The 72,089-nt window shown below is 42.8% G+C and overlaps 2 protein-coding genes across 4 annotated transcripts; one reads left to right on the top strand and one right to left on the bottom strand.

Moving 5' to 3' along the window:
• Positions 1-35,128: 35,128 nt before the first annotated feature.
• LOC114909042 (centromere protein X-like) lies at positions 35,129-38,147 on the bottom strand. Of its 3 annotated transcripts, none has more exons than XM_029250670.1 (5): positions 38,076-38,142; positions 37,854-37,905; positions 37,683-37,736; positions 37,456-37,544; positions 35,129-35,351 (listed from the first exon to the last, which is right to left on the bottom strand). In XM_029250670.1, the coding sequence occupies exons 1-5, from the start codon at positions 38,109-38,111 to the stop codon at positions 35,337-35,339; spliced, it is 246 nt and encodes an 81-aa protein (XP_029106503.1). In that variant the 5' UTR covers positions 38,112-38,142; the 3' UTR covers positions 35,129-35,336. The 3 variants fall into 3 exon arrangements, with proteins under 3 accessions (XP_029106503.1, XP_029106502.1, XP_029106504.1); XM_029250669.1 differs by lacking the exon at positions 35,129-35,351 and adding an exon at positions 36,802-37,012; XM_029250671.1 differs by lacking the exon at positions 35,129-35,351 and adding an exon at positions 36,933-37,360 and having other exon boundaries at positions 38,076-38,147.
• Positions 38,148-42,623: 4,476 nt separating this feature from the next.
• On the top strand, positions 42,624-54,076 carry LOC108940840 (uncharacterized). Its single transcript, XM_018763244.2, has 4 exons — positions 42,624-42,701; positions 52,681-52,833; positions 52,942-53,112; positions 53,342-54,076. Exons 1-4 carry the CDS (start codon positions 42,660-42,662, stop codon positions 54,014-54,016), a joined length of 1,041 nt encoding a protein of 346 aa, XP_018618760.1. The 5' UTR covers positions 42,624-42,659; the 3' UTR covers positions 54,017-54,076.
• The last annotated feature ends 18,013 nt before the right edge of the window (positions 54,077-72,089 follow it).

Below are 72,089 nucleotides of genomic sequence, written 5' to 3'. Positions count from 1 at the left end.
AGATGGATGGATGGATGGATATTAGAGAACAGCTAAACATGACAGCATTGAAGTGAAAAATGTACCCCACAACAACACTGGGGAGTTGTTGGGCCACAAATTAGGAGTGATTTTTCAACTACAAACAGCTGACATCATACTCTCCAGCAATAATGCCACTTTAGGTTTTGATGCTACGACCCAGGAAGGTACTCATATCAAAGTCCACTTCACAACTGAAAATGAAAGCGTATCGGCCGCAGTGGATGACCTGGCAAGAGGAAGAGCAGAAGACTACAGCAATCACATTTGCCAGACAGTTGACAATTTGGCCCACACTTAGGTTTTATTCAATAAAAAAAAGATTTCAACTGGTTAACTTATAAAATACGTAATACTATGACGAACCGATATGCAGCCAATCATGCGGCCATTCGTCTCGTCAGTAGGCAGTGGGGAAAAACACTTAATGAGATGAACTGCCACCTACACCCTCTTGATTCCATAGCAGCAGCATGCAGGTTAGTATTCAAGAAAGTGGAAGGCACTGGCAGAAGCATGTATGGTAAGGACTGTATTGCAGCAAATGTCATAGTCGCATTCAACAAGCCTCGTTACAAAGACAGAAAAGGAGACCCGCGTGGTTTCGTGACTTTTTTTTGGACAAGAAGAAACTCCCGAGGGGCATTCTGCCTCACTACAGAGGCAATAGACTGGTACTAGAAATATTTGGGAAACACCTGACTGGTCCCTGGATGACAAAATTCTACACTTCAGTTGAGTCAAGACATAAGTCATGTTGATGCAATCGAATTGGTGAAGCAGGTCATCGAGAGAGTGAAGAACATATTGCAGGATCCACTTCAGATTCTATCATCCATGGAGAACTTCTTTGGTTAAGGTACTGCCCAGCACAGTACATTACGGAATCTGAGGGCTATGCCTCATCATCTGTTTGTTCCTATGATGATATCTCGTCTGGAGGCAACTGTTGAAGTACTTGAGCACCAGTATGCAAAGTACTTCGCACAAACAACAAAGGCTTCGGGAGGAAACCGTTTTCATGAGATGTCATAACATGGGCTCGGAGGAGTTAATTGGGATGTTCAGTGCTGCACAGAAGTAGTCACCACATGCCACAGTCACTTTTCTCTTAGCTCAGATGAGAGCCTACAAAAACAAGACAATGGATTTCCTGGATAGGCTGGACGAAGAAAGGAGGGAACCTGTGCTGGACAAGGTAGCAAGATTTGGACGAATATGTAGAGACCAGAAAAGGGTGAGTGAAATGGAACTGAGATTGGAGTTGATTTGGCAACAGCAGGACAAAGAGCAGAGAAGGGGGGGGGGGGGGGGGGGGGGGGACAGAGAAAGAAACATAAAAAGCTCCTCAAAGAGCAGGGACTAGAGACAACCAGGAAGGAGTATCCTACCTTGAATTATACACAGCTGGATAGGGTTGTGGACATACTGGAAGGACGGGCTGTAGGGAAGCCCATTTGCCACATGTGGATCGTAGGAAATGAAATTGTGCCATACAGTAGCATTATTAAAAGAAATATAACAACAAAAGTACAAGATAGCATATTGGACAGAAGAGCAAGGACAGGATGATGCAACAGATTTCCGGATGTCTATATATGCACTGGCAGTAGACTATATGAAGACCACGTGTTTTCGGATTAGAAACCAACCTTTACAAATGTCATGAGTATCAGACAGCAGATGTAGTCTTTTCAGGTGACGGATTATCGTAAAAGGAATTGCATACTACTCAGATATTTCATCTCGATCAGTGTTTCTGTTTTTCCCCACCTATATGTTTCCCAGCCTGTTTCTCTATCTGTTAAAGTTATGAATTACTAACACTGTCTTCTGATTGAAGATTGTCACCCTACAGTAAGACCTGAGGAGGATGGCCGGCGGTCACAGGCGCACTCCATGCCGATGATGACCAACTATCATGATTGAGGAGATGTGTCGAACTGAGAAATGAAGCAACCATGTAGCACCAATATCATTACTACAGTTGTAAAGTAGTTTAGAAGTCTCGTTACGTGCAGAATGCCCAGGAGGGGTGGGCAGCCACTGGCACTCGGAACCCCAGAGGTCCCCCCCATCGACTTTCACGAGTTTTTCGTTCTTCTCCTCTGTGGCCAGTTGGCGCACTTACCTAAGCTTTGAAGTTGAAGTGTATTGTACAGAGTTTGTGTTTTTTTGCAGTAAACTCGGTTAACTGATTATTCGTTACTTGATAAATAATTTAATTGCTGGCTTTGGTGACTCGGATTTGCATTAAACACTACTATACTGCACCTCTTGATTTTCATTTAGTTCTTCTCCATCCATGTCCTTGGATTTTAAGCAGAGACTTCATTGTGAGGTTTCTACACGTGTAGTATTGTGTGTCAGAAAACTTGCGCAACTTCTGCTAACCAAAACACTGATCGGTCATCTTACTTATTCTGGGGTAAGAAAGAATGTAGTATTGTGTTCAATAGATGTTTATCAAGTTTGATATGAGAGATTCAGAAAGTTGCTTTTGAGCGTTACACGACAATGCAGCGCCAGCGCAATCTGAAAACTGGTTGGTCCACTTCTCCTGCTAACCAGAACACAGTGATGGGTCTTTCTATTTGGAGGTTCATATAAATGTATTCTTATGTGGTAACCACATGCTAATGAAGTTTTGTATTGGTCAGTAGCTTTCGCACTTGGGAACTTGGCAATTCATGGCAGCGACAAGCAAATGGCCGGTCATTGTTCCTTGACAATGTATCCATGGTTACCATGAAACAATGATCATGCTTCAAATCCTGTCCCCAATATCTGGACATTATTTTGAAGGTCAGCCAGATCCCACATTTTTAACCTGACAGTTTTCTTGAAAATCACCAAACCCTTTTACTTCTTTCATACAACACATCATGCCTCCCAGAAAAAGAGCCAGGGTTGTCAATCCACATGCCCAACCGGGTGTGGGAAGAAAGCATCTGAACAAGCAATTCTCCACACTTCCTTCTACCAGCAGTGACTTGAAAAACGGACATGTACTACAGGTGTAAACCTCTGTAAATGCTGTGTTATGTGGTTAGTGCATGTTGTGAAGTTTCTCGTTGGTGCATTGCTTTAGAACTTAATTCATGGTGGAGAAGTCAGCTAATACAATCTTCTCATTTCCTTGGGCTGATTACTCGGTTTGAATACAACACAGCATCATCATGCCTCCTAAGAAAAGAGCAAGGGTCGTAAATCCACAGGCTGAACCTGGTGTGGGGAGGAAGTACCTAATTGAGAATTTCTCAACACTTCCTTCGACCAGTGGTGACCTCAAAAATGGTCATGTTCTGCAATTGTACGTCTGTGCAGCAAGAAGTAGCGGGGCTGAAACAGAGAGACAATTGAAAGCACGTTTCTCATCTGAGGGCTCGTCTTTCTGCAATTCCCTAGCAGCTGATATTAAAAGGATTGTGAGAAATTCATTGGAAAAGTTCCAGCGACTCACAAACCCACAGGAATTTGCGAAATTCACAGCAATATGTGAGGAGCAGTTTCAACTCTTACAGCAGGCTGTTGATCCTGAGGTCACAGCTCCTGTGGCCCAGTTACCAGCTCCTGAAGATCCTGACGACGTGTCACCCAGCACATCGAAGGAGACATTAGCACTTCTACATTCTGCCACGATGACCAGTACCCCTGTCAGCCACCATGAAGTCCACTCAGAGCCAGGGTCCTCTGGCAGTTCGAGGGGGCATCGAGGTGACCCACTCACTCCTCGAAAGGCAAAGATGAAGCGATGACTGGAATTCATGTCTTCGAGGTACAGAACACTGAGGGAGCAATACGTTGGAAAAGTGGTAGGGTTGAAAGGACAGCTTCGGACCCCAAGACGTGTCATTAATCAAGCTATTCGGAGGCAGAGAGGAAAAATAAAGAGATAAAGAAGCTCAAGGACACACACAGGAAACTTCGACAGAGAAGTCAAAGCCCCGGGAAAGTTTCATCAGAGATGTATGAAGAGGTTGTTAGGAAACTGAAGGAGAAGGACACCCTGATTGCAGAACTTCAGCACAAGAATCTGCTGCTTGAGGAGAAACTGGAGGAGCTCAGTTCAGCCACGGACCTTCCACATGCCACTGTTGGCTTTCTTTCAGCCAGGATGAGAGCATGCAAGAACAAGACAATGGATTACCTAGAGAGAATGGATGAACAGCAGAGGGAACATGTGCTGGGGAAAGTACTACTTAAAAATCTTACTAATCTTCTGTCTCATTCCAGGTAAACACTCTTAGCAACTGAAAACCTATAATAAATAAAAATATTGGTTGATGATGGCGCCGCGAACGGCCGCCTCGGTGTGGAGCTCCACAGTTGTTTTACTGTTTTTGTTAGTTTGTCCTGTCTTTAGTTATACTCCAACAATCAGTTTTACCAGGGAAGAACTGCTGAACATTCGGCAGTACACACCACCCGACATTTTACCGGTTTTCGACTATTCTGACGTTTTGCTGGATATTGTAGTCGGAGGTGCAGCGGCGCTACTCAAGCGCTCCAAGACGCGCAAGCGCGGAAAGCGAGCCGGCGCGCTTGTCAAGCTCCGAAAGCGCGGCTTTAGAACAGCGCTGCCTAGTATCCATCTGGCGAACCTCCGCTCCTTACCCAAAAAAATGGATGAACTTTTCCTCCTGTCCCAAAGAAACAAGGACTTTTTAAACTCTGCTGCTCTGTGTTTCACGGAAACCTGGCTGAATGAAGCCATCCCGGACAGCGCGCTACATCTGCCGGGCTTCCAGCTGTTCAGAGCGAATCGCGACGCGGAATCAGCGGGGAAATCACGTGGAGGTGGGACATGCTTCTACATCAACGAAAGGTGGTGTACAGATGTGACCGCGTTGAAGAAGATGTGTTCAGACCTAGAAGCGCTCTTCATCAACTGCAAGCCTTTCTACTCGCCGTGGGAGTTTTCCTCATTCATCCTCCTAAGTGTTTACATTCCACCGCAAGCGTGCGTGAACGCAGCGCTGCAACAGCTGGGCGACCAGATCACTGACACAGAGCAACAACACCCGGACTCTGTTATAATCATTCTCGGGGACTTTAATAAAGCAAATCTCTCCCGTGAACTGCCAAAATATAGACAGCATGTTACATGTCCCACCAGAGACAGTAATATTTTGGACCACTGCTACACCACAGTAAAGGATGCATATCACTCTGTTCCACGGGCAGCTTTGGGGCTCTCTGATCACTGTCTGGTTCATCTTATACCGACCTACAGGCAGAAACTGAAATCAGCTAAACCTGTAATAAGGACTGTTAAAAGATGGTCTGGGGAAGCAGAGCAGGACTTACAAGCCTGCTTCGAGTGCACCGATTGGAGTGTTTTTGAGGCTGCTGCTAGCGATCTAGATGAGCTCACAGACTCTGTAACATCATATGTCAGTTTCTGTGAGGATATGTGCATCCCCACCAGGACTCGTTTAACATACAACAATGACAAACCATGGTTCACTGCAAAACTCAGACAGCTTCGTCAGGCCAAAGACGACGCCTACAAGAACGGGGACGGAGTCTTGTATAAACAGGCCAAAAACACACTGGCAAAGGAGATCAGAGTGGCTAAGAGAAACTACTCTGAAAAGCTGAAGAAACAGTTTTCAGCCAATGATCCTGCATCGGTGTGGAAAGGCCTGAAAGACATCACAAATTACAAGACACCACCCCCCAGCACCGTGTCAACTCAACAACTAGCCGACGATTTGAATGAGTTTTATTGCAGGTTTGATAAACCCTGTCTCACACCCTACATCCATTCAAACCCTCTCTCCATGAATCAATTAACACCTCCAGTAACCCCCACCTTCCCCCCTCCTGCACCTTTGATCTGTGAAGAGAAGGTGCGTCGGGTCTTCGTCAAACAGAAGACAAGGAAAGCACCAGGCCCAGACGGTGTCTCACCGGCCTGCCTAAAAACCTGTGCTGACCAGCTGGCCCCTATCTTCACAAAGATCTTCAACAGATCACTGGAGATGTGCGAAGTTCCTTCCTGCTTCAAACGCTCCACCATCATCCCCATCCCAAAGAAACCCAAAATCACAAGACTTAATGACTACAGACCTGTCGTCTTAACATCTGTGGTCATGAAGTCATTTGAAAGACTGGTGTCGGCCAACCTGAAGGACATCACTGGACCCTTGCTGGACCCCCTGCAGTTTGCTTATCGAGCAAACAGGTCTGTGGATGATGCAATCAACATGGGACTGCACTACATCCTGCAACATCTGGACAAACCAGGGACTTATGTGAGGATCCTGTTTGTGGACTTCAGTTCGGCCTTCAACACCATCATCCCACACCTCCTCCTGTCCAAATTAACCCAACTCTCTGTGCCCACCTCCATCTGTCAGTGGATCACCAACTTTCTGACAGACAGGCAGCAGATAGTGAGGCTAGGAAAATTCTCATCCAAAACTCACACAATCAGTACTGGAGCCCCCCAGGGATGTGTGCTCTCCCCACTGCTCTTCTCCCTGTACACCAACGACTGCACCGCAAAAGACCCCTCTGTCAAACTCCTGAAGTTTGCAGACGACACCACACTCATTGGCCTCATCCGGAATGGCGACGAGTCTGCTTACAGACAGGAGGTCTGAGAGCTGGCTGTCTGGTGCAGTCATAACAACCTGGAGCTGAACATGCTCAAAACAGTGGAGATGATTGTGGACTTTAGGAGAAACACCTCAGCATTATCCCCACTCACCATCATGAACAGCACTGTGGCAACAGTGGAGTCATTCAGGTTCCTGGGCACCACCATCTCACAGGACCTGAAGTGGGAGCCCCACATAGACTCCATTGTGAAGAAGGCCCAGCAGAGGTTCTACTTCCTTCGCCAGCTGAGGAAGTTCAACCTGCCACAGGAGCTACTGATGCAATTCTACTCCGCAGTCATCCAGTCTGTCCTCTACACCTCTATAACTGTCTGGTTCGGCTCAGCTACAAAATCAGACATCAGAAGATTACAGCAGAGAGTTCGGACTGCTGGAAGAATCATCGGCACATCCCCCCAGCTCTCCAAGAACTGCACTCGTCCAGAGTCAGTAAAGCTAGCAAAATCATTCTAGACCCCTCGCATCCAGGCCACTTCCTCTTCGAACCCTTGCCATCTGGCCGGCACTACAGAGCACTGAGCACCAGGACAGCCAGGCATAAGAAAAGTTTCTTTCCTCAGGCCATCTACCTCATGAACACCTAAATCTCTCCCATAGAGAGTAAACCGTGCAATACATAATGCTATTTATAACTATTTATCACATATCTCTCACACTCCCTTGCATTTGTATCTAGTGACTATTTTTGTACATTGGGTACTTTATATTTTTAAATATTTTTTATCCCTTGTTCACATACTCCATCTTCTCACCTGTCTTGTCACTGTCATTCTGTCTGTGCTGTGGTAGTTCCTGTCACCAAGACAAATTCCTCGTATGTGCGAACATACTTGGCAATAAAGCTCGTTCTGATTCTAAAGTTTTCACTCAGAGAGTCAAAAGTTAAACGCGGCTTTTCGACTGCGCCCTATCCCACGCCACATTGTTCAAGGGTCAACTCGAAGGGCAAACCTGCATTCTGGGGGGTATGGCAGTTGTGGGGAATGTGAGGCTATCAGTAAACTGGAACAGAACACACATAGCGTTGGTACAGAGAATGAACAATTATCACCAACTTCGGAATAGAAAAAAAAACAAAGTATTAATTCACCCTGTGTTGTTGTTCAATAGACATATCGTTTAAACTGAAGTTAACCCAAACCAAACCCCTTCAATAACAGATTACTGAAATAAATGCAAAAAGAAAACAGTAACAAAATAAAACGGCTTCACAACGTAACACCACAAGAGAAAAACCTCACACAAAACAGTCTGGAAGTTTCTTAAACCTAAACGCAATTGTGATAGGAGTATTTAATTTGAACTTAAAACCCTACGTCGTTGCAGGCCTGATCGGAGCTTGAGCACGTTGAGGCCAAAAATAATAGCCGCTTCACTCTCAGGAGCAAGGGGGGAAAAAAAAACCCCAGTTTACCTCGTCTGCTGTCCATGCAACAACCAGGAAGAGTCGGGATCGTCTCACTGGCGTTTCGGGAGCGCATCATCATGAGAAGTCCAGCGAGGTCCGGGGAACTTGTGCGTTGCCGGGTAGCACGAAGCGCTCTCGGGTTCTCCTTCTTCGTTGGACAGAAACGACTACAGTACCTTCAAATCAACTCTCCAAACACCAGAACACACTACTACTACTACCTGTCTTTAATCAAAATAAAACGATATTTTCTTTCTCTTTCTTTGGTTGCTTTCGAGCAACCAAAAAGTATGAACTCCCCAGCCTTCTTCCAACGTTTTTTTTTTTTTTTTTCTTTTCGTCACGGAGTTTCCCGCTCTCCTCCTACTGAACTTTACACAGCCCCAAATTGCATACTAACGGTTTTCTTTTGCCGCGAACCACGTACAGACTGTGCACAAAGCTCACTGACTAACTCCCTTCCCCTCATACCTTCAGATGCTACGAGACCACACCCTTCTTCCAGAAGTATCTCGAAGCTTGCGCCCCGCCCAGCCCAGCCCAACCCCGCCCTGCCCCGCCCACCTGAGTCTGACTGTGATTGGGCGTTGCTACGTTGTTCAATCACTCGCCTGATGCAGAACGGAACTGGCTGCTCTCAGCTCCTTTTTGATCAGTCTTACGAGAAGTGAGAAGTACTCAGTGAAAAAATGAGGAGGACCTAAACAGAAGGAACGAGAAGGAACTTTTTTGTTTGCACTTTAACCGGACAGAATATTGCACTTTTGTTTGTGCTGTTCATAAAAATGTGTGAAATGCGGTCTACTTTCATTCAGTTGCTGTGCTTAAAGAAAAGTTAAGCTTATCAAACAAAGCATGTGCCTTTTCACTGATGCAAATTTCACATGTTTTTGAATTTGTGTCTGTTCATTGAAGTTTGAAAAAATCACAAAAGGACTGTGAGTCTGTTCCTCATCAGCTGTCTAAGTATTATAAATCGCCTAGGCAAACGCTGTAGTGATATGTGTGTAATGGTGTGAGACTTTAGCATGATATTAAAATTCATTTATTATTTATAACTGACATGTATGTCGGTGGCTCTAACCACTACCCTACCTGCACTGCAGTGTAGAACAAATATGCATATTTTAAAGACAAATTACTCATTGAACAGATTCATTTCAGTAAATTGTTTGAATTTAAAACCAAAGTAGTTATTGAAATGTCATCGATTGCATCTGAGGTTGGGATCATAAATAAGAGGAAATAACAACTTGCAGAACCTCTCCTGCTTTCAGGCTGGGTCTTCTGTTCTCACCATTACTTCCTGCAGCCCAAATCGTCAAGCTGCTCATGATTTTCTACATTAAAAAGGTACGAAAGTCCACCGGCTGCGTGCTGTGAGACAGCTCTGACAATCTTTTCATAATCGAATTTTTAACACACAGTCCCAGTATACTGTTATGCTGACATCTGTCATTGTTGTTCAGACCATTGTACGCCAAGGAGCTTTTCATCATCTTCACCAAAAAATAATAATGGCTTTGGATTCTGACAGCGGAAGTGTTGAAAAAAATCGCCAAATGAAGAAGTGAAGAGTGTTTTTGTTTTTATTAATTTCAACAACTCCAGTGTAAATTTCAAATACTGTCTGCCTGTCCTGGGTGTGTCCCCTCCCCCTCCGGCCTTACGCCCTGAGTTGCCGGGTAGGCTCCGGTTCCCCGCGACCCTGTATGGGACAAGTGGTTCAGAAGATGTGTGTGTGTGTGTGTGTGTGTGTGTGTGTCTGCCTGCTTCAGTCCTTCCTGAGGACTGCGTGGGCCTGTGGAAAGGTCGAGGAACTGGCTGTCATCTGCAGCACTTGTCCTTTCCAGCAGATGTCCTTCTAAACCCGTCTCGTGCCTCAACTCCAAGGTATCAGCCCAGTATTTGTTGTCTTAGTCCTGCTACTTTGGTGAACAACAACCTGCTGATCCCAAAACTAGTAACACCACATCCCTCTTCAGACTTCTCGTAGAAAGATCATTTTAATGAGCTATACATCTTGTGGAAGTTCTTTGACTGGCTCCGTGTGCCTTGTCACTTATAGACTCTGTGTCTTGCTCTTAGACCAGTCTGATGAGGAACTTCCAAGTTCCCTGGACACCCTGGAATTGCAAAAAGATTACTTCTTTCTTTCTCTCAGTGCTATGTTTCCTTTCTTCTCGGGGGCTCTTGTATATGTCATCTATGCCATGTCGACGTGAGTGTGTGACTCTAATCCTTGAGCTCTGCTCTTTATTCAGTGCACTCACGTTCAAACACTTTCTCAAGTCTTCATATGTTGTACGTGTGTGAATTTGAACCCCCGGCCAGAAGCCCTCAGTAGCCTGTGGGCCGTTCAGTAACCTGGTCACCATGTCTCAGTCATTAAACCAATGGATCAAAAGGCTGAAGATCACCAACCCTGGGCTCAGCTGGGCCTACATGTACCTGATGAAAAAAACCCTCTTCCTCTTTGGGAGAATTTTCTTGTGAGTCAGTCTTCAGAGAAACACAGCAGCTTACATGGTGCATCAACCATACACCATGAATGGAATGGAATGGAATCCGTTTTTGAAAGTCGAACTGAGTATCGTGCTTGCTGATTATAGGGAAAATAACTAACATTCAGTGGGGGGTGTGGTGGCGCAGTGGGTCGGCCCTTGTCCTGCTCTTCAGTGGGTCTGGGGTTTGAGTCCGGCTTGGGGTGCCTTGCGATGGACTGGCGTCCCATCCTGGATGTGTCCCCTCCCCCTTCAGCCTTGCGCCCTGTGTTGCCGGGTTAGGCTCCGGCTCCTCGCGACCCCGTATGGGACAAGTGGTTCAGATGGTGTGTGTAAGTGTAACTAACATTTAAAAATGTTCTTCTCTTACGATTTTAGTTATAATTTATTTTCACACCCAAGTAGTAGGTGGTCAAAGGAAGATTATCAGCCTTTTAGAGGAGCAGATTGAAAATGTGAGTATTCCTGGGGAAAATGTCTGTGAAGATTCTCAGTTATCCAAGTCATGGTAAAATTAAAAAAAAACCCAAATGAAATTAAAAATCCAAACTCCCCACCAGTCATTTAGAAGTGAAGAAGCCACTTGGATGAGTGGTGAAACATCTTCAAGGAAACTCAAGCAAGTCCAGTTGCCTTTGATTTAAGATACTCCTGAGGAAGTTGTTTAGTGTTGGGTTTGTTATTCCCTTATAGACCCAGCCACATCCAGATGGGTTTTTATTCTCTGCTGTTGCTTGAGTTTGTGTCCATCTGTTGGACACAGTACATGTATTCATTTAGCTGATGTTTCTCTCCAAAGCAACAATGTGAAGGTATTTACACTTATTACCCATTCATCCAGCTGGGTAGTTTTCACTGGAGCAATTTAGGGTGAGTACCTTGTTCAAGGGTACTACAGCCAGAGGTGGGGATTGAATCTGTGATCATCAGATCCAACAGTAGTAGTTTTAACCACTACACCACCAGCTGTCCTGCTAGGGCTCCCTTGTACAGTGTTGCCACGCCATGAGATTGCTGGACCTTTTAGCCTGAGCCTCAGTGGACAAGTGAAGAAAGAACAGACCTTTACCTAGAGGAGGAAGCACCCTGTTTACATAGGAAGTTTATAGCTTTTCTGCCAGTTAGGTCTTGCTGTTGTACTGTTTTTCTCAGGAAATGGAAAAGATGACTAACTGGTTTAGAACTGAACTTCAGCTCTGTTGCTTGCATTACTGTGGTTAAGAGAATAATGACCATTTTTAAGTGACTTTCAATGTGTCTTTCAGCTTTCACCAGTTCAAGCATTGTTATGAAGTAAGAGCCAAACGTGCTAAGAAAGGTGTAATAGTGAAGGAGTAAAAGTGAAACTGAAAGATTTAGAAAAAAGACACAAGACAGATTTGTAATATTTACCTATAACCATGACATGTTCTGTATTATGCCTGGATTTTTAACTCTGAGCTGTTGAAGCTCATGGGGTGCAGTGGCACAGTGGGTTTTGTCAGGTCTTGCTATCTACTGGGTCTGGGGTTTGAGTCCTGCTGGGGTTTCTTTGCAGCAGACAGGTGTCCCATCTTGGGTGTGTCCCCTGTGCCCCATACTGCTGGGTTGGGCTAGGCTGGGACCCTGCTCAGGACAACTGCTTTCAGCCAGTGTGCGCTTCTGAATATTTTTGCTCAAGATTACAGGATAAAAGGTTTAGCTAAACAGACACACACACACCATCTGAAACCACTTCTCCTAAACAGGGTCACAGGGAGCTGGAACCTAACCCAGCAACACAGGGCGAAAAGCTGGAGGGAGAGGGGATACACCCAGGACGGCATGCCAGTCCACCGCAAGGCACCCAAGCAGGACTTGAACCCCAGCCCCACCTAAGGTCAGGACACGGTCCAACCCATTCCCATTAGTGGAATGCCCAACGGTAAGCAAACCTATCCTCCCCCATTACCACAGCATCCTGGAAACAATACGCTTACAAAGAATGATTCGAATGAGGAAGTTACAGCTTCACTTCCTGTAAACAAAAAAGTTGGCCTGTGTCAGTAACACGTACGCTTTGAATAAATATAATTGATTTATCTGTGTTGAGGGGGGTGCGGTGGCGCAGTGGGTTGGACCACAGTCCTGCTGTCCGGTAGGTCTGGGGTTCGAGTCCCGCTTGGGGTACCTTGCGACGGACTGGCGTCCCGTCCTGGGTGTGTCCCCTCCCCCTCTGGCCTTACGCCCTGTGTTACCGGGTAGGCTCCGGTTCCCCGTGACCCCGTAAGGGACAAGCGGTTCTGACAATGTGTGTGTGTGTGTATCTGTGTTGATGTTAATATGTCAAACAAAATAAAGTTAGCAAAAATAGCTGTGCAAACTGGTGCCACGCATGGTGCTGCATACATCTGGTCTCACTGGGAACCAGTGTTGTTTTCCTAGTTTTCACTTTTGATGTAGCCTAAATGGCAGCTTATGGAGGATGAATAGCTGGAGGACTGTAACCAGCTGTGCCCTAATGCCAGGACAGTTTCCTCCATGCACAATGGTAGCTCATGAGCCCATGAAGAGCAGCTTTATATAAAGGCTGACAGAAAGGGACATGGTGGATTCTCACAGCTAGTACTATGGTGATTCAAGTATTGTCTGGTTTCTACCCTATCCTTGTATGTTCTGATAGTTGCGCTGTTTGCCTGGGTTATGAACGTTTCAGTTAATTTTCAAAGATGTTAATGTTTTTGTTCATTTTTAACCAAATTTGATTCACCCCTCCATCTTTAATTTGTTGCAGTATGAAAATTGCGTGCATTTCTGAATGCTACTCTTAGCTGGTGGCCAAACACACCCAGACAGAACATAAACAATAGGAGTATGGGGGCCATCTTCATTCCACATGCATCTGCAATTTTTACATGGTATACAGTAGCTGTCTGGTGTTCCTGAGTGTCACTGATCAGTAAAAAGAAAGAATCAATTAATATTTGGCATTTAATAAGGATCTGTGGAGAATATGTATTTTTATTTTCAGACTTTTAAATTAGTTCTAATTTTAAAGCAGCACAAAGTGTCACGCCCACAGCCAGTTACCCCACTTCTACACCTGCGGGCAACCCGGACAGCCCGGTATAAAAGGACCCAGCCGAGCATGGGCAACTGCTACCCTGTGCTACTGGCCCTGTGCCTGGTTTTACCTTACGCATAGTTCCCTGTTTGCGATCCCCCCTGACTTCTTGCTTGTACTTTGATTCTGTCTCTTGTCTAGCCCTGTTAACAACACATACGAATCGCCTGATCCTCGGCTGTCCCCTACTATTCTTCCTGGATTCCCCACAAAGAAAAGCATTCGCGCTTGAGTCCACCTCGACTCCCATGAGCTCCACATAATACAAGGTTAATTGAAGTCTTAAATAGTGTTACAAAGCATTTTTAATTTAGCTAAATCATTTTTAACAGAACTTTATTCTTAAATAAATCAAGAGGCATTTTTTTTTGTTCAGGTTTTGTAGAATATACACATGAGGAAATTGACAGTGACCAGAAGCAGGCAAATGCCAGTGTGGCCATGGGGAGGTTTGGGAGTTTTTCCAGTGGGCCGCTGAGGTACACAGTACTGACAAAGCAGATTGCAAGGTACTGGCTGCTATGGGGAGAAAAAAAAAAAAAAAAAAAAAAAACAACTTGATGAAAACTTCATGAAAATAATTTTACAAATGTTGTTACCTGGTGGTCATTTGTGCAACATGTCACTTTCAGCTTCATTTTTCTTACTGGGGGGGAAAATGGAAGTGATTTACCATTACCTTCATTATCCCCAGAGTGTCAGTGCAGAGAGAGCTTTCTAAACGTATACTCCTTGAGCAGGGTTTGAGGATACATATCAGCAAACAACCAAGGAGCTGCGTTACCCAGTGTGCCACAGTTTACAGAGCTGAAAATCACACTTTGCATAAAAGTGTATTTGACTCCTAAGTCGGATTACGGCCTTCTAACGTTGATGTATCGACTAGTCAAGTACTGTGGTGACCAAAAATATCAAATTTAGCACTCAATAGAGTGATACAGAGGCTTCCTTGAGTTGTGTGGGACAGTCCCAAATATAGCACTCAATAGAGTGATTGTCACGACACGCCCTCGTCAGCAAATGACTGCACCTGCTGCTGATTAGCATGACCAGGTATAAAAGGAACGCGATCACCACACCAGCTTGTGGAATCTTATGATGCTGACGTTCCCAGTCCCCACCGCTTCTGATCCCTGCTCGCTCACCCGGTTACTGAGATCTGCTTCGCCCTGGTTAATGACATCTGTGCCTCGGAAAACCCACGCCTGTCCCCCACCTCCATTCTCTGTCTCAACCCGTGACTGCACCAAAATAAACGTACCCGCACTTGGGTGCAAACCCCTACAGAGGCTTCCTTGAGTTGTGTGGGACAGCCCCCCATTGCTACACCTAGGCTTCCATTCTTATAGCATTGTTGCTTCTTTTTCATGATTTTTATTGCATGAATGCAGTGCCAGACAGCCTATGGGAACTCAGTGGATTTTTTCAGTTGAAGAAGTAGGAAAGATTTTATAGCTACCTTTCCATTTTTCATGAGCAAACAGCAGCCACGGAGCACTTAGACCATGAAAGGAATTACCAAAGTAATAATCCAAATTCAGAATACAAGTTGGCTAGGATGATAAGCAAAACTTCACAATACTGGCTCAGTGCTGTGTGTAACAGGAAAATGTAGGCTGATTCCAGCATTTCGGATGCATGTTGTGACAATTACACATTGTAAAGTAGATCAACTTATTTTGGAAACAACTTGCTGTAAGCAAAATATCTTTATCAGTGAACTTGAAACTTTATTAGACTAACAATACAGTGATGGTAATAATGATAACAAACACTAGAACATTTACTTAGCAGCTTTTATTAAACACAGAACACAGTTTTACACAGTATGAACAGTAAAAGGCCAAATATAAAAACAAGAGTGTGAAAAGTGTATATAAAAATATAAATAACTGATGAAAATTATACAGACTACGAGACATGGAAAAAGACAGGCAAACCTTCACCAAGCACAATGCTATTCCATTGAATTATTAAATATCCTTATACAATCTTCTGATCAAGAGGCAGTAGTAAAATGTTAGCTATGCATTAAATGACTATAAAAACTATACTAGCTAGTAAAGCTACAAAGTAAGCCAACTGGCCACAAAGAAAAAGAAAGCAAAAAACTCCCCACCGAAACGGAAGAGAAAAATAAACTGCTGGGGGTCCAAGTGCCAGCAGCTGCCCACCCCTCCTGGACACTGTAGCTAAAAAATGTGTCAACAGTAACACACATCACAGATTTATATGACTGTATCAGGTAAACGTGATAAAGGTGGGACCGGAGACCCATATTTTGGTCAGGTTTTTACCTTATTTACAAGAAATAATGACTGGTAATGATTTTATAACCCAGGAGAATGGCATAGAAAGCCTGGACATGCGTAGTTCTTGTAACAGGCTTAACCAAGAGCTGCAGTTCTTTAACAGCAACTTCACAGCTGAGGATCATAAAATTGGAAATATCCCCTAAACTCAAACCTGGCTGCTGTAAGATTGTCTGCCAGTCGACGTTTTCTTGGGAGAAGTATGAACTCAAAGGGAGACAAAGGTGGACTGAAGTGCAGAAACTCCAGTCCCATAATTAAGCTGATAGAAGGCATTAACACTCTCATATTAACACTTTGCTCCGCGTTCAGCAGTTTACTTAGAGCTTCACATTCCGCACAGTTCCCATACTCCCAATATGGAACAGGTAAAACATGTGGCAGGGATGAAAATACTACGTTTGGGAAGATCTTCAAACATCTGAAACATGGAGGTTTTGGATGGTAGTGAAACACTAACATGTCTGTTTGGGAGCTTTGCACGGGGAGTTGCCTGAAGCTCAGCTCTCTGTTTGGTGCCTGAGATGACATGTGTTCAACTGTGTCAGAGGTGGAGCGCTGACAGCTAAAGCCACTGCTCGCATTTCCTTCAAACCTTTGACCACAAGACTGCTGTTTTTCAGAAATGCATGGTATGGCACTCGCCTGCTTCTCCTCCCTGCTGCTGAGTATACGAAATGCAGCAGAGTGCACAAACTGAGGAAGTAAGATTGGAGGGTACCCACTGGCCACCAAACACACGGACAAGGCCACGTTCCGATTCCACGTCTTGATGCAGGATAGGTCAATAAAGATCTCCCGCTGAGCTTTTCCCTTGCAGGCTATGGATGCTCCAAAGTACTTCTTGGTCTTTTGACCGGTAAGAAAATCTAGGAAAAAGCAGTCACTCACCACAGCTGATGCTAAACAAAATGCGTTTTCACTCGCCATTGACGTATTCTGGTGTTGAGGCACATACATTTCCTTATTCAAGTCCAACAGTTTATCAAGCACTTCATATTCGTCTTGATCCGCAGCAGAATCAGATGTTCCAGTAGTTTCAACAACCTTGGAGAGGAATAAAACAATTTGAGAAACTCTGCAAAACAAAGTATATGAAATACTGCTGAATGTTTTGAGCAAAAGTAATTTCGGTTTCTATACCACATCCAGTAAAGCTGAGTAGGGTGGTCTTGAGGGCAGGTGAGTCATGTATGTCTGGAACACATCTGGAAATGTTTCTCTCAGATTTAAGGCATTTTCCTCAGACAGAACATCTTCAGGATAAAACCGTGGTCTGTTAATGTAGCCAAGAAAGAAGATGCTGTGCAGAATCTAGATACACAAGAAAACAGAAATGATTTGACAGGAAAAAACAGGAGAAAGCAGCACTAAATGCAAGACACAACCTCCAAAATGCTCTCAAAGTCATGGTCACAGATGTGCAGGTAACACTTGCTGATGACAATTTCAAGCTGCTGTTAATTTCAGCCATAACATTTTAAATCTCCTGTAGTCTGAATCTGGCACAGATCTTCTGAGGATCTTTGAGGAAAAAGTGTGGGGAAGACATCTGAATATGTGTCATTTTTACTAGGGAAGTATGATGAAGAAATAACATTTTCTCAATTTTTGGATATTTATGTTTACATCTTTTCATCACAAATTCAACTAAATAATACAAACCTCGTGCAAAAAAAACTAAATATAAAACATAGATTGTCAAACCTCTTTCAGATAGAATGATGCCTTTTCTCTTGAAAGCTTTCCACATGACACAGTGGACCTGATGTATTTCAGCATCACAGTGATGAAGGCAGTACTGCTTCTCACCATGATCCCTCTGTCTGGAGTTTCCAACTCAGTGTGCCTTCTCTTTCCCTCATGCCTGAAAAAGATCACGGGAGGGAGTGTAAAGTGGATACGAAAATCATTCTTGGCAATGTTCTCAGACAGGTTTCAATACTGCTCTAATAACTAATGCATTTCAGATGCTACTTTGTTTTACACACCATTCATTGCTTAAAGTAAATTAAAAACTGATTTACCTTACTTCCTTTGTGCAAACTGTAAAAAACAGAGAACAGGGCATGGTGATATGTCAAAAAAAATGATGAAAATTTGCGCTTTAATTGAAATTTTAACTGTAAATAATTACAAAGATTTGATACTGCTTTAGAGGGGTGCAGTGGTGTAGTGGGTTGGACCGGGTCCTGCTCTGCAGTGTGTCTGGGGTTCGAGTCCCGCTTGGGGTGCCTTGTGACGGACTGGCGTCCCGTCCTGAGTGTGTCCCCTCCCCCTCCGGCCTTACGCCCTGTGTTGCCGGGTAGGCTCCGGTTCCCCGCGACCCCGAATGGGACAAGCGGTTCTGAAAATGTGTGTGTGTGTGTGTGTGTGTGTGTGTGTGTGTGTGTGTGTGTGTGAGATACTGCTTTTAAAGTGACAAAGCATATACACATATTCAGATGTCTCTTTTACTTTGTAAAATATGTCATTTAAATCAATCCTGGAATTATCTTTAGATTAAATACATATTAATCAGTCCTTTCACATAGATCCTTGTTAATTGCTGTACTATCATGAGTTGAGTGCAGGAGGGGTTTTTGTCCTAGGGGAGTTTTGTCTGGACCCCATCATGAGTCACTATTAGATTATTAGAACATAATTTTAAAGTCACCTAGATTGTTTTCCATGAATCCTGGCCTTTTGTAATGGCTCATATAAGACAGTGACCTTTAATGATCTGCAAAACATGCATTAGATACAGATGCAGCTATTAAGTATTCTATATAGTAAATATTGATTGTAGATCATATGTTGGGATATTAAAAGCAGTTAAAATTAATTCTGCTTCACAAGAAGTGAGTGAAAGATTAAGAAAAACTTTTTGCCAATAACATGCTCAATGTTAGATACATGTAAGAGGAAATTGGAAAAAGTTAGATAATGTAAATTTACTTCTCCATATAAAGTTCTGTACCTCTTTCTCTAAATGCTTCTGAGGTCACTGTTTCATTTGGCAGGTTAAGTGGAGTCTTCATCAGATCACATCTTTATGTTGGTCCAATTCATGATCCTGATATTTGTTCTGGTAAAATAAAAAGATGGAATGAAAATGCAAATTACACAGAACATTTCAGAACATTTTCAGAACTGCTTGTCCCTTACGGGGTCGCGGGGAACCGGAGCCTAACCCGGTAACAGAGGGCGTAAGGCCGGAGGGGGAGGGGACACACCCAGGACGGGACGCCAGTCCGTCGCAAGGCACCCCAAGCGGGACTCGAACCCCAGATCCACTGGAGAACAGGACCCGGTCCAATCCACCGTGCCACTGCACCCCCCTTACACAGAACATTTAAAGCTAAAAAAGAATAACACTGGTGAACAGGTTTTTTTTGTCCCATGAAAAAATACTTCTTTTCTATGTATTTTTGCACGCTGAATTCAAATACACACACACACACACATTTTCAGAACCGCTTGTCCCATATGGGGTCACGGGGAACTGGAGCCAACCCGGTAACACAGGGCGTAAGGCCGGAGGGGGAGGGGACACACCCAGGACGGGACGCCAGTCCATCGCAAGGCACCCCAAGCGGGACTCGAACCCCAGACCCACCGGAGAGCAGGACTGTGGGCCAACCCACCGCGCCACGGCACCCCCTTGAATTCAAATATGTTTTCAGTATTTCTCTATCACCCATAGTTTTTTAAAGTTTTCAGCAATTTGTGCTACAGTAGCTCTTCTGTGGGATCGGACCAGATAGACTAGCCTTCGTTCCCCAAGTGCAATTACTGAGCCCTGGGTGCCCATGACTCTGTGGCTGGTTTACTGATTGTCCTTCCTTGGATCACATTAGGTTGGTAATAACCACTGCATACCGGGAACATCCCACAAGACCCGCCATGGAGATGCTCTGACCCAGTTGTCTAGCCTTCACAGTTGCCCCCGATCAAAGTCGCTCAAATCCTTACACTTGCCCATTTTTCCTGCTTCCAACACATCAGATTCAAGAACTAACTGTTCATTTGCTGCCTAATACAGCCTACCCCTTGACAGGTGCCATTGTAACAAAATTATCAATGTTATTTATATCACCTGTCAGTGGTTTTAATGTTTTGGCTGATCGGCGTGTTTTGGCTGTATAGTGGGTGACCAGGCTAAAAACTGGTCCCTCCATGCTTGCTGTGTGACATGTGTCAGACCTCTCACAGAATGGGCAAAAGGTTCACGCCATATGCCTTTTGCCATTCCTATGATTTGGAGAGAATCAAAAGACGCTTCAGATTGCTACTTCTGCCTGACAAATGCAACTGGTATAACATCAAAATCCAAACATACTGTTTAATATCCCAATTTACCATCTGCTTTGATGCCAGTACCTCACAGTCAGGAGTTACCCGTGCCAGAGTCTCCAAAAAAACATGACACTGAGTGACGATGAGTCTGTTGATGAGAACGTGGTGCAAGTAGATGACAGTATGGACAGGTCCAATAGAAGTTGTGAACGACCTCTTGACTTCATACAAAGCTATGGGGTGCAATATAAGTCTGAAAATCTAGTTTGTGAACTCACACTTGGACTTTTTCCCAGACAGTCTTGGGAAAGTCAGTGATGAGCATGGCGAAAGATTTCACCAAGACACTTTGGATATGGAAAAACGGTACCAAGGCAAGTGGAGTCCAAACGTGTTGGCTGGAAACTGAAGAGGGATGCTCCTGAGGCCAAATACAGCCGAAAAGCATACAATCGTATGTTTTACAAGTAAGTTTGTACATATTTAGGTATAGTAACAGCCTTATTTATGAATAAATAATACACATTTTTTTCAAAATGTAATTTGTTTGTAACTTTTAAACCCTGCCTGGTAGAAAAATTCTGAAAAAAGATCTAAATTCATGATAAAAAGTATTACAAAGTAAACCTATTTTAGTTCGTGGCACAAAAAAAAAGTTAAAATTTTGTTTACCAGTGTAATTAATACAGTTAAAACGAATACAGATAAAAATTTAAGAGGCGACTGACTCATGAGACAGACAAGAGCATGTGATTAAGGACACAGACACGAGACTTAAGGTACATGTTGGAGAAAGGGTCCTGCTGCTGAATGTGGTACTTCACCTTAATGCTACTGCAGTGCACATATGGGCTGAACTGAAAATGAATAGCTCTTGGATAGAAGGAAGGAATGAAGCAACAATTCTCCCAGTGATGCTTGGCTTTGTGTGTGGTAGTTCTTTCCTGGCCCGAAGAAACTTGTTTCAGCAGCTGGTTCTTGAAAAGGTCTTTTGTACAGTAAATACTATGTAAGTAATAAATGTGATGACTGGTAGGGTTCTGCAGTGGACCACGGTGACACCAAGCTGCTCAGTGGGCTGCTTGCCACAAAATGACCCAGCTGAATGCTTATTTCTAACTTGTCATGTCAAATAAATGTTCGTAATCGGAAACAGTTATAATCACATAGACATAATAGGGGCAGAAGAGAAAGTATGTATTGACATAGCCAAGTATGAGAATTGTAGGCCTGTCTATAATTGACTGAGTCAAACATTTTTGGGCCAACGCTAAAAAGACTCGAGGAGCCTTACTCCTGTTCGATGGGACAGTAATAAGTGTCACTGTTTTGCCATACAAAGACAACATCACAAACAGGACAGGTGAGATGAACATGAAGGCTGTGGTGTTTGCACGTGGCTTTACAAATCAGTATAGGGCATAGGCTGTTTTTTTATTCTCACAAGGCAGCACGCTCATCATAATAAAATACACACACACACATTTTCTGAACCACTTGTCCCATACGGGGTCGCGGGGAACCGGAGCCGACCCGGCAACACAGGGCGTAGGCATAATAAAATATTCCCAGTAAATAAAGGAAAAAGTAACAATGTTAAATATAACACTCTTACTAAATAGTTTTAGATATTAAAACAGACACTAATAAGTTCTTCACGAAGGCCGAAAGCTCCGAATACCATTGTTTTACCACAGTATAATACTGAGTATTGCAATTTTTTTCATGTATTCTACAGGGTTTTTACGGACCCGGTTTTGCATATCAGATTCAAAACCCTGGTTACTGTGTACAAATGCATCAATAGAACTGCTCCAGGCTATTTACAGGACTTGATCAACCGATACACCCCAGCCAGGCTCCTTCGCTCATCTACTTCTGCTCGCTTGGTGGTCCCGCGCCCGAAAGGCAAAGCTCGGAGGTTCTCGGTTCTGGGTCCGTTGTGGTGGAATGACCTTCCCCCTGTCACTCAGAACTGTGGAAACTCTGTATGTTTTCAAGAAGGGTCTGAAAACCCACCTTTTCCAGATCCACTTCGCCCAAGATCTCTTCAGATCGTCTATGGTGTAACTGTTCACGCATAGTAACTCCGGAAGCATCCCCAGATACAACCTTTATTCAGCCATTACTCTGGTATTGTTCTGCTCATTTGTGTATCTTATAATATTTAAAAAAAAAAAAAAAAAAAATTGGTGGAAGGGTATCAGGATTTGTCTATCCTATGTCTTATGCACCTACTTGAACAATGAACCTTGGTGCAGCAAGTGGTAGGTTACAAACTAAGTTTACTTGAGTCACATCATGTCTGCAACTATGTCTCCTTCTCTTAATGTAACGCATACTACTTTTGCTGAGATGTACATCGCTTTGAACAAAACTCTCATGTTGGGGCAAAAATATTGACAATTTAACTTAAGGCAGGAGTCATAAAATAGAGGGACACGACCCTCTGGCCCACCATGGTACGAATAAGGTGTAAAGATGTAGTGAAGAGTAAAATCGGGCTAAATTTATGATCATTATTATAACATACATATTGTGCGACGATGCATGATAAGAAAGTCATTCGTGCTCACTTTTGGAGAACAAAAACCGTGGTCACTTATTATTGGCAGTATGAGTATGACCATAAATGATATTTTCTCATCTACGATAAAGACGAAGCGAAGTCAAATGCCATAGCGCGGTAAAAAAATAAGGTACAATTTTCAATGCCTCTCTCTCTCTACTGAATCGACAGCAAAAACGGCTCAGACTAGTAAACGAGGAAAAAGCGAGATGATCGGTCCACAATCCGTACCGTGTCCAGTGGTCCTCGAAGTGCGATGTTCTAATTCTGATAATATATAAGTTATTATAGCTGGTGTTTATCCCATTGAGAACGATCCATAACTTGTTTGATCTCATCTTTTAGATCTGTCATCATCTTACTGTTTAAAACTATTATTATTCTCCGCTTCGCTCGCTAAAAGCTTTAGTTGCAGTAAAACAAAGTACGGTAAAAAAGTAAGAAGACGTACTGGGAAGAAGAGATTCCAGCTGTAGGACCCGTTTGATCGACCTACTTACCCTGAATTCCCAGTAAAAATGAGGCGCTTGTTGTTCTCACTTCTTGTTTCTACAAACGGCTACGAGGCGATTCCTTTTTAATCTTCTCGGGACAGGGAGGAGGGTTTGCAGTTTACAGTGAAACGAAACCGACGCCCGTTTCCTGTACTTCAGAGCTCGTCAAGGCTTCAGCTTTTTGACACGAAATGTTTTCCATAGTAAGTTACTGTGTCGCATCACTTCTGAGCGAGAAAACATTAAAATCTTAGTGTTACAGACGACACAACTCGCATTTGTCTTCGTGCTTCGGCTTCCTTTCTGTCCCGCCGCTTGTTACGCAGACTGAGACGTTTCGACTTTCGTGCTTCAGCTACGATTTAGGCTCATTTTAACTTCACATAGAGTCTCTGTCACAGTATTTCGAGATGGAAATACAGAAAAAAAAATGTTCATTGTAATATTTTAACACGTTTGTGCTGTCGTTTTATAAAACTTGTAGTGAAATGCTACAGTAAGACCAGCGGTGCGCAAAGTCATTCTATTGGGGGTGTATCGGGGGGGGGGGGTGTCCCTCTGATCTGTCACTTCTTCTGTGTCTCATCAATACTTCCGTGGGTGGTTTTAATAAGGTTCCAGTTAATGTCCCCTCTCGTTTTTACGAGTCTGTCTGCGCAATGAACTGTTGTTGTACATGATATTTAGCCGTCGCTGGTATTTGTGCCATGATGAAAAAACTAATCTGATATTTACATATATTAACAGACACTTCCCTCCAAAGCGACTTCCAGTGAACTCTACGTAGTGTTATGAACCTACACACCTCATTCACCAAGGTGACTTACACAGATAGATGCCCTACCTACAATGGGTCACTTATCTATACATCAGTGGAACACACTCTCTGTCACTCACACACTATGAGTGAACAGCATGTCTTTGGACTGTGGGAGGAAACCAGAGCAGCCAGAGAAAACCCACACAGACACAGGGAAAACATGCAAACCCCACACAGACTGAGCAGGGATCAAACCCACATCCTCTCACACCACCCAGGCACTATGAAACAGCAGTGCTACTCGCTGTGCCACCATGCCAGTACATTTACATTTACGCATTTAAACTATTTCTCCAAAGCGACATAGAACTCAGAGAAAAATACAATGAGCGCATTACATCAGAAGGATTGTAATGTTACACATAAAAAAACTAAAATGAAAATGCATCGGTGAAAAGAGCAAGCGAACACAATAAGCGGCCTCACGGGAACAGACAGCCGACTGCTGACTACTTACCCTGACTACTACGGTAAAATGTTTGACTGGAAAACCGATGCTTAATGGGCTGCTCAATGTTCTGTGCATGCGCGCACCTTTGCAGAAACGAAGAGTTCAACAAGTGTATCAAGTAACGGCGCAGAGCAGCCCAGCTTTGGTCGCCCAAACCCTAGTTGTACCAAGACGATGCCGAGTATCATCACGAATTGTGTTTAAGACCCAACTGTACAGGAAGACTATTGTAACGACGCACGTTCCCAAGAGTTCGGGCAGGAAATGGGTCTATTGTGAATTGTTGCATGATAGGAAAACTGTGAACAAAGTATGCAATCACTGGGGGGGACTTACAGGTGAAATAAAGGGGTGATGGTGTTGGCTAGTAAAAGGAAAAAAGGCCAGGCGCACTAAGCACACTGGCTTGAAGCACAGGTCCTTGGGGAAACAGTGTCCTCGGACCTAGAGCATTATTTCCGTGTGCCAATGTTGTAATAAAACGTTCATTATGAACGCTGCTTGCGTGTCCTTCTTCGCCCCACACAAACCCAGAGCACTGTGCGACACATTGTTATAATGGGGGATTTTGTCTTGTGGTGCATTTTGGTTTAAAGAATGACAAAGTACTGCTGGAGTGTACCTTACTTTTTTTTTTTTTTTTTTTTAGCCATTTCACTTAATTTACCACTGTTCAATAAATATCTGTCACCTCTTTTGATCTCCTTTTCTTTACTTACTGCAAACTGCATATTGGACAACGTGCTTATTTTCCACAGAACAAAGACTAAAATGTCTTGAGGAGCTTTTGTTTGTAGAACATACCAAGTTTCTGGTTGTATCAAAAGACATAAGCGCCCCTGTGTGCAGCACATGTTAACTTCAGCACAGCCATAGCTGCTGCTGTTAATCTGTGAAGAACACCTCTTGAAATTCTGTAATAAAGTAGTAGTAAAACTTAAAGACTCAAACAGATGTTGAATCTTCTGGGGGAAAAAAAGATCAATTACAACAGTACATAGAGAGCCTTCACACTTGTGGTTTCCTGAACTTTTATTGTTCACCAGCGTAGGTTTATTGAGGTAATACACTAAGCACCATAAACAAATTTAGGGATTCTGTAACTACATAAGCAAAGAAAACAAGACAAAAAAACAAAACTCAAAATCTACAATTCTCAGCACAAGAAGATATGGTTAAAAGCTCCACTCTGGTATCTTGTCTCCATCTTACAGAAGAGGGATGACTGCATCTGGGCCAAGTGGCTGCACACTCACACTTGTTAATTTTTTCCATATAATTAGGTCCATTTGCAAATACCCAACAACTTATGTCTCAACATATAAGGGACTTTTTTTTTTTTTTTTTTGACTCATCACCACAGACTGATAGCAAAACATATTGAAAAACAGCAGTTCACATCACACATTGCATCCTGAGCCAAATCCAGGCACAACCAATTTCTTTCAGTCGGTCTCAAGAATCCCTCATGATATTACAATGGTTACAACTAAATCGACAGGTATAGTGCCATTACAAAGCCCCCAAATCTCCAAACTTAACACCTGTCGACTTTCCATTTTACAAGTTCCATTTACTGTACAAATTTATATTTAAATATAAAAATATATGGGGAGGCACGGTGGCACAGCGGGTTTATCCAGTTCCCACTCTCAAGCAGGTCTGGGGTTCCAGTCCTGCTTGGAGTGTCTTGTGACGGACTGGTGTCCCGTCCTGGGTGCGTCCCTCTCCCCCTCCAGCTGCGCGCCTTGTGTTGCTGGGTTAGGCTCCGATTTGCCGCGACCCCACTTGGGACAAGCGGTTTCAGGCTGTGTGTGTGTGTGTGTGTGTGTGTGTGTGTGTATAAAAATATATAGTGTTTTTAAAAAAAAAAAAATGCTGTTCATAGTCGTACTATACACAGTTCTTAAACCTGCCCAAATGAAGAATATATTTATATAAGCACAGCACTGCTTAAAAAAGCTACATTTTACACTTTTACAGGCATACACAGAAGTCAGGTGGTACACCGTGTATTTACAGATTTCTGCTTTGGTCTCTTCCATTATTCAACATTGTACAAACTTGGTATTTGTAACAACTTTATGATTGATTAAAAGCTGCAGGGTCAAACTTCCTGTGCTCATGAAAATTTTTATTTATTTTTAACACCTAATGCCACCTGACATAATTACCTACCTACAAATCTTTGAGAAAATCCAACAATTCTGTCATCTCCCTGTTCTTGCTCTGGACAAATTCTTTTGTCTCATCATCTATTCTTGGGATTCCAGTCTCTTCCAGGATTTGCAAGTATTCCTCTTCAGTCTAAAACACAAACGAGAAACAATTAGAACACATTTTCTAAATAGGTATTGAAGGTATAGTCATCTTTGGAGTTCAGGCAGCAGTTTTAGGACTCCAGAGACACAGGAGACAAACTGAATGGGTCAAAAATTACTTTAAATTCATCCCAAAATAAGACTGACTCCACTGATACAGAACTGTGCTCTAAAATGACTCAGCAAAAACAGGTACTCTAGTGTCTTTGATGCTTCCTCTGAAAACTCGCAACATAACGCCAGATCAAATGTTGTGTCTGGGGGGGGGAACACAAAGAATTTTCCACATACAGTTTTTTTAAACATATTTACCTCTGGTGCTGTGTACTGTCCATAGTAGTGTGTCTCAATGGGAGGCCACACAGCACCTTTGTCAAAAAATCCTCCGACACTGTCCTGCACACGATGCAGCTCCTCATTCTCGTAAAAGTAGACTCTGCCCTGGCGGTCGAGCAGCACGATCAGCTGCAGTCCTTCAGCGAGCGAAGGGAAGTTATCGATGGCACCAATAACAACCATCTCCTCAGGCTCAGGCAGGTACAGCTCACTCCACATCTTCAGCATCCAGTTTCTGCCCCAGTAGACGGTACCATCCAGATCTGTGATCCTCACTGCAAAGCCTTTTGGAGATTCTAGATCGACTTCCATCCCCCTGTACTTTTCCACAAGCGCCGGAATCGTTTCAAAGGCTGTACAAAGCAGCAGACTTTATCAATCACACGCAGTAGAGGAAAATTAAATGCCACATATGGGTGCCAAGAAGGCTAGATGGTTCTATTATACTAGAAAGTTTTATGAGTTTAAAAGGACTTACATTGTTTGCAGACTTCATCAAAAAAATCCAGATTGCTTCCATTACAGTTGCCATTTTCTTTAGGTTGCTTTAATCTTTGAAAAGCAAAAGACAAACATACTGCAGTAAGCAGATGCTCTTCTCAAAAGCGACTACCAATCAACATTATGCAGTGTTATCAGCCCACACCTTATTCACCCAAGGTGATATACACTGCTAGATACACTACTTGCAATGACTCACACATTCAACTAACAGTAAAACACACTTTCCGCCCATCACTCACACAATACAGCTTATTTAGAATCACAAATCTATCCAAATATCATCTCTTTGGGCTGTGGAAAGAAAACCACATATACACAGGGGAGACATGCTCTGTGCAATTTAGTTATATCTCTTACAACATATCTTCCTCTCCTCAGCACTACAAGCTAGATAATATTTTTAAATCATTACTGTAAAAGTCTGTTCAGGACATCACAACATTGTATATTGCTTGAAAAAAATTTAAAAAAAAAAATCCTGTCAAAGGTTTTTTTAATGCACACCATTTCAAATAAGACACTTGTTTATAAAAACATGAAGTCTCTTCTTTGAAGGTTACAACAAAACTTCAGGTATTCAGTATTTCAAAGACCATTAGACCATAGATCTGAAACTCACCCCTTGTTGAAGCGAAATCCATTTCCATTGATGATCGTCACCATCTTGAATTCAACTTCTGGCACAATAAAGACTATTACAATCCACAAACACAAATTTTATTTTTGTGTATATATTTATTTGTATATATACAGACACACGCTTATACGTATACGTGTGTGTCTGTATATATACAAATAAAATACTGTGTGTATGCTACAAGAGATGCTGTAATGTGGCTTCACTGCAGCCAATAATCAAATTTGAAGTGAATTTATGTCCTTCGGGGCACGTCCAACTTGCTGTCCTAAAACAAAAATCAAAGACGTTTAACATTCACACACTTTTGTACTGTATCAAATAAACTTCCTCTTAGCTGGCAAATGGTTTCACAACAAAAAAGAAACACAAGGTATTTGAAACCAGACATTTAAAAATAAAAAAAATCTGGTAGGACTGCAGAAAACAAACCAAAATATTTGTATTTTGAAAAGAAATACCCAGTGAAAGTAAAATGAACTTGTAAGAAAAGCTGGAAGAAGCAAAGGGCTAAGAACAATGCCTGGAAAAGTCAAGCTTGCAAATTCAAATCCAAGTTGGGTGATTCTTCAATATCGCTCAGCAACTTCCTTAATGGGAGTTTCTCCAGTAAAAATCTTGCTCTGTACAATAAAATTCCTTGTTATGGATACAACTGGAGAAATTGGTCCTGAAACCAAGCCATCATGGAAGCTTTTTAATGGAATCACTTTCCTTTTCCCCCTCTTTTATTGCCCCTTCCCGTCTTCCTCCGTGTTGCAAGCTCACAGCTTTATTATTCATTTGTCTCAGTCCTGACTAGCAGACTGTCTGGCAGCTCTCATTTGCAGAAGACTCAGTGTTCGCTTCTCCATTCATGTAATCCCGCCACGAAGCACGAGGATAGGTTGGGCAGCTGCAGCAAACACCCCACAAGCTGCAGAACAAACTGGAATCACACACAAAAGGTCTATACCCAACACATTCAAGCACTGGTGTAAAAAGCATTGCCATCCCTAGCAGAATGTGTCGTGTTGATGACCACGTAAAAAAAAAAGCAAAGGAAAAGTGCAAGTGCCTCTTCCGAATTCTGCGCTGGTTGTGTTGATAACCATGCTGGAGAGTTTTAGTTCTTCCTTTTTGTTTCACACCATGTAAGTTCTGTTTATAATAAGTTTAGGCTTAGTTTTCATTGTTGTTTTTCCCTGCCAAGGAAGACTGAGGTTATGTGCACATATGACATCAATGGTCATGTCCATAGTGTCAAGAAATGTAGTTTTAGCACTGGCAGAAGTGGCTGCCTTCGCAAGTTGGGTTTGTGGTTGCGCTGGGACCTCCACGTGACCAAGGTAACTTCTGCAGCCCTTTCTCCAAAAGGATTTTTCACAGCACTGTGGCGCTATGGTCGGTTACTAACTTTTCTTCTTGAAGGGTCTGTTGATTATGAAACTACTACAGCAACTGCTGTGTATACAAACACTGGGCGGAAAATGTGAATGACTACATAGGCATTCTTAAAGATGAATAATATTTAGAAGCGTAGAGGTTAAGACATAGCTTTTGTCAATCTTCAGCGCAAGTATGTAATCCTAACTATGCTTTCTGCAGAAAGGGGTTTTTTTTTTTTTTTTTTAGAAATAAAAACTTCTTGAACTTGGCTGGTATACAAAGGCACATTGTGCATTTCAGAAAGGCTTCAAAATGTCTAAGTATTAATATTTAAAACACTAAATCTGACAAAGTATTAATCTCAATCCAGTTTCCTGTTGCTTCAGAAAGAGAAAAACTTCTTAACACTTAAAACTCACTGGGTTAACCTGGCAGACTCATGGTTTGCTGTGGTTGAAATGCTGGAGCTTCTTCTCAGTTCCCAGTCTTCTATGCTGCCACTAAAATGTCTGACACCAAAACAGGCCATTTTGCCATTGTTACCAAAGTTTATGCTCAGTATCACACATCTCACAGTCGTGTGAAAAAGTATTTTCCCCATTTCTGATTTCCTGTTACAAATTTTTTTGCCAAAGTTCATAGATGGTCAAAACGTAATAATAGAAAGGGAACCTGAATGAAAAAACACCGCCCCCCCCCCCCCCTTTTTAAAAAAAAAAAAAAAAGTTTTACATTTATTTAATGAACACAGTTATTCACCAACACTAACTGACACTGTGTGAAGAAGGAATTGTCCCTTACACCTGACTGTTTGTGCCACCTTCAGCTGCAATGGTTGCAACCATCAATTCAATATCATTCCTTTACACCACTGCGGAGCAATTTTAGTCCACTCTTCCTTGCAGAACTGCTAGTGGGTTTCGGTCTCGACTTTGACTAGACCACTCCAAAATGTTCCTTCTCTTCAGCCATTCTGTTGTGTACTTGCTTCTGTAGTTTCTATCACTGTCTTGCTGCATGACTCAACTGTGCTTCAGCTTCAGTTCGTGGACAGATGATCAACATTCTCCTCTTCAATAGAACACAATTCCTGGTTCCAACAATTTTGGCAAACTGTCCAGGAACAAAGCATCTTCACACATCATCACACTACTTTGACCACGTTGGATTTTTTAAAAAATAAATACAGCATTATAAAATTTTGAGGGGGTCGAGGTGGTGCGGCGGCTTCAGCCACTGCCTGCTGTGTGGCAGAGGTTGGGGTTCGAGCCCTGCTTGGGGTGCCTTGCGATGGACTGGCGTCCCGTTCTGGGTGTGCCCCCTCCCTCTTCGGCCTTCTGCCCCGTGTTGCTGGGTAGATTCAATCTCGCCATGACCCCGCTCGGGACAAGCGGTTGTTGACGATGGATGGGTATACAATTTTGAAGCCACAATATTAACATAAGGTAATTATTGAGAAATAAAGAACTATTACCAGAAACACACAATGTTGCATTTACATACATTTCTTGGATTCAGGGAGTACAAAGTCCAACAGTACTTTTTAAAAGCACAGCAAGTCAGTATCGTATCTTTCAAACATTCGTCATCTAATTCAATATCTTAACCCTTTAACAAAAACAAGACTCACTGGTCACCCTGGCAGACATCCCTTTCCTGGCAGAAAACCCAAAGAATGCGGGCGCTGCTACTTCTCTGGGTCCTGTCTTCTCTGCTGCTACTTAAATATAGTACCAGGCTCAAACCTTGAACAGGCTATTCTGTTACTGTTCCTAAAAAAACATGTGACCTGTAGCTGCTGAAGGTTTCAACCATAGAAGACCACGTAACATTGTCATTTTGACATCTGACAATGTACTAAGTCTTTCTGTGGTGGCCTTTAGCAGGTTAACAGGTACAGCCCTTTAGGACAAGAGACAGCCCTGTTGAGGTAGTAGTTCTGGATATCAACATTTAGCACAGCAAAAAACATATTTGCTGTTTGAATAAAAGCACAAGTGTTAAAAATGCTGAGCAGCAGACAAACACTAGTTTTATAAATTTTTGAACCATTCAACCAATTTTTCTAAAATAACATTAACCACAAGGTTTTTATTCATAAACCACTCGAATTCTACTACCAAAAACATCAAATATTATTTCACACATACACAAAATGAAACTGGCTGAAGCCTACGACCGCACCTTAGTGCCACGAGGCGGTGAGTCATCGCCGTTTAAAACTTTAATACAATGCTGTATAAAATAAGTTAACTATTTTGTCAAGTCAGTAACCAGAATGTTTTAAAAAAATAAACAGAAAAAGAATTAAATGTAACGTTTTTAAACAGGCCTTATTTATACTGTTTTATTTTATGCGTCACACAAAATGGCGGACGTCATCTCAAATTCAAAACTAATTGCCGTTCTGAACAACAACAGAAGCTCGATACTTACTCTTTCTTCACTATACTGGCCAAAGCAACTACATTTGACAGATATTTACCTGTTTGCTCCCTTTTCTGTGCCCAAAGGACACCAGGTCTCTATTTCCTCGGACTCCGAACTACCGTGCTGCCCTTCTCTAGCCACGGAAGTCTGTCGTTTCCTTGTTTTTTTTCAACAAGGCGTTTTCTGGGCTTGGTGTCGTGGCGCGCGCAACTTCCTGGTTTTCTGCACGCGCCAAGTGCGAGGAGGACAGAAGCTCGCGCGGTGGGCGTGTACGAGGCCACTTAGGTTGCGGCGATGCGCGCAGAAATTCCGCTCGAATCTTTAATACAGCTGAAAGCTGGTTTTCGTTTCACACACACACACACACACATTTTCAGAACCGCTTGTCCCTTACGGGGTCACGGGGAACCGGAGCCTACCCGGCAACACAGGGCGTAAGGCCGGAGAGGGAAGGGGACACACCCAGGACGGGACGCCAGTCCGTCACAAGGCACCCCAAGCGGGACTTGAACCCCAGACCCACCGGAGAGTAGGACTGCGGTCCAACCCACTGCGCCACCGAACCCCCGGTTTTCGTTTCATTTCTTCTTTAAACATGTATTGCTTGGATTTTACAAATATTAGATTCAATAACCTTATTTTCTTCTTAGCAAAATATTTTATACGCAAGTGTAAATTTTGTAAGTCTTTCTTCCCCCTGTTTATTTAAGGAAGAAAACGGGGCGGCACGGTGGCACAGCGCCTGTGTGGGAGAGGACATGGGTTCGAACTCCACTCAGTGTGTGGAGTTTGCATGTTCTCTCCGTGTCAGTTTAGGTTTTCTCAGGTGCTCTGGTTTCCTCCCACAGTCCAAAGACATGCTGTTCAGATTCCCCCCACGGTGTGTTAGTGACAGAGTGTGTTCCACTGATGTATGGATGAGTGATCCAGTATAAGTAGTGTATCTAGCAGTGTAAGTCACCTTGGTGAATAAGTGTGTGGGCTGATAACACTACATAGTTAGTTGAAAGTCGCTTTGGAGAAAAGCATCTGCTAAATAAGTAAATGTAATGTAAAACATTAAAAGAACGTTGTTCTACTTTCTAAAAATCCCAAAGGTGTGAGAACTGCTTCTGTTGTCTTACCCCTTTTGTGATGAGCTCTGACAGTGCTTAAATACTACAAGTGAAGCTTTTGAAAACTGGAATGTAGCCTTCCATCCATCCATCTTCTGTCCCGCTTGTCCTAAAAGGGTCGCGGTGGCAGCAGGGAGAGCAGAGAGGCCCAGCTGCCCCTGTCCCCCGCCCCCCGCAACTTCCTCCAGCTCAGCCAGGGGGATCCCCAGTCGTTCCCAGGCCAACCGTGAGACATAATCCCTCCAGCGGGTCCTGGGCGGACCTCGGGGCCTCGTCCCAGTTGGCCGTGCCTGGTATACCTCCAAAAGGAGGCGCCCAGGAGGCATCCTTATCAGATGCCCGAACCACCTCAACTGGCTCCTCTCAATGTGAAGGAGTAGCGGCTCTACTCCGAGCTCCTCCCGGATGTCCGAACTCCTCACCCTGTCACGGAGAGTGAGTCCCAGCACCCTGCGGAGAAAACTCATTTCAGCCGCTTGATCCGCGATCTTATTCTTTCGGTCATCACCCAGAGTTGATGACCATAGGTGAGGGTAGGGACGTAGATCGACCGGTAAATGGAGAGCTTTGCCTTATGGCTCAGCTCCCCCTTCACCACTACAGTCCGGTACAGCGACCACATTACTGCTGCCGCTGCTCCCAGTCTGTGGCCGATCTCACGCTCCCTTCTTCCCTCACTCATGAACAAGACCCCAGGATACTTGAACTCCTCCACCTGCGGCAGAAACTCTCCCCTTACCTGGAGGGGGCATACCATCCTTTTCCGTGAGAGAACCATGGACTCAGACTTTGAGATGCTGATCCTCATCCCCACCGCTTCACTCTCAGCTGCGAACAGCTCCAGTGCGTGCTGGAGGCAGCCATGTGATGGTGCCAAAAGGACATCATCATCTGCAAAAAGCAGAGACGTCACCTTCCGACTCCCACACAGAATGTCCTCCTGACCTCGACTGCGCCTTGATATCCTGTCCATGAAAACCACAAACAGGAGTGGAGACAAGGCGCAACCTTGGCGGAGTCCAACACCCACAGTGAACAGGCCTGACTTAATGCCGAGTATACGGACGCAGCTTTCGCTCCGTATGTACAAGGACTGAATGGCCCGCAGTAGTGGCCCCGGTACCCCATACTCCCGAAGCACCTCCCACAGAATTTCCCGGGAACACGATCATAGGCCTTCTCCAAGAATGTTTTAAAAAAGTAAAATACCCAGATCTTTTTTTCATCTTAGCTCTTTGCAGTTTTTTCTTTTTTTAAAAAAAAAAAAAAACAAGGCACAAAAATCCTATGAACACTTCTGAAGTTTGTCAGCTTCAGGCCACTTTCAACTACAGAATAAATAAAAGTTTAATGAAACGCATTATCCTGTTATTCATTTATGGCTAAGGCTTGGTAAAAATCTTTCATATTCTTATATTAAAGAAGAATACTTTGTAATAGTTTTCTTGTAAACACTAACTTCTAGTTACATTCAAACTAAGCAGCTCTATGTAGCAGTTTGTAAAAATACACATTTCACTAACCCCTGTGGAGGAGCAACTGCTCATTGATACATTTCACAAGTACGTTCAACGTGTCTCATCTTGTTATTGATCAGCTACACTCAGGAACACCAGACACCAGTTGGAAAATACTTAAGCACTGCAGAAACATGTGGAACAAAAAAAGGCAGCTCCAATTTTTTTCCTAATTTGTCATTTTACTCAAATGTTTGTAACACAAAGAACTTACGTATTCTTTAAAAAATTGGACACATACAAAAATTCAGCAGGCAACAGGTTTGCCAAATCATTTATTTAAAATAAATATACCCAAAAAAACCCTCAAAACATCACAACTGAGAGCCCATTTTGAAGCGCATGCTGAGGGATACTTACATACAAACACTTTGGCTTTTCCCATATTTATCACCACTGAACCCCTTGAACATTCACTCAGGTGCAGAAAATGTTCAACATTTATTGCAGAAGTATAAACTATGAACAGCAATGTAGAGCACACTGTATTTAGACCTTAGTAATATCAAAAGCAAACTTTTCTTGGACAGCCAAAAACTATCAGAAATCCAGGAGCTGTAAAGAGGAATACAAAAAAAAAAGTGACATGTTGATCTTGAAATAAAAAGTACAGTTGACCTTGGAACAACGCGGGGGTGAGGGGTGCTGACCCCCCCACATAGTCGAAAATCCAGGTATAACTTCTGACTCCAAAGACTTAACTACTAATAGCCTAGTGTTGACTGGAAGCCTTACCGAGAACATAAACAGCTGATTAACATATATTTTGTATGTTATATGTATTATATACTGTATTCTTACAATAAAGTAGGCTAGAGAAAAGAAAGGCTAAGAAAATCATAAGGGAAAATACTTTTACAGTACCCTACTGTATTTATCGATACCATAAATTTATGTCATCTGTTTACAAGACTAATTTTCTGTCTGTCAGTACCTACATCAACCATGTCATATGATACAATACGCTGTAGATGTTATACGTATTACGTGTATATTTATGGTAGTAAACGATAAAATAGACTAGTATCTACATATTTTATACATTCATTACATACCTAATTATTTCTAGGCCATGCGGTTCGTCTGCAAGTTTTTTTAAAATTGTAGCTAATCTCCAAAAAAATGTTCCAGTATATTTATTGAAAAATATCCGTGTATAAGTGGACCTACGCAGTTCAAACCCATGTTGTTCAAGGGTCAACTGTAGATGCCTTACATTTCTTTTCAGCTGTAGACAGTAATATTTGTACCTCATGGGTAGATGAGTAAAAATAAAGCTTTATGCAGAAGTAACTTACAAAATAAATGACAATCTGACAAAGTGTCAGGACTTTGGATCACCACAAGCTACAAGAACAGTTTCTGTGTACTATGGCACATATTCTGCAAGTGTGTAGAACATGTAATATAAGGATGTTTCTATGTTCATCCCTGTGTTTGCATCTCCAGGTATGCATGGAAGACCCCGGAAAAATCACTTCCGTTCTTTCCTTGCCTTGGAATCCACAAATGCACTTATTAGTTGGATGCAACTCGACACCTCCACCCATCCAGGAGAATAGAAATACGTCACCGCAGAATGAACGTAACCACTCAGAATTCCTTCGTAATTATTGCCACTGACCTCTCCCACTCAGGGACTTAAGAGGACCAAAAGCACACACATAAAATCTACCCCTCGAAGTAAGAAAGACTCCATGTCCCTTGATTGCGGAAAATAAACATTTTGGCCTGCAGACCTCTTATAGTATGTGTCACATGTGCTCCTCTACTTGTTGACGGCAAAGTGAAGGAACACTCACACATTACACTGCTCTGCTGACCACAGATTGTATTCACTGCATCATGTTAATGACAAAAGTGCATTTTTATGTGTAATAAAGGGTTTACGGTCTGCAACCCAGCATCCACCTGTATGAGGCTGTTGGCAGATTGTTCTTGGTTAAAGTACATACTGCTTCCTTAAATAAAGAAACATTTACAATCAAACGATTCTGTTGTGCACTGATTTTGAAATTCAAAGAGACAGACACATCAGATGATGATTTTCTACTTTTGTCCACAGCTGTTCCTCATATTCTTCTTTGCAACTTCTATACAAATATCTCCATGCTCACTGTCCCTTGTAGAACATCAGCAAGCTGTTATTTTTGTCGTAATTTGTTACGTGTCATGTCTGTTGTGTGCCGTCTTGAGCCGTTGCGTGTGAATTTTTGCTGCATGGATAATCAAGTTTTGTCCTATCACAGCAGTCTAAGTTACTGATACTCCTGCCTAATGTACACCGGCAATAAATCCTGTTTCAAAGCCTGAGATCTCTTCTGCAAGCCACAACAGTCAACATAAGCAACTGTGTCTGAGCAGAGCTTTTGTAAGACCTTACATTTTTTTAAAAAATATATAAACATGATAGCATGACAATTCCCTGTTTGTCAAATACCACACCTGTATATAATTTACATCCCTCATTTTTTTAAAGCATTTAAATCAGCAGCTATTTGTATGTTCGGAACTGGCAGAAAATGTGAAAGCAGGGTACTTGAAATCTTGAAATTTGAATTATACTGGGGAAACATAAGACATATGGTTATGGAATGAAGAAAGTGAAGAGACTCCTAGAATGAAATTCAGTCACAGGAATGGTGCTGTGAGTGCTCACCAGTTGGGGCAGGATCTTTTCAAAGTGCTCAATGTCCACAACGTCACAATCCTCCGCAGCCGCCTGCTTCTGAGACCTCCGGGCTGCTTCTGGACAACGACACATGATGAAGTTATTAGCACCACGTGACCTCGGGAGGCACGCGGCACCGTCCCAGACACCACAGCCAGGAGAAGATCCTGTGGGTCTGCTGTCCCACCGATCATGTCCTGAGAATCCGCACTCACCTTCCACAAAGATCTTCAACATCTCGGCCATTAGGATGACAGCGTCACCACTGACTATAAAAGAGAACATGAGTTTAGCGACGTCTAATATTATTTTTCAGTAATTTGCCACTTACTACGCACCTTTTCATTTAAAAGGCTAAAAACAATGGGGTTCGCGAAGTCATTCACCTTTAGTTTTTTCATCCTTGAAAAAGAGTGACAGTAGTTTGCCGACAGTCTCCTGAGAATAATAAACAGCGAATATATTAACTAGTTAAAAATACGTCGAGCTGCTGACACAAAACTTAACAAATTCAACAATGTAACCAGTTTTTTTAAAAAAAGCGGGACGACAGTTTATTTTAAATTTTTCTAACGAGGAAATTGCACTAAGTTGAATGTTTCTACCACCTTTTTAAAAACAACTTCAGTCGTCCTTTCCTCCATTCTTCTGAGTCGTTCAGCAAACGCGCGCTGTGCGGTGATTGGATGGAATGGGCACGCGCACGTTCCGGTGTTTTTTCAACCGACCGGAAGTAAGAGAGGACTAACAGAATACTTTTAAAAATCTAGTCGTGTCGGTTCGTAGAAATGTTTAAGCCGGAGGAAGGCGTAATTATGTATATATACTCTGCATTGCACTGTCAAATCATTTTTCCAAAGTTACATTTATTTATGCAGAAGAAAATACTTATGTTTTTAATAAGAAATCTGTGTACATATTTGATTCTGTCATTCATTGTAATTTCTAAGATATTACAAAATATGTTTTTCCTTCTAGACTACATTTACTTATTTAGCAGACACTAATTTAGAAAAGCAACTTCTAATGAACTCTATGTAGTGTTATCACGCTACACACCTTATTCACCAAGGTGACTTACACTGCTAGATACACTACTTATAATGGGTCACTCAACCATACATCAGTGGAACACACTCTCGATGTCACTCACACACTATGGGGGACCTGAACAGCATGTCTTCGGACTGTGGGAGGAAACAGGAGCACACTGATGCAGACACAAGGAGAACATGCAAACTCCACGGAGAGTGAGCAATGATCAAACCCATGCCCTCTCACAATACCCAGGCACTGTGAGACAGCAGCACTACTCGCTGTGCCACCGTGCCACCTCTAGCCTAAATATTAATTTATTGATTCTGTCCATTTTGGTAAAATATGCAGATAATATATCCGTGAGTGAGTGTGTGCATGCACGTGTTGCTACCTCTCCCCCTCAGCCTTATGCTTCCAGGATAGGCTCCAGATCACCGCAACCCTGCTCAGCACCAGCGGTTATTGAAATTGGATGGAGGGGGTTTTTGGTCAGGGACATGGACCCAGACAAAGAACCACCGCCCACGAAAGGCACCTCCACAAAATGTATAGCTCATTAAAATTTATACAAGAATTCTGAGTGTTACTAGTTTTGGGATCAGCGGGTGGTTGTTTGGCATTTTGTGTAAGCACCAAAGTAGTAGGACTAAGACAACAAATCCTGGACTGATGCCTTGGAGTTGAGGCACGAGACAGGTTTAGAAGGACACCTGCTGGAAAGGACAAGTGCCGCAGACCACAGCCAGTTCCTCGACCTTTCCACAGGCCCACGCAGTCTTCAGGAAGGACTGAACCAGGCAGACAATTACATTTACATTTATTTATTTAGCAGATGCTTTTCTCTAAGCAACTTCCAATGAACTCAAGAATGCTGAACTTCAGTGTTAATTTTAAATACTGTCTCATAGCACCTGGGTGGTGTGAGAGGACATGGGTTCAATCCCTACTCGGTATGTGTGGAGTTTACATGTTCTCCCCGTGTCTGGGTGGGTTTCCTCCGGGTACGCCGTTTTCCTCCCACAGTCCGAAGACACGCTGTTCAGGTTCATCCATAGTGTATGAGTGACATAAAGAGTGTGTTCCACTGATGTACGGATGAGTGACCCAGTGTAAGTAGTGTATCTAGCAGTGTAAGTTACCTTGGTGAATAAGGTGTGTGGGTTGATAACACTACATAGAGTTCATTGGAAGTTTCTTTGGAGAAAAAGTTTCTGCTGAATAAGTGTGTGTGTATGTGTGTGTGGTGGGAACAAACACCAGCGCACACATGGACCTGCTGTGGAAGTCCTGAGCAAAACACCAACACTGATGAGGTATATTTATCAAATGAGAGTCTGGCCATATGAGCTCCTGAATGGAAGAGAATGTCAAATTCTGGCTTTCTCTGCAGTCTGAGAGATCAGCCTAGGGGCATTCAGCAGTGGATAAAATGCACTGTTAGGTGAGTTTCACCAGGAGAAGCAGGTAAGCAGCATTGCAGGTGATCACATGGCATTACCTTGTCTAAACTCATCTGTAACAGGAATCCTCACAGAGCTCAGTTTTCCATAAGATACAGATAGCAATGCTGTCTGACAAAAAAACTAAAAACTTAATAACATACTGCATTTAACTGATCGCAGCCCTAAGCCACGTTGAAATGAGATTGTTTACCTTTCAAGATGACATTTGTTCAAAGAGCACCACAAAAGCAACTGTTCAGTGGGTGAAGGACAGGAAGAGGAACTGACCCTCAGTGACCTACACGTAGCTCCAACTTAATCCCTTCATAATCTTTGGAACGATTTGAAAGGGGCAGTCCATCAACAGCCACCATGCAGTTTCAGCTTGTACACTTCTGTAAGAAGTAAATGGGCAAATCTTCCTTTCTAGGTGTGCAATGTTGGTAGAGATATATCAAACAGACTCAAGGCTGTAATTTAAGCAAAAAATTACTCCCACCAGCTATTTAAACTCAGTGGGGTGTTCCCTTATCCAACCCTGTCATTGTACTTTAAGAAAAAGCCTTTTCCTCAGCTTTATGCTGCACAGTACAATCTGTAAATAAAACTCAAAGTTAGATTTTACTTTTTTCGGGCTTTAAGGAAACAAAAGCTGAATTTTTTATAGGGGGTGGTGACTTTGTATTCCCCTGTAATATTGACATATGTGATAGACAATTACATAAAAATAACATTTATACATTTAAATATTATTTCCCTTTTTCAGGTATATCAGCTTGAAGGGACCATCGCTCTTCACTACATGTTCAAAGCTCAGCACACAAAAGTGAGACCTCATTGTATGAAGAATAATAGTAACTGAGAGAAATGTGAGAAATGGATCCAAATGCAGTGAACTCTTGGTATGATCAATTGGTTTTGTGTTCTTTGTGAGCAGGGAACTGAGTGAAGTCTGCATACTTGGCCACGGTCTATACTTGATGTGTGTACAGTGTATGCATGTTCTGCTGTTTTTTGTGAATTCGCAGTTGCATGTGGTATGATGTGCTGGGCTGAAGCTGCTTTTGAGTGTCTGTAACGTCTCAGTCAAGCACAGTGATTTCAAGTGCTTTGTCCCTTTGAGTTTTGGTTTTTGAGCCGCTAGTGTGCGCATGTATTTCCTCCACCTGTGTTGAGAACTTTGCGTGCAAATCATGTGCTATCGTTGGTAAAGTGTTTAACTTGGGTAAGCACATTTGTGACAGAGTATCCCAGATACTGTCTAATGGGTGGGATTTCTTTGCATTAAATTTGCTTTAGGTGAATGCAGATATTCAGTTTAGATTATTATGTTATGCCCTATTATAATCTATACTTTACTCAGTTGCACAGTTTAACAGACAATTATTGTTTTTTTTTTTGCCTTACACTTGTGTTCAAGTGCTCTGTGTCACTGCTTGAGAAGAGTGTTCTACAAAAATAAATTGAATTGAACAGACCTGTCCAGTCCTTTTCCTTGAATATCTACAGTTTCAACCTCTCATTATCATGCTGTACACACACACACACACATTTTCAGAACCGCTTGTCCCATACGGGGTCGCGGGGAACCGGAGCCTACCTGGTAACACAGGGCGTAAGGCCGGAGGGGGCGGGGACACACCCAGGACGGGACGCCAGTCCGTCGCAGGGCACCCCCAGCAGGACTTGAACCCCAGACCCACCGGAGAGCAGGACTGTGGTCCAACCCACTGCGCCACTGCGCCACCGCACCCCCTATTCATGCTGTACATTTTTAATAATTTTATTTCTGTGGTCTATTAAATTCTATGCCATTATTTCACTATCTAATCACATATATCCTTTAAATTGTTTTTTTTTTCTCTGTTTGCTGTAACCAGAAATAGATGGTCCCCATGGATTATATGTCATTTATGAGTTTTTTTAATGACCTTTTAGGCCGTAACTGTAGTTATTATTTCCTTTCCCTTATGATGCATTCAATTAATAGTTTATTTCACATCAAAGAGGGAGTATATTCACTATTTGCCTTTCTTTCTTTTTAATAGGTATGGCCCGCAACAAAATATTAGTTCTGCATTAACAAACTAAGTTAATGGAAATAAAAATAATGCTTGTTATAATTTTTAAATGTATCTTTAAGCAGTCTGATGTTTGTTTTAGGAATATTTTAACATATTAAACTCCTCTTACTTTTAATTATATCAACATTTCGTCTCGTAATTTTAAATGGAAACGAAAACTAATTTTACACTTAAACAAGAATCTAACCCCATTATTGCACTATATTATCAAAAGAAGTAGAACCCGCGACCCAGTGAAATTAAAAGCAGAGTGTAATATGAAATCCACTCGAGCTATAAACAAAAAGATCCCCCTTGCCTTTTCATTCTTTTATTAAACAATAAAAAGTTTTATTAAAGTTTTATTAACTACTATCAACTATTTAAGTTTTTAAGTTAAATTCTAAGTTTTATTAACTATTAACTATTATTAAAAGTTTTCATAAAACTTTTAATGCTTTTGAATTTTGTGTACTTTTTATAATGTTCCTGTATCAGTGGCAGTGAAACATGTGACAGGCGGGACGATGTGGAGAGATACGGACGGCCCGCTGGCCGCGCTCTTCACGGCTTTCAGTTTCGTTTCAGCTGAAGTTCAGCTTCCGTGAAGAAAACCAGCAAAGACTGAAGCGCGGAAGAAGGAACTACCATGAGCGCGCAGCACCGAGGATGGGTACGCCCATCTGTGAAGGTACATTTATTTTTAAAATATTTTCTGAAAACCAACATTTTCGTGCCACGTTAATAAACTAGACTATCGCTCGACTCTCGTGATTTGGTCAGTTTTCTTAAACCCTTTTGAGATATCATAAATTATATAATGTGTGCTTTTGTCTTGTCGCTGCTGTGTGTGTTCCATCAAGAAAGTAAGAAGGTGAAAATAAAAAGTTTGGGTTCCGTAGTTTCAGAATTACCGCTATATATATGATTATTTTTCGGTTATTTGATATGATGTTGTTCAAAAAAAAATGCGGACAATTTTATGGCGGTTTAGCAACATACTAATAACTAATTTACAGTTCAACATGTTATTGCTTGCTCCTCTAAGTTAGTATATCCACCCATGTGAATTCATATCTAAGATTGAGCGCAGGCAGGGGTGTAACAAAAAAATGAATGTGATGTTTTTCTGTTGAGGTGGACAGAGCCATTATTCTAAGCGGCCAGTACAGAAGAAGGAGGATCTTTAGACCTTTTTTTTTAAAAAAAAAAAACTTTACAAAAGCAACATAGCATAGGCCTACATAACACAAGGACAAAAACTGTGCTATCCAAAGGAGTCCAGCCTTAGTTTAAATCATAATGGAAATTATTTGTTAATTATCCCAGTAGAAGAAAATTCATCCCTTGCGTCATGCAAATACAGTACTGTTTTACAGGAGAATATTCAGTAGATCACAACACAGAACATTATTACTTAATGAATAAAAGTAAAGAGAATAACAATTCCCAACAAGTTTTAGATCTTTCGCTGAGAAGACTTGCTCCATTTAAGAGTATTCGATCATGTTGAAACCCTCCTACTTTTAATTATGTTAACATCTGAGATAGTGATCTTAAAAGGAAACTGGAATAATTTAATCATAAAACACTGAAACAAAATATAATCCCAGTAATAGTCTGTTCTATTATCAAAACAAGTAACCCAGTGATGGCGAAAGAGAGGCCAAAATCAGAACAAGAGTGAACATAAATGCAACAGAGTGTCACATCCCACGGGGTCACTGCCCCTCCTGGTCAGAGGCGGCGCCACTCAGTGCCGCTAGCTAACGCTTACCTATCACCTCACAGTCTCGTAGGACATGGAGGTATAAAAGGAGCCAGCGGAGCAGAACTAGTCGCGGATTCTTAATCAGCAGTTCTCTTGTGCTTCGTTGGCGATTGGTAGTATCTTATTCCCTCAGTTTGTTTCCTAGGTGTGCATGTTCCCGTCCCGAGTGCCCGTCCCGTCAGTTCCTGCCTCTTGTTCTTCAGTCCTGGTCCATCGTTCCTGTCCGGTATTTCGTCACGTCTCAGGGTTGCGGTCAGACTCACAGATTAGCGTTTCACTGTTCACCGTAGTTCCAACACCGTTTGTGTTTCCTGGTCTCGTGTTTCGTGTTTCACTTCCACCGAGTGTCTTGCAATACTCACCGTACACGTCTAACCTCACACTGCACGTGAAGTCATTATATATTTCGTCTGTGTTTGGACGTAATAGCAACGCGCGTCCGTGTCGGACTCCCGTCCGGACGCTACAGAAGAATCCGCCAGCTAATATGACTTCAGCGGAATGGCGTGAGCTGGCGGATCTGACAGAGGCGAACCAAGAACGACTCCTGGTTTGCACAAACGCCGCTAGCCGCCTCACAGATCAGGTGGAGCAGTTGACACGACTCCTCAGTCACGGGGGGCGGGGCGCCGATCCGACCAGTTCGCAAACGCATGATGATTGGCGGACATGTCTTTTTGATCGTCTTTATGCTTCCTCGGGTCCTCGCGCGGAGCCTACGAGCCCTGTGCAGACCAATGGGATCAGCGCTACTGAGCAGCTGTCCGTTCCCTTCCAGGAGGCTTTGCAAGGTAGCAGAGGTGAGAACCAGAATTACACAGAATACTCAATCCCCAGTCCAGCCTCTCTGTTCCCAGGGCCCTACTCTCCTGAGTCACCCCCTAGCCCAGACAGAAAGACAGAGAGACAGTTCTTCCCCAGCACCAAGAGTTTTCAGGTGCGTTCCTGGTCTCCAGTGGAGAAGACATCCAGCCCCCGATTGTCAAGACCACTCTCTCAGGAGTTCTCGCCGGATTACCGGAGCAACTCCGGGTCCAGCCGGACCCCGACGCCGCCAGGGCAGCAGGTGCCCTACAGCCCTGTGGACAGTGAGCCGGCTCAAGCACGCAACCTTGTCGGCTGTGCAGGGCTCGAAAAACAGTGCGTCAGACAGGGAATAATACGACTCAGTAACGGGCGTTTGACAGAGGAGGAAAGGAGGCGCCGTTTTCTGCAACGCTTGTGCTTTTATTGTGGAGCTGCGGATCACGTTCAGGTTTCCTGTCCAGTGCGGCCACCCCGTGGATCCCAACGGACCGACTTACTGGTGAGTGATGTATCTCTCCATACCTCCCTGTTGACAGTACCAGTTACAGTATCCTGGGGTTTCCAGCAGCAGCAGACGAAAGCTATGGTAGACAGTGGCGCTGCAGGGAATTTCATGGATCATGATATGGCCGCGTCCTGGGGCTTGCCCTGTGCCCGATGCCCCAAACCCTTGGCTGTTAAAGCTATTGATGGCGCTCCAATCGGGTCGGGGCGTGTAGAGCAGCGCACAGAGCCCGTTACTATGCAGGTAGGGCCACTCCATAAGGAACAGATATGGTTCTATCTGATTAAGTCCCCTGATAACCCCATTATTTTGGGATATCCATGGTTATGCACCCATGACCCTATTATCTCTTGGAGTGAGGGGAAACTGCTGTCTTGGGGACAGCAGTGTCCCGAACACCTGGAGACGTCTTGTAACTCCACATCCATAGAGAGCCCTCATGCAGATCTGCCCCTGCAGCTTCCAAGGGAGTATGCAGATCTAGTGGCGGTGTTTAGCAAACACAAGGCTGCAGAACTGCCTCCTCATAGACCTTGGGATTGTGCTATAGATCTTTTTTTCGGGCACTACACCCCCTAGGGGGCGGGTATACCCTCTTTCTCAACCTGAACATCAGGCAATGGAGGCTTATATAACGGAGGCACTAGAAGCCGGATTCATCCGGCCGTCTACCTCTCCAGCTTCCGCTGGCTTTTTCTTTGTTGAGAAAAAGGACGGAGGTTTGCGCCCCTGTATTGATTATCGGGGGCTAAATGCCATTACTGTGAAGTACCCGCACCCCTTGCCTCTTATCACGTCGGCCCTCGAACAGGTTTCTGGTGCTACCATCTTTACGAAACTGGACCTTAGGAGCGCATATAACCTGATTCGCGTTAGGGAAGGGGATGAGTGGAAGACCGCTTTTAGCACCGCCCTCGGCCATTATGAGTACCTGGTCATGCCTTTTGGCCTGGCGAATGCACCTTCCGTATTCCAGGCTTTTGTTAATGAAGTACTCAGAGAGCTAATTAATCGCTCAGTATTAGTGTATTTGGATGATATCCTGATCTTTTCTCGGTCCCGTGAGGAGCATATTGGACATGTCAGGGAGGTGTTGCAAAAGCTGGCAGCACATAAGCTGTACGTGAAAGGGGAGAAGTGCCAGTTCCATGTGCACTCTGTGGATTTCCTGGGGTACATCCTAACACCCAACGGGGTCACGATGGATCCACAGAAGGTCTCGGCAGTTCTGTCATGGCCCCAGCCAAAGACAGTAAAGGACCTGCAACGGTTCCTAGGTTTTGCGAATTTCTATAGGCGCTTCATAAGGAACTTCAGTTCCGTTGCAGCCCCGTTGACTGCCCTGTTAAAAGGAGCCCCTAGGCGCCTGACCTGGACTCCTGAGGCGAGTCAGGCCTTTGAAGACCTAAAGAAGCGTTTTACTTCTGCCCCAATCCTGAAGCACCCTGATCCCAAACTGCCCTTTATTGTGGAAGTTGATGCTTCTGAGGCCGGGGTAGGGGCAGTGCTCTCACAGCGCCAGGGAAGTCCCCTGAAGCTCTATCCATGTGCGTATTTCTCACACAAGATGTCGCCTACTGAACAGAATTATGATGTAGGAAACAGGGAGCTCTTAGCCATAAAGATGGCCTTGGAAGAGTGGAGACATTGGTTAGAGGGGGCTACGCACCCATTCTTAGTGTTAACTGATCACCGGAACCTGGAGTATCTGCAGAAGGCAAAGAGGCTCAATTCCAGACAGGCGCGGTGGGCCATGTTTTTCACCAGGTTCCGTTTCACGGTGACCTATCGTCCTGGCTCCAAGAACGGCAAGGCCGATGCCCTGTCCCGTTTGTTCGAGGTATCGCCTCAGCTCTCCCCGCCAGACACCATCTTGTCCCCGACGCAGTTTGTGGCTCCTATCCGTTGGGCTTTATTGGACGATATCCAAGCAGCCCAACGTCAAGAACCCGGTCCCAACGAGCAGCCCCAAGACAAAGAATACGTCCCGTCCACTGTTCGGTCCGAGCTCCTACACTGGGCCCATGATGGTCCAAGTACAGGACACCCAGGGGTCAACCGAACCTTGAAGCTTCTCGCCGAACGCTTCTGGTGGCCATCCATGAAACAGGACGTACGAGACTTCGTCCTTGCCTGCACCACATGTGCCCAGGCCAAGGTCCCACGACAGCTGCCAGCAGGGCTTTTAGAGCCACTCCCGATTCCTAACCGTCCATGGTCCCATATAGCGGTGGACTTCCTTACTGATCTTCCGTGTTCTGATGGAAACACCACCATATTGGTCGTCATAGATCGCTTTTCCAAGGCCTGTCGATTGATTCCTCTGAAAGGTCTACCTACAGCCCTGGAGACCGCGGAACTGCTGTTCCAACATGTCTTCCGGCTGTATGGCCTGCCAGAGGATGTCGTCTCGGACAGGGGACCCCAGTTCACCTCAAGGGTCTGGAAGGCCTTCTTTGCCCGCTTAGGAGTCTCAGTCAGCCTCTCCTCTGGTTATCATCCACAGTCTAATGGGCAAGTGGAACGCCTCAACCAGGAGGTTGGACGTTACCTGCGGAGTTACTGTGCTCAGAATCAAGCGGATTGGAGCAGATACCTCCCCTGGGCAGAGTACGCCCAGAACTCCCTGGTCCATTCGTCCACCAACTTAACTCCTTTCCAGTGTGTGCTCGGTTACCAGCCTCCGCTGTTCCCGTGGACGATGGAGACCAGTGGGTTGCCAGCTGTGGACGACTGGTACAAGAGGAGTGAGTCGGTGTGGGAATCTGCACATGTCCGTCTCCAGGAGGTGGTATCCAACCAAAAGGAGAAGGCCGACAAAAGGCGTAGGACTGTATTGTACCAGCCAGGGCAGAGAGTATGGTTGTCCACCCAGGATCTCAAACTACATTTGCCCTCGAGGAAGCTTGCCCCCCGTTTCATCGGCCCCTTCAAGATCCTGAAGAGGATCAACCCGGTTTCTTACCGTCTTCAGTTGCCCTCACATTATCGTATCTGTCCCACGTTTCATGTTTCGCGCCTCAAGCCCCATTGTGTTTCCGCCCTGCAGAGCCCAGCAGTCTCTCCACCTCCACCGTTGGATGTGGATGGTTCTCCTGCCTACTCCGTCAGGGCCCTCCTGGACTCCAAACGGAGACGGGGTACGCTGTACTATCTGGTCGACTGGGAGGGCTATGGGCCGGAGGAGCAGTCTTGGGTACCAGCACGGGACATCTTGGACCCAGCTCTTATTGAGGACTTCCATGAGTGTCATCCAGATCGGCCTGCTCCGCGACGGCGGGGGCGACCGCCTACCCGCCAGCGTTCTGCGGCTGGAGCCGCCCCTGGAGGGGGGGGTACTGTCACATCCCACGGGGTCACTGCCCCTCCTGGTCAGAGGCGGCGCCACTCAGTGCCGCTAGCTAACGCTTACCTATCACCTCACAGTCTCGTAGGACATGGAGGTATAAAAGGAGCCAGCGGAGCAGAACTAGTCGCGGATTCTTAATCAGCAGTTCTCTTGTGCTTCGTTGGCGATTGGTAGTATCTTATTCCCTCAGTTTGTTTCCTAGGTGTGCATGTTCCCGTCCCGAGTGCCCGTCCCGTCAGTTCCTGCCTCTTGTTCTTCAGTCCTGGTCCATCGTTCCTGTCCGGTATTTCGTCACGTCTCAGGGTTGCGGTCAGACTCACAGATTAGCGTTTCACTGTTCACCGTAGTTCCAACACCGTTTGTGTTTCCTGGTCTCGTGTTTCGTGTTTCACTTCCACCGAGTGTCTTGCAATACTCACCGTACACGTCTAACCTCACACTGCACGTGAAGTCATTATATATTTCGTCTGTGTTTGGACGTAATAGCAACGCGCGTCCGTGTCGGACTCCCGTCCGGACGCTACACAGAGTATATCAGCCTCCTCACCCTTCCTTTTGCAATCTGTCAACCAACACCTTATTTACGAGTGCCACACAGGAAGAGAACCTCCTTAACTCATGCACCTCCACCTCCAAGAGCCCACTACAAGTAAAATACAAAGAGTAAATTCCCCAAACCCGTTAAAAGAACAATATAAAACTAGAAATCAGAAACTATTACTATTCAGTTTTACAGCACCCTTGTCCAAGAGAACTGTTTCGGCCATTTTACCTCCAAATGCCACAGTATTTGGAGGTATGATTGGTGCAGAGATTTTCTGTCCTGACATCAACCCTCATCATTTACCCAGGCTTGGGAGCAACACTGTCTAACCGGTCGCTGGAACTGGGGGCAATTTGAAGTCACCAATTCACCTGAACTGCATGTCTTTGGACTATGGGAGGAAACTGGAATACACAGAAAAAACCCACAGAAACATGAGGAAACATGCCAACTCCACATAGACTGAGCAGGGATTAAACCCAATTCTCTTGTACCACCAAGGTGCTGTGAGGTGGCAGCGCTACTTACTGGACCAACATGGGTTTAAAACAAGAAACCAGAGAAGAAACAAAACCAAAATAAGAACATAACAGAAAAAACGGTTCTTTCAAGTATTTGAATGATCCAATCTCAGTCTTTCAGATAACCAGGAACACATTGGCAGACAGCAGGTCATCAAACTGGGGGGTCTTCCCTTCGTGTAGACACCCCAGTTGGGTTCCTTAAAAGCTCTGGTGGTCTCAGAATTCACGTCTTCTCTGCCTGATTTTAGCTGGCAGATTGGGATAAAATCACAGAAAAGAATCTTTAAAGAATGAAGAAGAAACAGGAAAGAATCTTCACTGCAGCTTTTTTGATGTTTTCTTTGTCAGATAGACCTAAGAATCAGACTAGAATACTCCTTGGATGGGCAGGGAGCATGGCAAAGGAGTGGGTAGACAAAATGTATCTCAACAGCAGATGAATCAGCCAGCAGTCTCACCCAGGAATGCAGTTCATCTTGAAAATATTGCTTAAGAAAAATTTCCTGTTTAGCATTCTCAGGCAGGCCACAATTGTCAAATATTACAGTTTTATACATTTATTTATTTAGCAGACACTTTTCTCCAAAGCAACTTCCAATGCACTCGATGTAGTATTATCAGCCCACACACATTATTCACTAAGGTGACTTACACTGCTAGATACACTACTTACAATGGGTCACTCATCCATACATCAGTGGAACACACTCTCTCTGTCACTCACACCAATCCACTTGAACAACATGTCTTTGGACCGTGGGAGGAAACCCACGCCGACATGGGGAGAACATGCAAACTCCGCACAGACTGAGCGGGGATCAAACCCATGTCCTCTCGCATCACCCAGGGGCTGTAAGATGCCAACACCACTCACTGTGCCACCATGTCACCCATAATGCAATACTTTGTTTAGTTTGGTCCAGCTCAGCTTCACTCCAGATCATCTACTGATGCAGCTTGTGCTTTGTCCATCTTCTCTAATGCAGTGCGGCAATGTAATTTTAAAAACTGTGCACAAGATTATTTAAATCTAAGAATTTTATTTACATGGCCGCAACAGAGAAGGCGTGTTTTATTAGCTCGAAACTGAGATCATACAACTTTGCAAATTTCACATTCACACAGCTTTGCTTAGCTTGCATATTCTTCTAACCAGATAGGATGTGGCTGTTAATTTCTTGTCTTGCCTCTCATCCCTCTCATCCAAGCTAGCAAGACTGTCTGTGAAGCTGACCTGGTATGGCTAGCAACAGATCAGGCAGACAGAATAGATTTAGATGCATTCCTGACAATCATCTTTGAATGCATGCTCATTGTTGGTTTTCTTTTGGGGCTCTGTTTATTTAACCTTCCCTTTCAGAGAGCGCGTTGAAAGAAAAAAATTGGATAATGCTTGCAACAGGATGTCAAATTCTGTTAAATGAAATAACTTAGAATCAATGTGGGACAATGTAAGAGTGGAGCAAAACTGTAAGTGGACATTTTGGAAAATGGTCACATGATAATATGACAAGTGCTTTAGATCCTTTTGACCCACAGAATGTTGTCATACAACTTTTAGACTGCATGTTGTGGGATACTGGAGCATTATTCAAGACCAGTTCCCAGTTTATAAATTGAAGGAGGTGAAAATTTACTCCATAGCCTATGCTTAAGGCTCAATGATATTTAGACTGGTAACTAGAAAGGTTATGGTAGGAATTCATTCAATTTTATTGTAATTTTACAAGATTTATTACACACACATGTAGGGGGTGCGGTGGCGCAGTGGGTTGGACCGCAGTCCTGCTGTCCGGTGGGTCTGGGGTTCAAGTCCCACTTGGGGTGCCTTGCGGCGGACTGGCGTCCCGTCCTGGGTGTGTCCCCTTCCCCCTCTGGCCTTACGCCCTGTGTTGCCGGGTAGGCTCCGGTTCCCCGTGACCCTGTAAGGGACAAGCGGTTCTGAAAATGTGTGTGTGTATTACACACACACACATTTTCAGAACCGCTTGTCCCATACGGGGTCACCGGAGCCTACCCGGCAACACAGGGCGTAAGGCCGGAGGAGCCACACCCAGGACGGGACACCAGTCCGTCGCAAGGCACCCCAAGCGGGACTCGAACCCCAGACCCACCGGAGAGCAGGACTGCGGTCCAACCCACTGCGCCACTGCACCCCCCAAGATTTATTAATTCATTTAATTATTTACATTTACATTTATTTATTTAGCAGATACTTTTCTCCAAAGCGACTTCCAATGAACTCTACGCAGTGTTATCACTCTTATTCACCTTATTCACCAAGGTGACTTACACTGCTAGATACACTATTTTCAATGGGGCACTCATTAATGCATTTAAAGTTTCTATTCTGTTAAGTGTCACTGTGTATCTGTCTCTGTCTCTCACCATCTATTATTTTGTTGACCGGTACATCAGCAGTTGTGGCAGTCATTATTTGGTCAGTTTAAACCTCCATTAGCAACTGTACACTGGTTTAGAAATTTATATATTTTTGATTGCCAGAGCTCCTGAAAATGGAAATATTGATAACCGGTATTCAGCTTAACATTATGCACCTAGCACCAACAAATGAGTCCGAATTCGAGCGTCTGCGGCATTATAGGGGGGGCTGGTGAAGTCATGTGCCATGTAAACAACCTCCATTATCTCCAAAAGTAACAGAGATAGAACCGCGGTTTGAACGGCACAAATGTAACACAAACGAATAAGCCTGAATTCGAGTTTCTGCAGCATTGTAGGGGGGCTGGAGTGATGTGAGTCCTGGAAAAAATAAATAAACAATTGCAACGGCACAAATTCTAATTTTTATGGCACAAAACAGCACAAACGTAGCACTTACGGATCATAAGGTTTCTTCATTTGTGCTGTTTGTTGGGGGGCAACTTCACGTAGCTTTTCAAATCACTAAAACAGCATTACTCACCTGACTAGTCAAAGATTGGTAATCTTAAATCAGGATGAATGTAATAAACTGGTGAGTAGGTGTTGTGTACATGCAGTACAGTCTCCTACAAGAATACTTCTCCTGTGCAACGGTTTTCTTTTAAACACATCATTCATTCTTTCTATTGGTGTAAATAACATATTGCTGTTGCCTTAAAATTGAAGTGAATAGGAGTTTTGCGTACAGAATAGTTCATTAATTATGATGTATTTTTTCTCATTAGAAGATGGAAATGTTCATGGCTCTAGAGAAAAAGAACAGAGCCATCCTGGTGAAGAGCAGCAAAATTTTCATTGAAAAATCTTTACACTTCATTTCGTCACTTATGAAATATAAAAAGCTTGCATCTCAGCAGGGACAAAGCTACATGCAAGAGGTTTGTCTGTCATTTATGACAAAAATCTTACTCCTTACAGAAGATCAGGTATTAAAAGAAAAAAGTATCATCCATCATGAAATGTGACATGTTTTCTTTTATGAGCAGATTCTGCACAGCATTTTCTTCCTTGGCCTAATTAACAGACCAAGGATAAACCCTGAAGATGTTCTGAATGAAGAACTTGCCTTAAAGTTAAGACAGAAATTTCCAGATGCATTTCAGATATACAGAACTAAACTACCCTCAAGACCACCATACTCAATTCTGCTGGATGTGGTAAGAATTCTAATTTCCAACATGTTAAACTGCTTATAAAATACAAATACAAAACAAGCAAAAACAACAAAAGTAAGAAAATTATGCAATGAAATTATAATGTAAATGACCCTGTGACTGTTTATAAATCACATATATGTAGTATTTTCTGGTCATTTTTAAAAATTTATACTAATCATGTAATCTAACAATTGTTTTTTAATGTTTACAAACCAATTTCTCTTTTAAGGTTGTTGAAATAACTGGAGACCAAGATGTGCCTGCTGTCCAGAAAAAGCTCTTGGACTTAAATGCAAAAATGCATGTGCCTAAATTACGGGAAGATGGAACAGTGTGTGGAAATGATTTCACTTTAGCATCAACTGTTGTGAGCTACTGCTACTTCTCAGACTCCCAGCAAAAAACCAAGAACTATTTTGGTGTGTCTGTAGCCTGCAAGGGAGGATTCCAAAGAAGTATCTTTATTGATCAGGCTTGTATTACGACATGGAATCGGAACGTGGCATTTGCTGTGTGTTTGGCCGACAGCGAAAGTAAGTCAATACAACTTCCAAAGTCTGTGTTTTCTGCAGCATTTCATATGCTCAATAACCTACCACAGAGAACCGCTAGTAACTCTAATACACCCACCCAGCGGTACTACTCAAAACCTCCTTGTTTGAAATGCTTAAAAATATTTCCAAATGTAGTATTCTTACCTCCACCCGAAAACAATGACACACCTGCATACTGGATGTCTGGCAATTGTGCAGAATGTGAGGCCATCAGTAAACTGTTGAATGCAGAGAGCTGGGTGAATGACAGAGTAGAGTTTGACCCCACTGTACCAACTCTTGAGGAATTACTACATGAAAGAAAGGAAAGACTGTATCAGAATCTGCGGAAAACCCCATTTGAGGTTTAATGGGGATTCTTGAACAGAAGTTTCATTCTGAATGATATAATGAATATTTTAGCACTTCATTCGTCTTTGCTGCATTATTTTAACTGTGTATTGGTACTGTAATGCAAAACAAACTGCTGGAATTTACAAGGAACCTTCAATTTTCATTTATTTGATTCTGGTATGGGTTACTTACTTGTGTCCATTTAAGAATACGTGTAAATAATGCATTGATAATTGTCAATAAAATGTTTCTACATTAGGCATTTTACTCTACTTTAGCAGGTGTTGTTAAATTATATACTAAATATGTGAATAGTACATCAGTCAGTACATCAGTCAGTTGATATACAAATTCAGAACAAACACAAAGACATGGCTAAAAAGTTTGTAAAGAAACTGTACAGTGCATACTTTATGACTGAAGTCAGAATGAGTTTAGTACAGCAATTTCTTAGAATTTAATTAAATATGAATAGGAAAACTACCTTTATCTTATAACCTATTATGAACTTTTGTATCGTACAAATCTAACACTCTTTGTTGCCTTGGACAAAATAATAAATAATTCCAAGACTGTTTCTTAAATTATTGTGTTTTTTATACATTTTGAACTCTATGTATTTTGGTGTGTTGCATGTTTCCTGTAATTCCTATGTTTGATGTGCCTGAAATGATTTCCTTTCTTATGGACTGAATGTCAAAGTAATAATAAAATTACTTTAAATAAAGTTCTATAGCCATTGTCTTTCTATGTAAAAAAAGGCTTTTTCACACATAACTTTTAATAAACTTGTGATATATTTTTGATAACATTTAAACAATGACTTACACTGCTATGTACACTACTTACAATGAATGGGTCACTAATCCACATACCAGTGAAACACACTTACACACACACTACAGGTGGCTTCAGAATCCCCATTCTGCCTGAACAGCATGTCTTTGAATTGTGGAAAGAAACCCACAGAGACAGACAAACGTGCAAACTCCACACAGACTGAGCAGGGATCGAACCCATGTCCTCTTGTACCAGCCAGGTGCTGTGGGACTCATTGTGCCCCTTTGCTGTCAGTGACTTAGAAGGCTTGATACAATGTACTGAGGTACTAACATGAGTCCAGCCCTTCACACAACAGAGCAATAACAAACGCTCATACATTACCTAAAATACACATCTGGACTGCGGAAGGAAACCCACACACACATGGGCTGAACATGCAAACTACACACAGACTGAGTAGGGAATCAAACCCATGTCAGGACTGGTTGCTGAACTGGGAAGGAACAGGTGAAATTAATAATTTTCCCAAGTTGCATCATCATAAAATATCCATTAAAAGAAATTAAAGAAATGCAGCTCTCCTATTGAGGTGATTTGTCAATATTATCTTTATAATAAGCATGTACAGAAACAGAATGATCTAGAAGTCTTTCATCTTAATTCAATTAACAGGAATAGTGGAGAAGTGACTGAGGTTTTGTTTTAACATAGGGTCATATATTAAGACTATTTATTGATTTAAACTGCTGAGAGGCTGTGATGATGTATCTGAATTATTAAATAGTTTTTTAAAAATCATGCTACGGTGCTCAAATATGCCAATAATTTTTGCTAAATTGTTGCCAATTTGAACCACTTGGAGGCGATAAAAACCTAAAAATGAAAGTACGTACATATGTGGCGCACAGCAACTGTGGGTTTGAATGGGGTGAAAAAGGACGTTAGAGGTAGTGTTCATCTCGAAAGTTTTATTGAACACCAGCACACAGGAAAATAATGCTCTTGGTCCAAAGACCCTGTTTCCTCCAGAACCTGTAGCTCCAGTCAGCCTTCCCAGCTTGGTTAGTATCCCTAGGCTCTCTCTACCCCCACCTGTCAAACACAGTCACCCCATCAGTTTCCCCAAAAGTGCCCCCAATGGTTGCACACGTTATTTATAAGTTACCCACAATGCAACTATTTACATTAAGGAAATCTTCCCGCCTAAAGGTGTGTCGTTACAATATAAAACTAAGATGGCTTAGTGAATATACACACAATTTGAAACCACTTGTCCCAAACAGGGTTGTGGCAAACCGGAGCCTAAGCCGGCAACACAGGGCACAAAGTTGGAGGGGGAAGGGACACACCCAGGATTGGATGCTAGTCTGTTGGAGGGCACCCCAAGCAGGACTTGAACACCAGACCTGCTGGAGAGCAGGACCCAGCCCAACCCGCTGCACCACTGCATCCCCCACTTAGTGAATGTACAAGTATAAAATAAAGATATAAAACTAAGATGGCTACAAGAACAACTCAACAACTATGATTCTGTTTCTATCAGTGCAGTATAATGTTTTCTGAAAATCAGTAGTAATTTATTAATGAAACCTTTGGAACCAGGTAGTGTGGTGGTTAGAGCCATCTCCTTGAAATCAGCAGAGACATAATATATTAACAAATTAGATACCACTATACTACTTGGTTCTAAACATGTTACAGCAGGAGGTGGGATTCAAACCAGCAACCCCTGCATCCAAGACATGGCTCATCTGTGGCAACGGTCCTGAGCAGACACTGCCATATGTGAGAGTGAGCAGGGATTAGGTATGTGTGTTAAATTCAAGGAAATCCTGATGAAAGAGAAGGAAAATATTTTGAAGCATTGCTGTATGATTCATTCCTACAACCTTTGGAATCCATTTGTTTGCACTACTAGTTTTTCTTCCTAGGAATCATGACTCATTCTTATTAATACCCTGTACACCCACCACTGCAACAGTTGACCCCTTGCTCATCCTACTCTTACCAAGGCCACCTCTTGCACCTAGTTAGATTTAGATGGAAAAACAAAGCAATTAAAAACCCAGTCTTTCAAAGAGCCATTGACACAGACGGGACTGTGAATTCACAGGCGCAACAAATCTACAACCCAGAGTCTTTACAGTCACAAGTCATTGTGCTTATGGGATCAGTTTTTTATTTAAAGTATATAATGAGTAATGCAAGTAAACAGATCCCACAATGAAAGTGATGAGGCTTTGAACAGCATTGGTCCTACTTTCCCTTGTCTTTAACCTTTCCCACCTGTGGCCTCTATTGTCGACAGGTGCGGCCAGCATGGCACCCCTCACCCCCATCAAAGGCTCCTGGAGCATTTGGAAGTAATTATATTAAAGGAGGTGGATCAGGAGCAGGGGGCTGGGGGCAACCTGGGGAAGTCAAGCCTGTTTGACAATGACAAGTGCCAGGATCACATGATACCCCATCCAACCACTTTGAAGACTGATCAACTGAACTATATTTTGGTTAAGGGGAGCAGGTATAAGGGACAGAGTGCTGTAGGGTAGGAGTGTCTCATATATTGACACCCAAGTCTTCAAAATATAAATAAGGCCAGTTGAAAGGAATTTAGGTTCTGTTGTTCCTTTGTTATAGCTGAGATGATGCTCACCCTAATATTATGCTGTGTTTCACAGTTATGTTAATTCTTGCTGTGGTGAAATGAAGGTATGGGCCATCATCTGGGTATGGGAGGGAGTAAATGATACATAAAACATTTTGTAAGCTTTGGAGATAATTTACAAGAAAGCAACATCAATAGTCCATTTAAACAGGTAAGCACAGAGAAAACTGTACAGATTCTTATTGTCAAATTTCTAAAATTCATGAAAAACTGCAAGTGTACAATGTTTCTAGGAACATGCTCAGCTGCTCTAATAATGAAAAGGCTTTTTTTGGTTGTTTTTTTCTGCTGAGCTGTATACACTTTACAATTAAATAATTGTTTGTTGTGGAAGTTTAGTCTTCCAGGATTTCAATGCTCTTTCTGAGCAGGAGTTTATATAACTTACAGTACAGATGACACACACACTGGTTATCCAAATACCATACAATAATATTGTGCATTAGTCTGTGATTAACAGAAAATAACAGAAATTCTGTCACATGAAGAGTTCAGTGTGCTGCAAGAAGACAGACATGACATAAATAAAAGACCTTCTGTGTCTAAGGAAGCCCAGTCCCACAATGTAATGTGTGATCTATTGCTTCTGTTGGACAGAGTGAGGATCATCATCTTCCTCATCTTATCTTCCAGTATGGTTCTTTTGAGAAACTAAGAGGGTGTGTGTCTGTGTGTGTGTGTGTGTGTGTTTGTGTGTGTGTGTGTGTGTGTGGTATTGGGTGGCTGGGGGTTGTGGAGTGAAAGTAGGATCAAAGAACATTCTAACATGAGTCCTAGTGAAAACCTGAACAATGTTACTGGCAGGAGGCCTAAACCCTCCACTGCAAGAGATCACCCATCTGGCCCAGCTCCTGCTTTGATTTATCTGCAAGGAGTTCTCTGCCCTCTGAAAAATCTACCTCTTTTCCTTCTCATTGGGAAATGCTAAGTGCTTGTCAAATAGTTCCCCCAAATTGTGTCCTCAGTGACAAATGGTTGATTGATGCAATGCATACTGCTAAGGCCTTTCATATGTAAGCCATGTTTTTGATTTAGTCTTGATTCATGAATGGGTGTTCTGATGTCCAGTGACACTAGACCGAAGAGACAGTCCAAAGTCAAGCACTAATGGGAAAGCAGTTCTACTAACCAACAATTCACAGCGTAGCTATATTGACAGTCCCTGAAGGAAGGAAACAAGGTACAGTGAGAGTCTTTGACATCAGAACCAATGGAAAATTTTGCACTGTGTTGTGAGTGGGGAAGGTTTGGTGAAAGACAATTTGGTCGGGCGTTAGTATGGCTACATTTGAAGGAGTGTAAGAACAGAAAGGTTTATTGTATAGGCAACTATATAGCCTTTAGAGGAAATTTTTCTGTGTGAGGAATACAGAAAATTTACAGGTTTTGACAAATATTCTATGTGAACAAAAGACGGTTTACATGCGAAGAGTATCGGGTGTGGTGAGAGTTTTTAGAATGAGATGTCTTTTTTTCCTCTGATGCAGGTGTTGTGGCACTGTAGACTCAGGGCCTTCTTGGACCTGCCATCCCCGAAGTGCAGAATAAAACATATTTAGTCATTTTGGCCATTTGGTCACTGCCCTAGGATCAGCCCTTTTGAGCTGTAGCACTTGGCTGTTGATCTTGGGCCAGTTTGCTTGACCGCTTGGCACTTTGGAAGCTGCGGGGGGCGGAAAGGGCGCTTCCAAAATCAGCCGAGCGGATGATGAGGTCAGTGACCCGGGGATGCAGCTGGGAGGGGACATGAAGCAAAATGGAAAGACAATTAGGCTAAGATCTTGGTTATTTCTAGAGATGTAATTACACACCCCCTACCACCTACAATGCCCCTGACCTCTAAGCTACCCCCTGCACTGCTGTGGCCCTGTGACCTTCAAGGCCAGGGCACAGGCTGTAACAACAAAGTAAATCCCCCTTACATAACACAGCTGGGCATTGAATTACTTTGAACATGTAGCTAAAAATAAAAGCACTGCAACTGGCATGACGTCAGTAGATCAAGGATCCGGTTACCGTGACAAAGGACCAGTGGAGCAGACATGGCACCAGGGTCAATGGGAGGGGAGCTCTATTTATAGGCACAACAAGCACAGCGGTTTTGAATACGTGCCAGCGAAGAAGTTCTTCCCCCTTACTGTGACAGTGACACTTGGCGGCATTGAGTCTGAAGGTCAAGCTCTACACAGCGGATAGAACTGCCACTGTTCCTCAGCTGCGGAAATCCTTGGTGCAAAGTGATAGAGGAGTCTGAGGGACAACACTGATCAGCATGATGCTTGGTTAAACCAGTACTGAGGTGCTTACATGAAAGGTAATGCATAAATCATTGCAGTACAGCAGAAGAGTGGTAACAGTGGGTATGACTTGCTTTTTGTTAGTTCTTTCCATCTTGATCAGTTCAGATGGATTCTTCCTTTTAGAATTCTATAAAGATTTAAGCTAAGGGCAATTCAGTCAAATTTTGACAGAGATAACTGCTGAAATTAGACTCTTACTGTACTTGCTATGGTGAGCTCATAACTTCATATTCATTTTTCAGAAGGGGGAAATTTTAGGCATTTTACACATGGTGCTTCATTAACAATGCACAAAGAAGCGCAGCTCATGGTCGCCAGACTTCCTTCTGCTATGATGCGTGGAGTTTGAAGTACCAAAAGGGATATCTCCTGCGAACTGTCTTCAATCTTGCATCTCTCTGGCCCTCGAGTCCTATTTTGTAGATTAGAATCTGCTTGTTGAAATTCAGAGGAGATGTACTTCAGCATTCTTCAACTCCCAGTGTCAAAAACTCTGGGCCTTTGAAATGTGGGGACTAACAAGTTTGGGGCAAAAGAGAGAATTCATCTACATAGTACACTATGTTTTTGAAGACAGGTTTTTTGAACTTGTCATGGAAATTGACACAGACATAATGCATGCAGAAGAGTCTTTCATGAAACAACAAGCTGGTATGAATAGCATCTTGAGATGCCTGCACCTCAGCCAAGAGATGTCCCCTTTCCTCTTCGTCACAGAGATCTGAGTGCAGTGGAGGTTATTTTAACAGCCACCCAGTGCCTGGTAACTATAACATTGGACTAACAGGGGATGTACTGATGATGATGATACCTAAGAGGGGAGGCAGAGTCGACCGACCAAAGGTTCTCTGATCCTGTCAGCTATGGGTTCAGATGGTCACATGGTGTTTAGAGAAGTGACACTGTGAGTAAGTCCTCATGCTGCTCGTAGTCGTGGAACTGTGATGGGTTTGTGAAAAGGAGGGAGGGGGGCACATGGGGAAAAGCGGGATTCTGTAACAGATGTAGAGGCTTACAGTCTTTCTTCCTGGCAGGGCTAAAATTTGCTTCCCTGGAAAGGACATGGCATTATGTACACAAACACCCAGTGAAAGAATGCAGCTGATTTTGAGGCACTTTCAGATTTATGGTTCACCTGAAATCCCCCAGCAGTGTTTCCTGTTCCTTGTCACATTTCGGTTTCCAGTCTCTTTTTTCTTCTTCTTGTTCCCTCATTCCTAGTACCCCCTCCCCCCAACATGCAACTGATGGAAAGTCTTTTGTCCTTTTCCTGGGTAACAACATCAAAGACCTACAGGCTATTATGCAGGCAGACCCCCATTGCCCCCCCAACACTGGCCCCCATGTCCAAAAAGCAACTTCCCTGAGGAGTTAGGATAAATTCATGACAAATGTTTTGATGACTGGGATCTTAAGAGTAGCAAAAGCAGGGGATTACGGGGGGCGGCATGTTGGAATCTCAGAGACTTGAATCACTGATAATCTACATCTTGGTGACTGATAGTGCTTTTATTTTGTTACCTTAAAGGACTTTGAGTGCCAAATTACTAGTTTCCTCAATTTGAGTTCAGAAGAGAAAGAACCACACAATATTGCAACTGTGGATAAGCATGCAGTGTTTAGAACTGAAAACAATATTCTGAATCTGATATAACAGATTCATCAAGTGAAACTTATTCCTACTGCCCTTGGAAAAGACCATAACGCACTTCCCTCCTTGGACATGATGGAAAATGGTGACAGTCCCCACTGCCCCCCTTCCCTCAGGCTCAAGATGAATCCTTGTTTTAGGGCCTATAATTAAGGCCCTGAAGAAGATCGCTGTTGGTCTCCCTCGACGACAAGCCTCATTCCAAAGCATTGATTTAACACTAACGCATTGCTTGTAACCCAGTGATGTGGACTGACAGTGCATTCAAAGAGGAAAAGAAACATTAAGACTACAAAGAGTATCCTTCCCGTCCTGGATTAGAGGTTGACTTTGTAGCTGAAGTGGTAGAGGCCGAGGATGAAAATAATGACTTAATTAAAGTGCTCTTCCATGTCCCGTTCTTCTGCTATTTTTGGCTGCACAATAACAGTTTAGAAAACAAACAGAAGTTACAGAAATAAAACCGGGAGCCAGGGACAAGGCTTAAAAGATGGATGTGGCCTATGTCTCAGAGAGAGCATGTCGTGTGATTAACCGGAATCCACTTCAAGCAATTGGGTTTTCACAAGCAATCTATGATTTTAAAAAAAGAATGCAATGCCTGTCAGGCGCTCTGCCACGGATATTTAAACAGGCCACTGCTCAAAGGATGTCAAAGTGGTGCTGTTGCTGTCATTTGTTAGACAAGAGGCTACCCTCAGAGTGATCATGAGGACAGCAACATGGCTAGGTATTCGTTCTGAGAAAAGGGCTTTTCTGACAGTCTCTCACATCCCCTTCACTTCATTGCTGATACTACAAATGCTTGCACAAGCTGCTTTGGGAGCCACTGTTTTTCATTCTGTTATATATAGTCAAGATTTTACTGGTATTCCCAATTTGGGTTGAGTACTGTCAGCAGAGTAAGTGTGGGTTGGACTCTAGATGGCAAGGCTACAATCTGTTGCTATGGACCAACATTTGTCACCTACAGCGATCAAACCGAAGTAGATAAATCCAGATAAATCAAGATTCAGCATCCAAGCACACATCAAGACAGGGGATTGCAGTTTGTCCCTGTTCTGGTCACAATAGTGGCATTTTAGAGACCACCATGGCTTCTGACCTCAACCATGTTTGGCCTAACAAGGCCTGTTGGGTGCTGTGGTTACATTTTGAGCTTGTATATTTTTTTGCCATATTTTTCAACCAGATGAAATGTTACAAATTAAACCACAAAGTAAATTATTACCATATTGTTTGTGGCTGCCTTTACCCAACACTACCTCAACAAAGAGGCTCTTATATGCTCAAACAGTATGTGTATGAATGCTACCAGTAACAAAAAGAACCAGGACATATATTTACACACACCTCATACAGTGTGAAATGCATACATGTATAACTACATACACAAGAGTGTATGAGCTCTCATCCACACACGGGTCCTCTGTGTGCCCTTCCGTGAGCCTATGGAAAGTTTATTTCTAGGAGCCAAATCAAGAAAATCTCCCTTTCAAACAATAAACTTTCAGCTTCATTTCGTCTCACCCTGGCTGGGACCACATCAAACAGACCATTGGGGTCGTTGGGGTCAGGGGGAGGATTTGGATAATGCAGAAGGAGATGGAGAAAGAAAGAGAGAGAAAAAACATGGTGAGAAACTAGGAGACCAGTTGATAAGTGCAGAGTTTGAGGCTCTGTGCAGTAGGCCCAGTGATTCACATCACATTGCAAATAAACAGGCCCCAGTCCGAGGTAGTGGGCCAGGAAAAGAGGGGTTCCTTTTCATTTGGTACAGCTCCACCAGGAGACCTCAGTATGTCTGGATGGAGGAACAGCCTTATCAGAGCTAAGAGGTGAAGCAACTGCTGAGTTACTATCAGCTCTCGTCGGAAATGTACCTCAATAGTCACATTCATGACTTTGCTGACGCATAAAGAAATAGGATTAATGAGGGAAAGACATGGAAACGAAAATGGAAACAGAAAATCAGGACTGAAGACAGACGGTCTGATGAAATGCAAACAGATGGCAAGGGCTGGGGAAAGAAGTGCTTTTTGAAGTACAAAGTGGATAAGAGAATGTCACAACAAGGAGGGCATGTTAGCACTTCTTTTGGTCCTGGGAGCTGGGGTGCAGTGACTTGAGTACCCAGCTGGATAGAGCAGATAAAGACAAAAGAGGCAAGGCCACAGGCTTGATTTCCATTCCCCACATCTGTAGACAGCCGCTTGCTCCAGCAGCCATTAACCAATCACCCATCCACTCACCCTAATACTCCTACTCCGGTCCCCGGTCCTCCAGCCATCTCCACAACATCAAGGCAGCTCCGTACTAGACCGCCCCCTCAAAGGGCCATCCTCGAATAAACAAGTTCTATTCCTAGCACTGGGGATCAAAGAACCCAGCATTAACCCCATGTGTCCATTTCGATGGGGCAAAATCAAATACAGATGTGGTCATTTGGGCATGACAAGAACACTCTGCTGCCCATTGAAAGGCAGAGCGTAGATGCAAAAGAAAGGTGTTGGATAGAAAGACTACCAGGATGCACAATACAGTAATTCATCCAGCTAGCCTGTCACATTCAACGACACATCAGTGGTAAAATGTACTAGTGGTTCTGAACCAATTCTACTTAACCAGATTCATGCCTTTTATGTGACCTTCCACTGAAAAATCAACTGGACACAGCAGATCTTTTGCACTAGTTTGCACAAATGGTTGTCTGTACTCATTTTTTAAAAAATAGCTTTCATTATTGAATGTTTATTGCTCTCTACTAGTTACCACATTAACTGTTATAACTGTAATAATCATGAATTGATTAATATGTTTGTATCTAGATCTCCATCTGTTGATGTAATGCACTGCTGTATTGTTTTACGAAATGTACGTCACATTGGAGAAAAGCATCCCTTTAATAAATAAATGTATTTTATATGTATTATATGTAGTTTATATCATGCTGAAAGGTTTATAGTTATACAGTTTTGCTTGAACATATATGAAACCCCCTATGTGCCTTAGTTTTACCTCCAAATGATTATTTAATAAGAAGCAATCTTTTTCATCTGACATAGAAAGTAAAGACCAGTTCCAAATGTTGCTTTAGAGGAAATTGTGTGTAGTAGAAAAACCAACGTAGTGCAGGTACAAAAATAAGTGAACCCAAAGTTGCATTGGTTAAACCAAGTAGGTAAGTAGAATCAGGTGTGTCAGTTATAGTAATTTATTCATTTTGCAAGTTAATTTTTAGATATAAGATTTAGATTTTACGATTTTTTTATACAAGGAGAATGTTAGTCTCACATACTTTCATGCAGCACTCTATAAGTATTTTAGAGTGTTTTAGTGATTTGGGGGAAATTAGTTTGGAGTTTTTGCAAGGGCTAGGAATGCATTATCATTTTACCCATTTAAATTATGGGAAATAGATTTTCAATATCCCAAATTTCAGCATCTGTATTGTTTTCAGGTACTGGTCAATTTCAGAAATGAAGAGATTGCCGTACTTTCAGTAGGAGCGATTTAAAGCTTTGTTTTTTTTTAATTTCCTTGGACATTATCAGAAATTAAATTAACTTTCCTTTTCTTACTGGTAGATCTGCATGCAGTTGTAATCAAGGAATTTAACCATCATTCCCCAAACTCATCAGATAAGGTCTTTGACCAGAGCACCCAAAGCACAGAGAAAACCCAAAGAGATGAAGTGCTTTTGTTTTGGTAATGCTCTTATATATGTATAGGTTGTCATGGTGTTCCCCCGAAGCGGAAGCGTCCGACCCAAGTGCGGAGCACTGGAAGATTTCTCACAGGATAATCCGAAAGACATGGTCGAAGAAACAGGCAAATAGTCACCGATGTGCGAACGATATCCGAAGGGAGAATCCGAGAGTCGTAATCCAGAAAACGGCCGAGAAGTCAAGGTAAACCAGGAAGACATGGATAACAGGAATGGGCAGGGAAATGAGGACGATGGATCAGGGATCAGGGAAAACTAATGCAAGAAGCACAAGTGAGTAACAAGGTTCCGCAATTGTGTGTGTTCCACTCTTTCCTTTTATCTGCTCGTCCTGCTGATGTGCTGCATGTGCTCCTCATTGCGCTGAGGTGGAGGGCATGACATAGGTGGAGACTTCTCATTCATTTTCACTTCTGTGAAATAATTATACCCCAGCAACACTCAACAAGCATGAAAGGTAATAATAAACACAAATTTTAGGACTTTTAATTTATATAATAAAAGGGATCTGAAAAATCTTTTAAAAACTTTAAATTCTGTTGACAGGTGCGTTTCTGAAGGTGTAACATATTTCTGAGAAGAAAACTGAGAAACAAGTAAAAGTGCTTACATCAAACACACATCTGTTCTCTCTCACACACACGTAGAAACTGTCTATCTCACTCACATGCCAAACATTGTGCCTCAGTCTTGTATTAGTTTTTTTTCTGATGATAATTAAGAGCCAGGAAAAAAAACTATCATCCCATCATTTTCTGGAAAAGATGGGGTGCAAACAATGGTTTAAGATGAAGCTGATAATGAAAATACTTTTTTTGGTAGATTGGTACAATCCTGTTGTTTATTTTGGTCCTTCTGGTGGCTGTAAAATGCAGAAGGCTGGGCAAGTGTACGAGGCAGGTTTAGTTAATTCTGGTTTGGAATGATAGTGCTGTACAAGTGTTTGTATGCATGCGATGTTCGGGATGGGGAGGAAGGGATTTTTTTGTCTTTCCAAGGACTGGAGGAATTTCCACAATTTCTTACAATAAGATTGTCTGGGAGTTTGTGTGTATGTGAAAATGTGGTATTTTGGGGTTTTGATTGACTGATGTAAACACTCCTAGCAGCATCAGTCTGGAAGCTATTTGCAAAGAGTAACCTCACTTGTCTGCCTTTGCTCAACAGCATTCTGCCTTGAGAGGGCCCTGCAGAGTGTGGGGAACACCAACCAGAAACAGGACTATGAAAATTTCCTGGACAGAATATGAGTGTGTGTGTGTGTATGCGTGTGTGTGTGTGTGAAATAAAGAATCTATGACTCATGGAACTTTCTAAAGTTTGAAGTGCTTGTGTGCTTTGAGCAGTACTTTTAAAACTTCTGATTTCTGTTAATAATTATAGATCATAAGTGTCTTTGAAGAGCTCTGCAGACCATCTATGGGGGAAAACAATAGCTTATGTAAGAATATTTTGACAGACACATTCCAGAAAAACAAGTGAGATAAGGCTTATGAGAATATTCTTTATAATTTTAGAATATTTTCAAATCAAACATTCGAGACTTGGAATTTCATACTTATTGGTTGTTTCAAACAAACATTTGTGGGTTGTATACAAGTCACGACAACTTGCCTGGAAATTATGCTCTGAGAGCAAAACCGCAGTTTAAGCCTTTTAGTCTCTTGGTCTCATCTACCATCCTCAGATTTTCATTCAGAAAGGAACATTTGAATCAAATCACCATCATAAAGTCCTTCTAAAAAAAAGTTCAGCATGAAGGCAGGGGAAACCACAACAAGATCATTGGGTGTCTATGATGTTTGTTAAAATATAAACAAGAACAAATTTGTTCAAGAAATCAGCCCTGAACAGCTAAGCAAACAGGAGCTTGTGCTATTTTGTTCAAGTACCCATAGTTGGCAGATATACCAGCAGTCTTTTAAACCCATAAAGACTACATTTTCAGATGTTATGATTGGATGCATAAGTTAAGCTGTTATCGATAGCATCGGTATAAAGCACATTGTACGGATTGGTTTTGGTGAACATGTGCATGTAAGCAATTAGTAACACAGTGGTTCATTTACTGCAATATGTGATTGAGAAAAAGCAACATTGAATAAAAATAATAGGAGGTAAATGAGATGGAAAAGGAAACCAAATGAAAAAATATATAATTTTCATTGAACCAAGCATCCTTGGGTTGATGCATCTGTTACTTGGTTGTTGGCTGCCTGCAAACAATAATAGATTACTTCTCCAGTCAGTGCTCATTTTCTTTCTTATTCTTTTATCCAAAGCGACTCACTGCATTTGATCAGTTTTGCATTTACATTCATTTCGCAGAAGCTTTCCTCCAAAGCGACATACATCTCATAGAAGATACAATGTGTGCATTACTTTAGCAGGCAGAAAAACTGAGATGCAGATGTGTGATTCTTAAGTGCAGTTAGTTTGTTTCTTTCCACCATATGAATAATAGTACATCACACGAGTAGATGTATAAAACTTTATCAGAATATCCATGATTCCTGATCACCTTCCTAGTATTTTTCTTTTTTTTTGGAGATGCATATAAGCATTTGTGTTACATTACAGGAGTAGCTGTGTAGAGGTTTATCCGGGAATTGGTCTTAAAATTATAGTGCATGAACATTCACACTTTACATGAACTTAAGAGATCATGGGCAAAGTGAATCTGGAAGAGGTGAGTTTTAAGACCCTTTTTAAATGTATAAAGAAAATCAGCGGTTCTGAGTGGGGGACAGGGTAATTCCACCACAAGAAAACCAGAACCAAGAACAGCTGAGTACTGAGTACTCAGTTTTATGCAGCTGAGTACTTTTACTAGAGCAATTCAGGGTAAGTATGTTGGTGAGGGTATCATAACAGTGTTGAGGACCTTGAACTGGAAGCCTTGAGGTTACACTGTTTAGTTTTTAACCACTATACTACCTGTGAACTCCTTGTCATATTAATGATATTAAATTATAGATTAGTCTATAAATTGTGGAGCATGTAGGACACCAAGTTAAGCAGAATTGCTCTTTCCTTCTGTTTTTCACTTTATACAACTCATTTGCGATGAACATGCACCCTTGATTCTTCACCACAGGCAAAACAGACATATTAAGAAACAAAAAAGACTATGTCAAAAATAGTGGAAACATAATGCTGGCTTTTGAGATTCCCAGAAACCTAAATGGGTATAGCCTAATTAAAAGATGGGGTCGACCCTGCCCTTAAAATTATACATACTGTAAGAGGGTTAAGAAAATGGCGTGTCTGCATGTGCAAGCTTTTTAAAGAATATAAAGAATGTGAATTTCATGAAGAATGCAGTTCAGTCCCCTGTGGTTTAGTGTCAGTCCTACAAAGTCTTGCATTTTTCCCCTAATTCAGCCATTTCACCATGACCATGACAGAACCTAATTAGACAGGGTCATGTGTATCCATTCATCCATTTGTCAGAATTTCTTATGCAGTCACAGGGTGTAGGGTCATGTACCCAAGACCAATACAGTGTACATGTGAAGCTTGCCAATATAACCCCAATAGAGTTTGACTTTTTCTTGGAAATTGCTCTGGGATAAATCCATACCACGATCTTCCATTACAAGCATATTTGTTCCCTGCTTTATGTCGAGTTCTGTGTGAAGCCACAAAGCATTTTTATTTTGTTGTTACTCTTTTGTTGAAAAACTTTTAGTGATCCCCACTCCTGCTGTAGTTCACTTTAGTAAGCTGTTTTCCCTAACCTCACCCAGCAAACAAAACTTATCCTGCTGTATAAATGTGTAAATCATTGTATGCAGTTTAGGATGCCAATATAAGATGCTCTGGGGAATGGTATGAGGTAAATGAATAATAATAATAATAATAATAATAATATTTGCTGCAGTAATTTAATACACATTGTTAAACTTTTGGAAATTAATTTTAATGTGCTCACATAACAATTGCTTATAGTTTTCTAGTCAGTTTTTTGGTCAGCAAGTAAGATGTGAAAAGTGTTTTACATCTTATATAGTGTACATGTATTTGGGTGGAAAGTATCCACAGGATTGGAAAGACCCAACAAATAAACTGCAAATATGCTATATTATTATTATCATCATCATCATCATCAGAGGTCTTAATACTGTCCATTAGTCATCACAGTCAAAACTACATGTGATAGAAAGAAACAGTCACAAAGACCTAATCAGTGGTATTAGCGATTAATTTTAAATGGTTGTACAACAGTGGACACTGTCTATTGTCCATTGTGTCTGCATCCCTCAAACAGTTCTGGCAATAAAGATCAAAGAACCCACCACAACATAACAGCCACATTAGGACTAACAGAATCCCCCGGGAAAAGACAACGGCATGCACATTGCTTTTTTCTTTTCAAGAGGCAAACAGCTTGTAGCCATATACAAACTTGTACTGTGTATTGCTAGAGATTTGTCTTCTGAGTTTACATGTGTACCTGTGGCTAGACAACTACATGAAACAGAAAGGTATGCAGACTGGATTCCAGAGGGGGTTGTCCAGAAGCGATGCCACAAGTACAAATTTTAACAGAGGTGTATGACAGGTCTAACCATGGTCTTGGCCAGTGTGGTTGGTTAGATCCACAAGGGTTTACTGTATGTTGCACACAAGGTGAATACAAGAATCCATGCCAGTTAAACTGCTCATATTGTATATACACAGTGCGTATGCACAACTGACTTATACCGTCTCAGAATTATGCAGGTAGTCCCTAAGTTTCTAAGAAGAAATGTGGATTTCTATGAATGCATAGCACTTCTGAACATACTGCATGCCAAATAAGCTAGCTGGCGAGCTTTAGTCAATACTCTCATGGGTAACTGAAGCTCATGTACCTCCTCAGTATCTCACTTTTTTCAAGTCACACATGTTCATATTTTTATTTGTAGTTACAATGTATTGGGGGCAGGGGCGTGGTGGCACAGCGGGCTTGGCCTGTGCATGTCCTCTGGTGGGTCAAGTCCCTCTTGGGGTACCCTGCAATGGACTGGTGTCCTATCCTAGGTGTCTCCCCTTCCCCCCCAGCCTTGCACCCTGTGCTGCCAGTCTGGGCTCTGGCTCGCCGTGACCCCGCTCAGGACAAGCGGCTTCAGCCAGTGTGTGTGTGCGTGAATGCGTGTTACAATGTACTGTATCTTTCAATAAATTCAAACATATTATTACAAGAACCATTTTTTGAGTGTAAGTGCAAGCTTATGGCAGCTTCTGCTATAAGATTAATACAGTCAACTAGTTGTGCATCACTTCTGGCTTCACACTTGGACTTGGCACTGAAAAAGCTTCAAGACAACACTGTAGTGGCTCGTCTGCTGGTATTTATACTATCCAAAACGTTCCCAAAACAACTTCCTCGATCAGAGGGAAATGAAAGCTTCCTGGATGGTCTGAGGCTCCTGAATGCAGTACTGCCCCCTGCCGTTTATAGTGATCATAGCTTTAGTGTTCTTCATCTTGCCCAAACACTGGAGGGCCAGATGACTTATCTCCAAAACAAATTGCTTCCTAGCAAATGGCATTTTAGTCATTCTAGAGTCTTTTAAATGGCAAGACACTCCTCCACTGCCAAATATCAGAATTTTTGGTTACAGTTTCCTGTCGATACAGACAACACAGTGATATTTTCCTGGTTTCCCTGCAGCACAACAGTTCCTAGCCCAATATCAGAGGCATTAGTCTGCAGATCAAAATTAGAAATTTGTCACAAGGGCCTGCTTCACAGAGATTCTTCAAGGTGTTTGGTGGCTTGTTCCTCCTATCACAGTCATAAGATAGAAACTTCATATAAGAAGGCTGAAAAGTTCACCATCCTTCTCAGCACTTGGTTTATTAACTGCTCAAAAGGTAGCTGGTGCCCCATGCAGTCCAAAAGGCACAGTCAAAAACTGGTATAAGCCACAGTGTGTTTTTAAAGCTGTCAGCTCCATTGAGTCCAGTATCAGATGTACCTTCCAATAACCTTTCTTCACATTCCACATGCTGGTTTAATGGGATTTGCCAAATTATTTGTCAGTCATCACTGTTTTGTTTTGCTGTCAAAAGTCAATAAAGAAGATAATGGTTCCACCCATTTCGGCAGCTGGGCTGCGCTTCATCACCCGTTGTACAGTACCTCCCCTTACAACCATGAAGAGGACAGTGAGCTGTGCAGCCTCTAGAGCAGTGGCTGAATTGTGTTGATGACTCCACATATAGCACTTTTCAGTTCAGTGCCCATAAGATCTATTCCAGAATTGTTTTCTCCCCGATCTGGTACGCTTGATAGTTCGGTATGCTTTTGGGGCTTGGCTGTACTGACTCATTGTATTATAAATTGAAACCTTTCTGTACCTCTCTATTCAATCAACAAGACTGCATTTCACCAACATAGAGGTACAGTTACAGTTACACACGATTTTTGAAGAGCAATAATTTAGTCGAAAACAGATTGCACACTACACATCACACAAGTACTTTCATACAGAATTGACTGGGTATAAAAAAGTATTTTTGAAACACATAAATAGCTACCTGTACAGTTTTCTTGCTATTATTAGTGTGCCAACTTGGGAAGGACATTTTAAATCTGCATCCCCTGAGCTGGTTCATACCTACTCCTGAGCAATCAGATAAAGAGCTCTGAGTCATAGGTGTTACCTGCTGCACCACAATACCGCAATTTACTAAAAATGGTACATTGATTTTTTTTTGCCCCAAGAACAATCACACACACACACACACACACACACACACACACACACACACACAGACAGACTAAGACTGCTTGTCCCAAGCGGGGTCGCAGTGAACTGGAGCCTAACCCAGCGACACAGGGCACAGGGCTGGAGGGGACACACCTAGGATGGGACGCTAAGCCGTCACAAGGCACCCCAAGCAGGACTTGAACTCCTGACCCACCAGAGAGCAGGACCCGGTCAAGCCTGCTGCGCCACTGCGCCACCACACC

Source organism: Scleropages formosus, chromosome 3, assembly GCF_900964775.1.
Source record: "Scleropages formosus chromosome 3, fSclFor1.1, whole genome shotgun sequence".
Taxonomy (NCBI): Eukaryota; Metazoa; Chordata; class Actinopteri; order Osteoglossiformes; family Osteoglossidae; genus Scleropages; species Scleropages formosus.
The sequence above is the reverse complement of the archived record's forward strand: the minus strand, read 5'-3'. Positions and strand labels throughout refer to the sequence as shown.

Bases quoted from the DNA above. Each gene is read 5' to 3' on its own strand.
- LOC108940840 (XM_018763244.2), top strand. From the start codon at position 42,660: ATGAGCGCGCAGCACCGAGGATGGGTACGCCCATCTGTGAAG. The intron at 42,702-52,680 runs GTACATTTATTT...TTTTCTCATTAG, and splicing joins GGGTACGCCCATCTGTGAAG to AAGATGGAAATGTTCATGGC. The intron at 52,834-52,941 runs GTTTGTCTGTCA...TTTTATGAGCAG, and splicing joins GACAAAGCTACATGCAAGAG to ATTCTGCACAGCATTTTCTT.
- LOC114909042 (XM_029250671.1), bottom strand. From the start codon at position 38,111: ATGGAGGAAAGGACGACTGAAGTTGTTTTTAAAAAG. The intron at 37,906-38,075 runs GTGGTAGAAACA...TATTATTCTCAG, and splicing joins CTGAAGTTGTTTTTAAAAAG to GAGACTGTCGGCAAACTACT. The intron at 37,545-37,682 runs GTGAGTGCGGAT...GTCGTTGTCCAG, and splicing joins GTTGAAGATCTTTGTGGAAG to AAGCAGCCCGGAGGTCTCAG.